The 63,149-nt window shown below is 36.6% G+C and overlaps 6 protein-coding genes across 6 annotated transcripts; 2 read left to right on the top strand and 4 right to left on the bottom strand.

Annotated features, from left to right (window-relative positions):
• Positions 1–2,543: 2,543 nt before the first annotated feature.
• LOC110454082 (solute carrier family 23 member 1-like) lies at positions 2,544–21,019 on the top strand. Its single transcript, XM_021503432.1, has 11 exons — positions 2,544–2,832; positions 3,307–3,464; positions 4,304–4,407; positions 13,021–13,103; positions 13,780–13,964; positions 14,436–14,571; positions 14,944–15,100; positions 15,815–16,068; positions 16,566–16,839; positions 17,179–17,274; positions 17,605–21,019. The coding sequence occupies exons 1-11, from the start codon at positions 2,599–2,601 to the stop codon at positions 17,772–17,774; spliced, it is 1,851 nt and encodes a 616-aa protein (XP_021359107.1). The 5' UTR covers positions 2,544–2,598; the 3' UTR covers positions 17,775–21,019.
• LOC110454083 lies at positions 6,421–10,498 on the top strand. Its single transcript, XM_021503433.1, has 8 exons — positions 6,421–6,472; positions 6,780–6,875; positions 7,399–7,513; positions 8,007–8,220; positions 8,732–8,989; positions 9,282–9,453; positions 9,893–10,041; positions 10,323–10,498. The coding sequence occupies exons 4-8, from the start codon at positions 8,082–8,084 to the stop codon at positions 10,484–10,486; spliced, it is 882 nt and encodes a 293-aa protein (XP_021359108.1). The 5' UTR covers positions 6,421–6,472; positions 6,780–6,875; positions 7,399–7,513; positions 8,007–8,081; the 3' UTR covers positions 10,487–10,498.
• On the bottom strand, positions 10,923–13,389 carry LOC110454085 (P2X purinoceptor 7-like). The gene is made up of 3 exons (XM_021503434.1): positions 11,857–13,389; positions 11,352–11,573; positions 10,923–11,087 (listed from the first exon to the last, which is right to left on the bottom strand). The coding sequence occupies exons 1-3, from the start codon at positions 11,919–11,921 to the stop codon at positions 10,931–10,933; spliced, it is 444 nt and encodes a 147-aa protein (XP_021359109.1). The 5' UTR covers positions 11,922–13,389; the 3' UTR covers positions 10,923–10,930.
• A 1,314-nt stretch (positions 21,020–22,333) lies between the features above and the next one.
• LOC110454087 (solute carrier family 23 member 1-like) lies at positions 22,334–37,953 on the bottom strand. The gene is made up of 13 exons (XM_021503436.1): positions 37,778–37,953; positions 36,227–36,266; positions 33,320–33,533; positions 32,317–32,474; positions 29,812–29,915; positions 28,866–28,948; positions 27,397–27,581; positions 26,479–26,623; positions 26,019–26,175; positions 25,337–25,590; positions 24,682–24,955; positions 24,085–24,180; positions 22,334–23,007 (listed from the first exon to the last, which is right to left on the bottom strand). Exons 3-13 carry the CDS (start codon positions 33,530–33,532, stop codon positions 22,838–22,840), a joined length of 1,839 nt encoding a protein of 612 aa, XP_021359111.1. The 5' UTR covers position 33,533; positions 36,227–36,266; positions 37,778–37,953; the 3' UTR covers positions 22,334–22,837.
• A 6,739-nt stretch (positions 37,954–44,692) lies between these two features.
• On the bottom strand, positions 44,693–47,339 carry LOC110454067. Its single transcript, XM_021503407.1, has 4 exons — positions 47,328–47,339; positions 46,648–46,741; positions 45,434–45,448; positions 44,693–45,000 (listed from the first exon to the last, which is right to left on the bottom strand). Exons 1-4 carry the CDS (start codon positions 47,337–47,339, stop codon positions 44,693–44,695), a joined length of 429 nt encoding a protein of 142 aa, XP_021359082.1.
• Positions 47,340–52,758: 5,419 nt separating this feature from the next.
• On the bottom strand, positions 52,759–56,315 carry LOC110454065 (solute carrier family 23 member 1-like). Its single transcript, XM_021503405.1, has 4 exons — positions 56,132–56,315; positions 55,354–55,627; positions 55,154–55,249; positions 52,759–52,958 (listed from the first exon to the last, which is right to left on the bottom strand). The coding sequence occupies exons 1-4, from the start codon at positions 56,291–56,293 to the stop codon at positions 52,789–52,791; spliced, it is 702 nt and encodes a 233-aa protein (XP_021359080.1). The 5' UTR covers positions 56,294–56,315; the 3' UTR covers positions 52,759–52,788.
• Between the last annotated feature and the right edge of the window lie 6,834 nt (positions 56,316–63,149).

Raw genomic sequence — 63,149 nt, 5'->3', positions numbered from 1 at the left:
GGGGGGGGGGGGGGGGGGGGGGTGTATTAGCGAAGTCTATCTTTATCTTTGTTCAACTAGTACACATTTGCATAGTTAAAATATGATAATTTTATCACAATTTCCTGCGTAACACGTACACTTGGGAGGTTTTGACTTTTATGAAGAAAGCGTTCTCCTTAAGGTCTTATCAAAGATGTGTTTTCTATGGTTACCATTTCTGTCAATTTGAACCCATTTATAAATTTCCGTCAGATGTATTGCTCACTCATATATATATATATATTTGGTAATCTTTGACGTTCCTCATCTAATATACATTTATATACTGGAATTCCCTGCGTAAAACACGTACCTGGGAAATTAACTTGGTAGTTTGATGATTATTTTAAGAAAGTTTCAACCTTAATGAATTATGGAAGATTTCGATTTAATTCAATATGATTTATTTAAATAAGTTCATTTGATTTATTGTACTCTAAATTTTATTTGGACGTATGACACGTCACAATATCTATACATAAACAGATTTACAAACTATGTACACGGCATGAACCTTTTCTAATTAGAGAGATTTTTCTGTCAACTTACATCTGATATCATCAACACGAAACGCACATTAATGAATGGAATATTACTTGAGATGAAATAGAAGTTAAGGGAACGTGATATGGATTAGGTTTTGGATTTAATCGACAACAACGAATCGTGCAAATGAATATTTACAAGGTGGTATACAAGTGTTTATTGCAAATGTGTGCATCGGCAGCTTTTGTATTGTTTTCCATTGTATTTTAATTTCTCATCAGATTTTTGTCAAACACTGCTCACGTGCTATTGTTGACGCGCGACCATTAGTTTGGTTTAGTATTGTTTAACGTCCTATCAACAGCTATGGTCATTTAAAGACAGCCTCCACTTTGTGCAAGATGCATGAGTGTAGTGTATGCGAGTGTATTTTGGGAGGCTGCGATATGTTCGTGTTTGTCTCCTTGTGATAGCGCGGAACTGATGCAGACTTTATAGTGCTACCTCACTGAAACATACTGCCAAAGACACCCAGCAGGACACCCAACCCGGTCACATTATACTGACAACGGGCGAACCGGTCGCCCCACTCCTAAATTGCTGAGCGTTAAGCAGGAGTAGAAACTACAATTTTACAGACTCTGGTGTGTTTTGGCCAGGGGACAGAACCCAAAGCCTTCCTCACAGGGGCGAACGCTCAACTAAAGGCCAAATATGAGGCACTCTCAAGGGAAACATTAGGATGAAGAAAGTTGTTTAGAAAGAAATGAAAAGATAAGAACCAAAATTTAGTCGCTTCTTACGATCATGCAATGGGGACAGCAGGTATAATCCTTACCGTCCTACCTGCAGGGACCAAGCACGACCATATGCAATAGGAGCGCTGGTTGTATTACTACAAGATGGACAATAATGTAGTCATATTTGTACATTAGTGTACAAAGAGAAAGCATGGTCAGTGTAATAAAATACAAGCTTTATTCGGACATGGTTAGGCGGGTTCGCGGGAGGCTTAATTGGAATAAAAGCTGATGATAAACATAGAAAAGGTCATTTTTGTTATTATTGATCTGTCAGTTAACATGATGGTTGTACCAGCATTCCACTGAATCAAATTGTTGACAATAACACAATAATAATTATAATAAATAAATAAATAAAACAAAATAAACGAAAACAAGTTGAACAGCGCAAACATATGAAGCCGAGAACCTAAGTGGGCATATTAAACTGTCTTTTTGTTGATTTTTTAAAACAGAAATGTTCGGTACAAGGTAAGTATGTGATTCATGTTTTTTATTGTACATCTCGTACTGTGGTATGTTGCCATTAATCTTTTTATTTTACAGCCAGTACTGTGGTATGTTGCCATTAATCTTTTTTATTTACAGCCAGTACTGTGTTATGTTGTTATTAATCTTTTTATTTTACAGCCAGTACTGTGGTGTGTTGCCATTTTTTTACAGCCAGTACTGTGGTATATTGTCATTAATCTTTTTATTTTACAGCCAGTACTGTGCTATGTTGTCATTAATCTTTTTATTTTACAGCCAGTACTGTGGTATGTTGTTCTTAATCTTTTTATTTTACAGCCAGTACTGTGGTATGTTGTCATTAATCTTTTTATTTTACAGCCAGTACTGAGGTATGTTGTCATTAATCATTTTGTTTTACAGCCAGTACTGAGGTATGTTGTCATTAATCATTTATTTTGCAGCCAGTACTGTGGTAGGCTGTCATTAATATTTTTTATTTTACAGCCAGTACTGTGGTAGGCTGTCATCAATATTTTTTATTTTACAGCCAGTACTGTGGTAGGCTGTCATTAATCATTTTGTTTTACAGCCAGTACTGAGGTATGTTGTCATTAATCATTTTGTGTTACAGCCAGTACTGAGGTATGTTGGCATTAATCATTTTATTTTGCAGCCAGTTATGTGATCATTGGGTCATCAATCTTTTTATTTTATAGTCAGTACTATAATGTAATAATATATCTGACTCAGCAACTTCGTTATTCTGTATATCGCACAGCTTTTATGTTATTTATTGATAGGATGTACATATGTATTATTCATTACACAAAGTCACATGGTTTATTGCAGGTCGGACAACAAAATGGATACGAACGTGTACAGTAGTGAGAATAAATGCGCATCGCCAAATGAAATGAATGGAAAAGGTGTGTTGGAAGTAACAAGTTTATTACCGGATGTAGCAGAGGAAGCCCACAACGAGGCAAGAAAGTACCCGGATGTTCCGTCATTGCGTTACGGTGTCGGGGAAAATCCACCCATATTGTTGTCACTGATTTTAGCCATACAGGTATATTCATCAAATATAGGCTGATGGGTAGTATTAGATTAGAATGGTAACGCAAACATTTTCATAAACATAATTATATCGATTTATATTGAAGCAGATCTATCTTATACATGTCCGTATTCATGTCAGATATAAGATACTGGCGGGGGTCTATTTTTCACTTTTTAAAGTTCTTTTTTTGTGGTGTGCGGAAAATGACAGAATATTTGTGTCCCTCGTGTTATCCCAAATGGGAACACCAATCGAAAAGACGACGTATATGTTTGTCATCGTACAAGGTAAAAGCTAGGAAATTATATCACCATGGAAAACATACAAACGAATAAATGAAGTTAATATATTAATTACCACTCAATGAATTTTGGGAAATATTTGTAAGGCACGTGTCTTATCCAATCCAATCCAATCCAATACGATCGTACATATGGAAGTGATATATCAATATATGTTAATTGATGCCTTATATTATCATAGAATGTAATGTTGTCCTTTGGAATGAACCTGCTGGTTAGTGTCACAATTGCAGACCTCGCCTGTGCAGACAGGAACGATCCAATCAGAGCAAAGCTTTTCTGTACGTCCGTATTCGTAGTAGGACTGACCACGGTCGTCCAGAGTGCTGTCGGCATCAGGTGAGTATACATTTCCACTTAATATTTTTGTATTTTGATGGCAATATAACCATAAGACTCATTCATCTTAATCCCTTGGGTGAACATAACTAGCTTACCGTACCAGTTAAATACAATAGTTTACATGACTAAACGCATCCTCGAAATTCCATGGGTTACGCTCAAATACGTTCTCTGTACAACTTGAATAGATCACGACAAAATCGAAGACTTGAAGCGCCACCTTGTGAATGATACAAGTAGACTTGATCCTTTGATGTACACACAAGAAATCGCAAGAGATTGAAACGGTTAAACATTTTACATTAAGTGAATCGTGAATTGTAATTGTAAAATTGACTGGCTGTAATGTCGGGTGTCGCTCCGCTGTTACCTATCAGCCTAGCGAGTGGTCTGGGTTTCGTTTTACCCAAAACCAATCAACTAGCTAACCAAGAGCCCTCAATTTTATCACGACATATTCAAGAATGCAGACAAGGTTAATGAGCACAACCCCTGATATTTCGGGGATGGATTTGCTGGGTCTTGTGAGCCGATGTGATGCATGGGTTTTGTACCAGCGTTTTCGGCCTTAGTTGATTATATTTCAAATATTGTTAAACCCTTAGTTATTGATTCTTGATAATCTTATCTTATTTCCTGACATCATATGCTATTTGAGTTTGCTTTCATGTCTGCTTCGCTGCACCGTGACCTAGATAACATTAAAATCAACAATGGTAGTTTTTATTCTATATTCAAATCCAGAATTAAGACGAGGACTAACTACAGGATTGCACTTTTTAAGACAGACTTGTTTCCAGGACATTGTAGTTTTATAAACTGGCTGTTTGTTTCAGAATTCCCATCCTTCAAGGCGTTTCTGGTGCCTTCCTGGGACCGTTGGTGTCTATGAAGACCGCTGGGGTTTGGTCATGTGACAGTACCGGTGACATGGATTCGGGTATGTCACGTAATACAACAATACCTGTGGTATTTTGCTATGCATCTGTGGTAAATCACTCGAGTAGAAGAAGGATGCAAACAGAAATCAGAGTCTATCACAACGATATTCAAATAAAAGCAGGGTTTTTTGAAGATTGTCACCTATCTAATTTGAATCTGTACCTCCATTGCAACACTTGGGATCTGTATTTTGGCTACTCATGCCTACTCTATGCTCGGTGGTGTCCCCCAGGCACTCCTTTTTACCTGATCTTAGTTGTTGCAAGGATGTTTAACCTTATTAAAAAAACAAACAAACAAACAAATATATCAAGAAAGGGTTATATTGTAATTGACGTTTCTATTGGTAGGAAATCGCGAAGACATTTTGTTATATTTATGTCTCTCCCTTCCGCAGCTCAGTAAACGCGCACTATAGAATATGTTCGTTGACAACCACGTCCATACTATCGTATACGCAATCACACTATAGGTCAATACTTATCTATTTTGTTTGTATGCTAGTAGTTCCATTACATCGTAAATGTTATTGTCAAATAAAGACGGATACATAGCTTTTGTTCGTATGTACTTAGTACTTTGTTTAAAGCCCTAGCAACGACTCATATGAAGACGAGTTACCGCCAAGCAAAAAGGGTAGGGAGGTGAGGCTGGCTAAATATCATCACCCTAGGCCTTTTGGTTACTGAGAAAAGGTTGTTTAAAGTAAAAAGTTGACGCCGGACGGACACCGGGCGGACGGACGGACAACGGACGCCGCACCATGCCATAAACCCACTTGGCTTGGCCCTTCGGGCCAGGTGAGCTAAAAATAGGAAAGGTCCGAGAACCGACCCCTGTGGAACACCTGCATTTAAATGCCCAATTGAAGAAGTAGAGTTACCTAATATGACCTGCTGCTTTCTTTCAAGTAGATAATCCTTATTCCAGCAGAGAATATTACCCTCGATACCATAAGCATATAATTTAATTAATAAAAACCCTGTGCCACACCCTGTCAAAAGCCTTGGATATTGCTTAATTTCCAGAGCAGAACAAACATTATGATAAATTTCTATTAATTGGTAAACGGTTGAATGTCCTTTAACGAAACCCAATTGATATTTGTAAAGTAAATTATTCTCTAACATATAATTATGAAGGGATTTGTGTATGACTCTCTCAAACAGTTTGCTTACAGAACTTTGGAAGAGTTCGTTCATTTTTCTTAAATAATGGTAGAAGTGTAGCTAATGTCCATGCCGAGGGGAATTTGCATTCTCCTAATGATCTAGCGAATAAAATAAACAGGGGTTCGCAAACCGTCTCGGCAGTATTTTCTAACATATTATGACTTATATTATCATTTCCAGTTGCCTTGTTTAACTTCAATGTTTTAAAGAGTAACTGTAGTGCTGCAATATTTTTTAGGTAAAGAAAGATTAATAAATAAAACCATCAAAATAATCAAAAAAATTTTTTTTTTTGCAAAAATATCGAAGTTGTAACCATTTTACTAAATTTCACAACTGAGCGCAAATCCGATTTTGACCTACGACCGGAAGTGACGTAGCAGCGGTGACCCAAACTCAGGTAAGCTCGGGTAGCCATTACGAAAGACTATCAAAACATCTTCGTCATGTCCGTGATTTACAAAGAAAACACACCGGTATCTCGCTGTGGTCGACGTTGTGTTGCAGGAGGATGCTCCAATACTACTATCAATGGAGTTTCCATGCATACTTTTCCTGCAAAGAGACCTGATATTCACCGACAATGGGTTGCTTTTGTGAGAAGAAAACGCAAAGATTGGGAGCCGACTCGTCACACAGTGTTGTGTAGTGCCCACTTCGAGGAAGATTGTTTTCCACTGAAATTCCGGCTAGGACTGTTGGAATCAAGTGGGAAGACTGTGAAGAGGACACTTGAAGAAGATGCCGTCCCTACTATTTTCAATAGTGCAACGACACCGACCATGCCGACACCGAATGGGAAACGTTCCTCAAGCCCCGAGACTGAGTTGACAACACCGAAGACTGTGAAAAAGGCCTAGGTCGGCATTCGTTAAAAGGGACATCCAACGTGTGAGTGTTTATATGTGTTTCCTATATAAATATATTATATGTAATCTTGTACTGATGACCAATGATTTCTACACGTGTAACCTGTTTCGACGGAAATCCTATTTCGACTTTTTTTTTAAAACTAATGTGACACTGTTAAGGGCCTTGTGTGAATGTGTAAAGGTAATAGCTTTAAATCTCAATATCTTAGTAATTTGTCAATCTTAACAAATTATAAAACAGAAATTATCTAAATGAATTAATATTGCATTGCAAAATATTGATATTAAGGGGACATCTCTATATCATGCTTATTTACAAATTGCAGTTGATCAGAGAGTATGAAGAACGTGAGCCAGAAAATGCTACCTGTCCACAGGCACCACCACATATTGAAGAAGATGAGCTAAGCTCAAGTATGGCGGTAAGGTATTATCTTATCTTTGTGTAAATTGAATTAATTGATGACACACAATGATTGGCCCCAATTAGTTGCTATTGAAACCAGTCTGATTTTTTTTTTTATAATCATTTTTATTCTATGTTAACCTAACCTACTCAATGGTAAGAACACATAAACCTGCAAGGGATCAATGACTTTTGACCAGACTTGGATACATGCACTAACTTTATTTATCCTGCCATGGGAGGTTGCGAGTTTCACTAGAAAATAATCTGGAGGTCCTTTTAAAAACTTGATGGCTCTGTTAGTCTGATGTGCGTGATAACTTCCCTGACACAACCGGAACCTTGCAAAATAAAATAGTAATATTTTTTTGAACATAAACAACAATAATATGCATACAAAATAATTATATCCTGATCTGTAACTGTATAAAATAAAAACTAGCCCTTGAAGATTGAAAATATTTATTTTATCTATGTACCTTGTATGATCAATGGCCCTGATGTTTCATAATTATATATATCATGTTTCCTTTTTTCAGGTAACTGTTGTCTCAGAGGAGCCTAAAACTAAGTCTGTAGCTTCATAGAAGAGTTTAAGTCGGCCATCACAAAGATCCCACTACACACAAACAAGATCTAAAGGAAAGGATAAAGGTAAATCACCATACACTACATGCACATGTTTATTCTCAAACCAATGTAAATATTGCCAATATTTATGTCTATAATATAATATTTATATATATGTATAGTTTTAATTTCAATAAATTGTGGTGAGCAGGCTATTTTTCCCCCTGTAACTAAATTTAGATTTAGGCTAACAACTACATTTTCTTCTATGAGTGTAGAGGAACAATTTAACCGGCAAGATTAAGAATAAATAATTGTCTTACTTTTCTAAGCATTGCTTAGCATAAAATGTTCAGTAAGGAATAGAAATGCATTATCATTTAGAGCCAAACCCCAATATATTTTTTTTGTCCACCATAAAGTATATACTAACCCCTGCTTTAAGCTTTCCTTTTTACATTATAAAGATTTGTTTGTAATGACTCAATGTTATTGTCGTAATGAGTTTGTACAATGCCAGATTTAATTGTTATTTTTTCATATTTTGCTGAACTCTGTTATTTTTTCCTTTATCAAGGATGTCAAGCATTAGGACCAAAAACCCGAGAAATTGGCATCATGTGTGATATAATTCCTAGCCCGCAAAGACAGCATGTCACCACTGTACCCCTTCCTGATCCAAGTCCAGTTATCAGCGATCCAGGATCTTTTATATCCGAGAACCCTGGAAGTGACTTTGATTACCAAGTTGAGAGTGAAATGTCCAGTGACAGTGAAGGAGAGGATGACAGGTATTGTTGATATTTTATATATATGTATGGTATATTATACAATATCGTCATGTGACATGATTCAATGAATCAATGAAGATTCAGGTACTTGGGTCAAAACAAAACGTTTGTCAGCTTTCATCTACTTGACAAAATATAAGCGTAAAGAAAAAATTCTCAATTTCCTGATTCTAGGTCAAAGTAAATTGTAGACACCCAGCACTGTTTTGACGTCTGGCATGTTGCAAAAGGTAATTAAAAGTTAAACTCAAGTTTGAGGAGTATCGTTGCAATTGAAAACACTGTACCGCATTCACATGCTTTGTTGTTTTGGCAATAACCAGATTTGAAATTTAGAAGAAAAATGAAGTAAATAGGTATTTTTTTATGTTGTTTGACCCTAAATGACTAACATTGCTGATGGGCTGTAAAACAATACAACAGCAACAAAACATAAACACAATTCAGATATGTTTCACATATTACCACTTCAGCTGAACTTTTATTTTGTTTGAAAATTTGATTTTTTTAGGTTTAAAGAAGAAACTGGTGGCGCTTTCAAAAGAGAGGGACTGTGCTGAATTGCATGGATGGATTAAGAGCATCCTCAACCACCTCTACTGGGTTGCATCATCAACACCAGATAGCAATAGGGATATGATGCTGCAGAAATGGGCTAGCGTAGGAAACCACATCCAGAATGTTCACCATGGTCACGGATCACTCTTCCCAGCATGTTCCCATCTACCTCTGGACCCCTCTCGCAGAAACAAGAAATGGCTGAAACCAGGTACAAGTTTCTACTAACTGGCAAAATAGTTAATAAAAAGTGTTTGTCAAGTTTTCCTGTTTTTGCAGTAGAAGTATTTCTGTCAACTATGCTTTTATCATTGAGATGGCATTTAGTAAATATGTGATTTTATTATACAGTACCATAGCATTAGCAATCAAATGTTTTACCGTCTTATAAAGATTCCTTCCATTTTCATTGTCAAATTGGTTTTGTATTTGTAAATAAAGAATCAATGATGAGGACTTCAATAAGTCTAAGATATATTAATAACTTGTTTTATATGTTTCAGCAACAAAGGTTAACGAAAAGCTGGGATTGATCCTGTCCTCCACATACTTAAAGAGAGACATCCCAATGCTCTCGAGCGGTCAGCAGACCTCGCATCTTGAGGCCTATCACTCTGTGATCAATCATTTTGCACCAAAAATGATTGGCTTCTCTTACCATGGAATGCAGAGTCGGTATGTTCCACGTTATAATGCCTCATCAATTTATACTCCTAGTCTATAGATGTTTAATAGTCATATCATTGTTGAAAATTACATCCAAAATTATTTGAGGTGTAATTCAACATTTTACAAAAATACCTTGTCATACTCCCAAGAAGGAAATCAGTTCAACTTGACCTAAACATGCAGTGTTTATATGCTCTCTATCGATAGGCAAAATCCACTGGGTCAGGATAAAAAAATATATGAATTCGTCACATCGTTATACAGATAAACTCATACAAATCGCTCACTCCCCTTTAGTGTAAAGGGACAGTTCTTGAAGGGTTGAGACAGCACATTTGATACATTGTGTAGAAAGTTATTTTTCTTTTTTACTATTTCAACTATGTTTGATGACACTGTCGGTAAGATATTCGTTGTCAAGTGTAGTTTTTTTTCGCTTCTGCAGATTGTTGCTGGCTGCACTGCACTTCAATGAGAATGTGTCCAGAGAACAGGCTTCTCTTCCAAATGGTGAAAAGAGATTCAGAATAACATTCCCCAAACAGAAGAACGGTGATTACACAGTTCGACAAGTGAGAACAGAGTGCACCTTCAGTAAGTTATATGATTATTCAATTCCATTCGTAATTTTACTTTAGAAAATAATTCAATGGTTTCAAACTGCCAATTACAGAATATGCCAGAATATTTTTTTTTTGCTGCTTTGAGAACGAGTGTTTTATATATATGTTTTTATGTGGCAACTTCAAATTTCTGTGTTCCCATATTTTCAATAATTTATCATCTTGTGCATTTTGATAGCACTTTATGCATATTAAAACAATTAAAAGAGCAACATTTCAAAGGTCTAATAACTCTTTCTTGTCATGTTACAGATTATGTGGAAGATTTGATGAAGGCAACCAAGCAAAGGGTGAAACTTTTACAGATTCCAAACTGCGAGGTTGTTGGAGAATCGCCACCACCACTCTGTATGAACTTTGTTCACCCAGAGAAGTCTGAAGCTGTTTCTGGACTGATGTCTAGGTTTAGGCACTAGCCTACAGTTGAGCCTTTGGAATTATGCATGGAGATATGGAGACTAAACATGTTGGACTATGCAAAGTGCTGGGCCCAGTTGTTTAAGTTAAAGATACTTTTTTATCAGTTAGGGAAAACTATAACCTGAATACAACAAAATCAAAAACACCAGAGATCTTTTTAATCATTTTACTTGATTTTTTGAGAAAAATAAATGATGTGTTTTGAGGATTAGTTATAACCACCACTAATATCTCTAATAACATTTGAGCAACCGGGGCCTGGTCTTTGACATTTTAATAATTGTGATCTGTTTGAAAATAATAAAGTATGTTGGTTATATATGATATTTAATGTAGTAATGGGAACAAAATGTCTACATAAACATCAAACTGACATAAAAAAACAGGAGCTAATTTAATCATAAATAAGCATACAAATAAGAAAGTGTTCTGTTGTTTTCTCATTCAAATTTAAAGCCATTGTATTGTCCGTCCGGTGCAGGGAAAGCATTCCTGATACATGTAACAGCACATGCTGGGAGTCGTATACGAACATGTCGACCTAGCCAACCCCAGCACCATCTCACAAATTGACGATAGGCAATATATCGATTTCTCCTGGAAAAAAAATCATTGTCTTGCATAAAAAAGATAGCATATATGGTATCTTCCAACTCTTCATTTTCAAACAGACTGGTTAGAACTACTTTGAATAAAGTGGATAGACTCTTGCAAAATTGCTGAAAAATTCATATATTCTTGGGTTTTATTCATCTTTCACAATGCAGTGTTTTGTTGTTCTATGTATACATTCAGTAAGATTGTTAAACATTGAAAAACAAATTAAATAATAATGATTAAATAAAATGTATGTTTACTTACTTGTTTTCATCGTCTGTCAATTGACCATGGTACTGACGAAATGTCAGGTATGCTGTCTGCAGAACATAAATGTTTAAACAGACAGCATCAAATCCAGGATGGAGAGTGATGCATGATAGATCACCCGGAATGGCATCCATCATGACTTGGACCTGGTCGACTTCTTTGCAACAAATACTTTCCACTTCGGTAGACATCGCAGGACAGTGTCCGCATTTACACCTGAAAATTGAAGGAGATGTAATAAGTTTTCTTTGAACTTGAAGACATATACTTTCTTATCAAGGTACTTTGCACTGCCATTTGAGCGATAGCTGTAAGGACCTAGAAAACCGGTATCCGTTCATAGTTTCTAGTTGTATTGCGCCAAATCTACATTTTTGTGTAATGTGACAACTGAATTTTCTATACACGTTACTTAGCGAAGAAATGCTGGTAGGCTAATCTTTCTTATAGTCAAAAAATGGTCTAATAATCAACCTAATTTGCGTCAAAATAAGCTTACCAATCGTATGGCTTGGATCTCGGGCTCGTGGTCGGCCACTGAAGTTTCCTCGTTTGGGTCGTCATCCGTCTCTGGTTCGAACATGTAAGGCTGTGTTACTCCGTCGTAGGTTGCTCCGTCCATCTCAAAGTAAGATGAGCCGTCAGATATGTATAAATCAACAGATTCTTCGTCGCTTTCTGAGGTCGATACGTAGGTAACGTTATTCGCCATGATGCCGGTTTTTCTTGTGTTCCCGTTGTGACGTCACCGATACGTGTGCACAACTTTTAGCGGCGCGCGGTACGCTTGATGAGCATATGGAAACGCAGGTAAAAAGCTCAACTTCTACCTGTCGTAACTTGGTAACCGGTCCACCGATTTCGATGCGGTTTTCGGCAACATCATTATAAAAACACAAGGAATGTTTTATTATCGGTTTCTATTTGCACTACAGTTACTCTTTAAGCAAGGTGTTAAAATGGGCAGAAGGTCAATTTTGGTTTTTTCTGTGTTCCCTAAACCAAATACACCGAGGAAAACCCCTGAATGCAGCGGGTCATATGTAAGTCAGCTCTTACAACATGTTGTATGTTACAACAGGTCTTTTCTGTCTGTAAAGGGCTCAAGAAAACACGAGTTAGAATAGGGTATACTTGTGTTTTCGCCTGGCGAACGAATCTTTAGAAGGAATTCTAGGAAAATAAGTACACGCAGAAGTTAGTTGATTTACAGTTAAAATGTCCGAGTATATCAAATTACTACAATCTTTAGGAGGAAAGGTTCATCACTTTGCTACTCTAAGCAGACATTACAATTATTTACTGTATGCATATATGGACAAGTATAGCTTCCGGTCCAATTTAGGAAGTTTGAACAATTTGAGGGTATGCTAGTAATAACATAACAAATATGTCGAATAGCATAGCTCCCTACTAAGCCTATGATTCCGGTTGCCAAGATGTATAACTGTCGTATAAATCGCAAAACTATGGTGGAAGGGGAAACAATTTCAAATCAGAAAAATGACTAATACAATTCGAAGTCTTCTTTGTTGGTGATAAAACACAAACCTCTCAGTCTCTCAACCTTAACTCTTATCATAATCTGAAAAAAACATTGTGTCACAAAATACAATTTTTACGCCATTGTTAAAAACCGTTGTATCAACAATTAATCTTTCAGTATCGATGTCAAGCAATCAGACGCTGCTTCAGAATGTCACCATGGCGACAAAACAGGAACTGGTTTACTACCGGGTAACGCAGGTAAAACCTGAAATTTCCGTGGCGGAGTTTACACATGCTTTTATTAAAAATAAACAAAAGGGTCTATTAACGCCATAGGGGGAAATATAAAATTTAAAAGACAACTGGTGGGGTTCTTTCGGATGAAGTCATCAGATTTTAGAAAATAGAAAAGGATAAGCAATTTCTCTCTGAACGGAAGACTTGTCAAGTATAAGAAAGGGAATATTTTTGGTATCAGAGTGAAGCATATTATTTTTGGGTAATTCTTTATCATTTTTCAAATGAAACATCACTTTCAAATAAAACACCTTTGGATCCCTAAAAAAACATGAACAAACGTTTAACATTTAATACATATATGAATTATTTTCAATGGATAACAAGTTCATTAAAACTACATCCTCAATAAGGGCATACTCAAAATGATAAAATAAACTAAATATAATATATTTCTTAATAAAAACCCTTTAATTATTGTTATAAATAATCAACCACTCAGTAACATTTACAATAAATCCGTGACACTACGTGTCACTTAAAAACATAAAACGTTTGATTTTCTTACAAATTACAAGAAAATACTATGAAGTAATTTAAAGTGCATTCTAAGTTGTTTTCCATAGATAACATTTCTTTTTTGAAAGTTAGTTACATGAACATGACATAGTTCCTGTTTCCTTGATTTGTCATAAAGCTTCAGGGAAGTTTGATGGTTTCCGGTCTAGTAACGGAAGTGTTCCTTGGCGGGACTGGCCTCCTGGGATACCTGGTGAAACTGGTGGGCCCAATAACTGTTTGTGTGACAATTACCTCACTTGGATTATCTTTGTACCCCATCCCTATATTCTACTGTAGCAAGTACCTTCCAGTGGCTGTTTGGTGAGTTGATTTTTGAAGCTTTCAATGCAAGACTACTCGTCCTTAAATTGAATGGTTATATATCTGCAGGTAACATCAATATGCCACAAGATACAATTTCGAAATCTCTCCCCCCCCCCCCAACCCATTTGAGGAGCTATCATCAGTCAACAACAACTTAACCGTTGTCATTACTGTTGGAACTATATCTCGTAATGGTCTAAAACAAGTACATATTTCTGTTTAGGACAATTTTGCGACCCAGTATGACTTTATCGTGTATAAGGACCATTAAAACTTGCGCGTGACCCTGTTTGACCATTTTGTGGGAATGGACAGCTAATGCTTTCTGCGTATCTTAGCTGTTAAAGACTAATGTGTGATCATTTATGGATTACTTGAAGTGCAAAAGTAATGATAATGCATTGCATGTCACAAGTTTAAACACACATTCATTCTTGTTTTCATAGCAAAAGTACATATTTCTTACAGCGGTACTTTAATGATGATTTTGTTTGTCATGTACCTCACACGAATCTACGTCACGATACCAACAATACATTGCAACAGGAAGAAGGCTACAGAGTGTAACAGAAACACAAAATTGCCAATTTTTCAGACATTTCCGGTAAGTTCTCCTTTTGTGCTGAAATCCTATTTTGTGATATTCTACAATGTAACTGAAATGTTGATCATCTGTCTTAAATCTGAACATGAAGACATTTTCAACAGAAATTGATTTTCAAAAGGAATTGTTAGTAGCTTTGTTCTAAGAATTCGTTTATTCTTGATATACTTATTTTTGTAACCTTTTTCGTGTTGCTGTTATAATTAAAAATTTTCTTTTGTTGCTTGTTTCTAAAATTGGCGCGATGTTTTGTGCTACAACCTTTGACATTCATGTTTAATTCCCATGCTGATATCTCTTTTGCCGTTTGTACTCTTACGTTGCTTTTTATGTGTTGTTTTAATTACTGACGTCATCAATCGCGCGCAATAGCTTTTCATCAGTGTGGTGATTACATGGGCACTGTGTGGGGTCCTGACCTTGGCAGGCGTATTTCCTGATGACCCAAGTGAACCCGCATATGGAGCCCGGACAGACACACGTGGAGATCTGATAACCCTGTCTCCGTGGCTCTTCTTCCCTTACCCAGGTAAGTATTTATGTATTATCTTGTGTTAGAATTATTTCGTGAAAATATAGCGATTATCTGCGTTTTGTAATATTATCAATTGATTATGTAATCAGGATTTGGTTCAAAAGTTTTGGCCTAAAGTTACGAGGATATTTTGAATTCAGAAGATGGTAATAACAATAAAGACATCAAAAATGTTACAGAAGGAGGGAAGTTTGAATGGTGTTATGGTTACGATAGTCATTATTCGTTGACAAATGCATGAAATCTGACACGTTAGTTTGTTAGCAATGGTTTGGTTTTATATTGTTTAACTTTCTTTTAAAAGCTAAGGCATTTAAGGATGGCTCTATGTGTGTAATGCAGGAATATATATGTGTATGATTGCTTATCAGTTGCTTCTTGCAGCCTGCAGTAGGTTACATCAGGTTTAGTCTTTACTCAGTATCCAAACTGCACGGACCAGACGGTAATGGCAAAGCCAGAAATCGGCCATAACTCCAATTTGTCGAAATATTCACAATTAATGTTAACGTTTTAATAGTGAATATTTTGAGCAGAAGAAAATAAACAATTATGCAGGGGTCCGCGTTTAAGTGACCTCTTAAAATCATGCGGTGGTATACAGTATATTCTTTCCCGAAGAAGCAAAGAATAAGGTTTGTGATCAATTATTTGCATCTGCCCTAATGACTATAAACAAATGACCATAACTCTTTTTTTGTTTTCTAGGTCAGTTTGGTCCACCCCGTTTCAATACAGCGATTTTCATTGGGTTTGTGAGTTCCTATCTGTCCTCAAATGTGGAATCCATAGGGGATTACATGATTGTCTCCCGGGCCACAGGAACCTTTCCTCCACCCCGTCACGCAATCAACCGAGGGATACTGACAGAGGGCATCATGGGGGTGGTGGCAGGGGCCCTGGGGGCCGGGCACGCTACGACGTCCTACAGTGACAACGTTGTTATCATAAAGATCACACAAGTATGAACACAATTAATTTGAATATGAATGTATTAAATATTTTTTTGTAAAAATAATTGAAAGCAAAATGATTTTCATAATATAAAGAGGTATTAATAACACTGAAGGACTTACACATTTTCATGTACCATACAATCTCGATACAGTGTCCCTCATTTCATTGTAACTTCGTTTACCGCCTATACATTTTAATTTTCTTTTTCTAGCACTACCTTTGTTCAGTTTTCACGTTATATTGCCAAACATCTTTAGTAATGCATGTGTAACCCTAAATATAGTTGAACTTACCCCTGGACGATTAAATTTATTCAATTTAAGCCTCATTTCAAAGTATTAATATCAATATTTTTATATTTGCCACTAAGAAACAAATTTGAAATATCCTTAGAAATTTTGTTGATATATACATGTTTGTGAACCAAAGAGTGTTCAATTGTACAAGCTGAGGTTATCGTTATTGCTAACCAAACAAGTATCCTTCGATGCTTTTTATACAGGTTGCCAGTCGGAGTGTCATGCTTCTGGCCGGCTCCATTTGCCTACTTTTCGGAGTTATTGGTAAATTTGGCGCAGTATTGGCGTCACTTCCTGATCCGGTTATGGGGGGAGTGACTATAGTCTTATTTGGATTGCTGGTATCCATAGGGTTGTCTTCACTACAGAGGGTTAACCTGTCATCTACTCGGAACCTTGCGGTACTGGGTACATCATTGTACACAGGCTTGGTCATTTCCGAATGGCTAAAACTCAACAAAGACAGCATTGATACGGGTACGTGGGCTCATTCAATCATTTAAAAAAAATATAGTATGCGCGAAAGCAAGGTTCAGAAATAGCCTCGCATGTGGGTCCTGATTACATATTTCAAACTATCTATGTACGCCTCACTCTAGAAACATCATCTAATAATAATAAAGTCACTTATATACAGATAAACTAAAAATACAAATCACACATGTAACATTATTTTTACAAATTGTATTCTTGACTATTCTAATGACCAATATATAAAGTTTGATCAAAATCCATGCAGGAATTAAGTCGTCTGAATTACGACAAAGAATCTAAAAATCAAACCTTACTCAATATATTGTATTTTTTTGTGTACAGGTTACGCCTCCTTGGACCAGGTGCTGAAGCTGATCCTCGGGACTCAGATGTTTGTGTCTGGATTAACTTCCATCATCCTGGATAACACTGTTAGAGGTAGGTAATCAAATGTCACTGATACACTCATTTTTCTACAGTTGGGTTATATAGGGTTAAGTTTTATAGGGTCAATAGCTAAAGCCATCTAAGGACGTGCCTCCATATGTGCGTAATGCTATGTATATAGCTTTGACTTCGGAAATGAAAACTGTTTAAACTTAGGCAGAAATTCTGTCCTTTAAATCAACATCAAATCAAATAAAACTGTAAAATAGAATGGCAGTCGAATGATGAAGCAAACCTCATATTTAAATGTTCAAGAAAGAAATCTTTCCATCTTTCTTAAACGTTTTCTAAGTGAAATCCAGTACGATTTATAAATTGCAGGAACCACAGAAGAGAGAGGAATGGATGATATGACGTCTTTTAAAACCGGAAACGGAAGTGACACTGATACACACCACTCTGTGTACGATGTTCCAGGAGTATCACAATTACAAAGAAAAATCCCGCTACTTCGACACATTCCGTTTTTACAACCCTATCGACTTGAATAAACATGGCTACAAACTCGTCTAATTCAAACATAAGCATGCAGCGTGTTGGAAACAATATGAAATGTAGCCGTGAAAAAAGTCATTGATATATATGTATATGTACCAGGATGGAGACTCGGATATTCGAGATAATGGAATACCAGCATCTGGTTTCCGTTATAAGGTTACAACATTGGAGACTAGTTGCCAATATAAATTAGATGTGCTATTATTTTGCTTAACAGAGTAGTTATAGTTTACCTTCGTTATATGGGTGTCGTCAATATTTCGAGATTATCGAGGTATTCGACAATCAATTGACCAAAAACCTTCATAATAAGAGGATTTTGATATTATGTATCCATCCACACCATCAAGATATGTTCACTCTAGCTTAAGGATCCGCGTACCACTGCCCAAAACTGTAACCAAGTGTTGAAACTGCTTTTTCCGGCATTTCGATAACTTGGGTTAATCATTTATGAAAGAAAACCATACCTTGCGGGCTTTTATGAGAGATAACAGATATGAAATCAACAAAATATGAATAAGCAGCAGTAATCTGAGTGGTTAAAATCAACGGGGCCAGATCGGGATTGTTTTAATATCGCTCTAACTGATTGAGGTGGCTCATCAACGAAAGTGACTTGGCCAAAACACACTACAGTTATAACCAAACGTATGTTAAGGGGATGTTACTGCATATAGGAATAACACAGTGCAGTGGGACAGGGATCCTTAAAATGAGTAGTGGCTCAAGACTATAATGTCCTTTGATGTTGATATAAGGAAGATTTGCTGAAACTCAATGTGTTTTTGTGGTGATCAAGTTCAGAATTATCGCTTAAGTTGACTTTTATGCTTTTATAACCAACCTTCGTGTTGCAAAGAATTATTTCCCTTTGTTTACGGAAAGCGTGCAAACACCGCCTACGTTAAATTAATGCCACTGTTAACCAAAGGAATCGTTCTTTAACCACAGAACCGCTTGCTTCTACTTACATTCAGGAAAAACACCCCGAAACGCCTTAGTTTAACATTCAGTTACAGCTAATATTCACCATGGATGTGTATTGACATAGCAGCACAAGTTATAATCGTGAAGAAGAGGCCCATTTTGTAGCTTTTTGTTATCAATAAATCAATAGAAAGAAGTTCTGTTTCTGTTAAAATATAGTATAACAAATTTATTTATTTCAACAGAGGGTCAAAGGATTAAGGGAAATAACTGACTTTAATCACATTTCTCACAAACTTTCTCATTAACTCAGTTTTGAAATTTACCACGCACTAAATTGAAAAACGTGCATTATAGCTCATGCACTATGCGTCATAATTTTAATAAATGAAAATCGTTCACTGCAAGGGTTACTGAAACTTTCGAAACATTTCTAGTTTTTCATTTCACTATCAACTGTGCCATTTGGAACCACCTTACAATAACAACAGGTCATGTTGAAGAGACACGGCGAATGGAGGATACAACTTTGGGGTCTCTCACAAATAGAATAATGATTATGTCAAGGCAAACAATATGTTTGTTGGTATTAAATCGTCCATGAGAAAAACAACTCACATATAGCAATCTTCATTTCCCCCCATTATTTTCCTGTCAATTACTTTAAATAATAACAACAAACAGATAAGATACTTAAATGGAATTTGAAAGTCCTCCAACGATAATATTATCATAAAGCTCGTTACACAAGGACAAAACTGTGTTTCAAAATCGACATAAAAACACAGGAACAAGAACTGACATCTTCAAAACCGTAGCAAAGACACACTGAGCACTACAAACAAACTGCATCCCAAACAACATTCTCCGCAAAATCGATTAACAAAACATAAGAATATGAACTGACTCACAAAAAGCATCCTGAACAAGAAAGGTAAACACCATGTGTCTTATGAATAAATGGACTTCTTAATAGTGGTACCATCCTGTCATATCATCGTCACGAAATGAATTCTTGCCAGTCACCTAACCCGAAGATCAGGCTGGTCATTTGTGACACAAAAATACACGGAATAATACCAAAACCGCCAGGGGAACTTTTATTATTCTTTCGATTTTATTACATTTGAAGTTATTCACTAGTCTTGCCAACCTATTTTATACTACTGCAATAAAATTGGTCTGTATACTGAAATTAAGTTGTCTGTAGACGGATTTTGTTTGGAAATCTCCTGCTACAATTTCATCCAAGTTGTTGAACTTAACTGATGTAGACAAAACACTCTAAACTAGTGTTTATGTTACGCTTTGTGATCCAGCTGTTGTTGTAAGGATTATGCCTCTTTTACAGAATTATTAGCCACAATTTGCAGACACAACTCCCGCAAAAATACTAATCAAAATCGTGTTAATGTGTTACATATGTCATAACCACAATCGGAAGTTGTGCATCAACGCTTAATATTTATCCGGTCCTTTGTATGGGCTTTAAAGCCCTTTTTCTGATTTCCGTTTATAACTTTTCTCCAAAATACCACTACTTACATTCTAAGCCGATACATCTGAACTTGGTAGATGTGGTTGGTATCTTAGGTTGTTATTCAAACGAATGCGATTTATTAGTTGTCTTAAAATTTGTCATTAATTTTGTCTTGTATGTTGTTGTTAATAATATGCTATTTTTCGGATTTTTTATGCGGGAGTGTTATATAGCATGTGTCTTACTTTTCTAGTTTGTTTGTTATGATCCCAATCTTTATCTTATTAGGAAATATGTTATTTCTTTGTGTGAATTGAAGGTCGCTGTTTTTTATATTCATTAGTATGTCATTTAGTTTCGTTGTCACTTTTCCAGTCTCGTTATCATGACGTGACGTTACTTAAATCAAACCACGATGCACATGGCGTGTGTTTGTGTTGAAGTAGAAGAGATTAACCCTTCCCTAACTCCTGATCTTTTTGTCTTTGTAGCTTTTAATGGTCTCCATAATTCCTCAAGTCATATTTTGCTCTAGTTTTATCAATTTTGAGTTCGTGTTACAGTTTTGTTGGAACTTCGGTATTCTTTATCTAAGCAGAGTGCAGCGTAGTTAACATGAATCCTGTTCAACCTAAAGGAATCATTGATAACTTAAATGTTCCGGAATTGGCTAATGCACTGATGTAATGTCGGTTGTGTTGGATATTTGTCATGTCTAATGTGTCACCGCATTGATTCTCTTGAGGACAACTGTAAACGTATTTGACAAAACACATTAAAGCTGTGAAATTTCATGATTTCATGAATGATTGGTAATTTGTTATCTATAAACAACACGCTTAAATAGTATTTAAGCTTTGATTTACTTGTTTGTATAAATATCTATCATTTAATGATACTTTATTGAATATATAATGTTGGTGAGGGAGAATCGGATGGAAACATATTTATTGTACTGTAGATTGTGCTCATTTAACGTGACGATTTTATCTTATCATTTTATCAACAATAGATATAACCTTGCAAATGAAATTAAATATGTATCATTTACGAAATATTATTATTAATGATACTTCATTGAATATATAATGTTAATGAGAATTGGTGTGGGAGAATCGGATAGATATAACCTTGCAAATGAAATTGGAAAACCATGTTAACTATTTAAGCTTGTTTTTCCACCTGTATGAAAATTGCGGTAATTTGAAATATTCATCTATGACGTCAGTTAAAATACATCATTATAGCGCTCTCTACCAAACGCAGAATTTTTCTCTAGATAATTTTTATAATATTAAAAAACAACAACAGTATTTAGCATCCAATTTAACTATGGACTTTTATTTCGGTGAATATATGGTTATATGGACCCGCGAATGTGATGTAGACCTCGACATCGTCTTGGTTAAATATATCTTTTTTCTGTCAATAAACCACAAATTCACCCCAACAGATGTCAATTATTGATCAATCCGATGCTTTGCATTCGGCGTTACACAAGGCAGTGACTGATTGTGGATGAATCACTTAAGTAACCTAGATTACCGTAGTGCTCCTCCAAATTTATCATTTCATCGACAACATACACACACAACAAGGTAAAAATCAGAGAATATTTAAAAAAATATTTCTAATAGTGAATTTTGCACAATGCTTATATATATGAATTGAACGGCCCTTTGCAATGTAAAATCAATATTGCTCTGCCACATATATATACACTAATAGAAATTAATGCGATCGGCTTTCCAGAAATTAAATCATCAAGTTAATAGTCCGTAGTCAGTTTTTAATCAACTGTCAGTTCGATAACAACTGGGATTTTCAATTTGAAATTTAAAAAAATGCAGTAGTTTTGAATGAAATTTTAAAACGTTTGGTTCCATTAACTGTAAATTTGATAAGATGTTTATCCATAACAAATCTGTGTTTGAGCTTAATTTCCCCATCTACTGACATCATGTCAAGTTTTAACTAAGAAATATCATGTTTGCAATTTTGGGTTCTTGATAATTTCGATCGGTATTTTCATTTTCCTTATTTAATGTTTAGGTATTTAATTTACATAATCTTCTGGCATTGAATCATGGTCCTGACAAAATGTTGTTATTTTTCGGGTCCATTAGAAATCAAATATGGCCGCCATTTTGAAAACAACTATTTCAAACTTAAAGTCAAGTTCTAAGGGGCCGATTTAACTGAAACCTTTTAGGAATTAACGTCCCATGGTTCTGACAAAGTGTACATGTGTACATGGCCGCCATGTACATCATCTACTGCATCCCTATTATCTTAAAACGATACATATATAAATATATTGTCAATTCTGACGAGTTTCATATAACCGACAATTAACTGAAACTACTAAATATCTTTATTAATATCAATAATAAAAACATGGAAGAAATGATTCTCTGGAATAACAAATTTTACATACTGTGAATTAAAACCGGAAGCAGATGTTTATATATCCTTTTCCTTGCGCGAAATAATACTGAAAATCTCACCTTCAGTTATACAATTGTTTTAGTTTTATAGAAGGGTATCCCGATATCAAATTTTTCTATTCGGCTCTCAATCACTCTGATAAATTTATCTTTTGAATAAAAAACGTGACAAATATTGGAATGTAAGTCGCTATATTCATCATTTTGGTTTGTAAGTTTGGAGAAATGGGATATGGCGAAGAAACCGGATTTTTCTTTGTAATTGGGATATTCCTGGAACATCATACACACACTGGTGTTTATCAATCTTACTTCCGCTTCCGGCGTTGGAAGATGACATGTCATCCATTCCCCTCTCTTCCTTTGTTCCTACAAGAAATAGATAACATTTATTATCACCGACCAAACTTGCAGTTGATTATATAAGGCAATAGGATTGTTCTGCAGAGATGTAACCTCTTACCTACAATATTTTTTTTAAACCTACATTTTTTTAAAACATAGCTGTACCTAATATCATTTGTCAGCTGATTAAGTGTTTGACATAGAGCTCTATTTTTCGTTTAGCTAATATCGTGTAAAGACATAGTATGAAATCTTTATTGACATTGTTTACAGAAGGCAAAGGTTAAGAAGAAGCCCGATAATTTCGAAACAAAAATAATATATGTTTCAGACATTTACATTAGTAAATATTAAATATTATGTTTATGGAGTTCAGTCACGGACTAGACTCTCTTTTAAGTAGAATTGATGAAATCTTCTAGTCAATATATTAAATGGCAACACATCTATAATATAACATATCACATACACAAAATATTATGCCAATTACTATGCACTGATTTCCAGAGTAGAAGATATCTCTGTAGCAGGTTTGCAGAATAACTAAATAGCCTACAGGAAAAGAAGGATTTTGAAGAATTTGCTATGTTTTCCCTATTGGGTCCCACCCCTCTGCTCCCAGTGGGGTCAGACCCATCGTTGATACAAAATTAGGTCCCTTTCACCCAATGACGCTTTAGTCCAAATATGGACATAATCGTGTCATTCCTACAGAAGGAGAAGGATTTTAAAGCTATTTTTCTATTTTCACCCGCCCCTCTTCCTCCAGGGGGTTCAAACTCACTATTCCTCAATATCCGTTCGGACCGGGTGAGCTTAAAACTTTTTAAAAAATCGTAAAATCTTGATTATACGATCGAAAAATAACTCGAACCTTACATCAAAACGTTATTACACATGGTATGTTATACTTGGATTATTTTCATTTTTGCACTCAAACTCATGTAGTTGGTTGTTGGTCATTTGCTACATTACATGTCAAGCATAAGATAAGTAAAACAAATTCATAGAACTAAGGCATACACAACAAATAAAAATAAGAACAGTGTATTATTTGTAACGATTGAAATACATCAAACTTCTACTGACTCATTTACCTACCTTTTACAGTATTATCGAGGATGACGGAGGTAATTCCCGCCACAAACATCTGATTCCCTAGGATCAGCTTCAGCACCTGGTCCAAGGAGGCATAACCTGTATACAGACAATATACAAGTATGAAAGCTTGAATCAAGGAATCGAAAGTTGAATAATAATAACAATAATAATTCGAGGTTCTTATATACCGCTTTATCACAAACTAGTTCGTAGGTCGTGTCTCAAAGCGGTTCACAAATTAGTATGTGGTTAAAGGGCCTTTGCAACCAACCAATATAATGTTCAACTCCCTGGGGAGAATACAGCCGGTCATGCCATTTCGTCGATCACAGCTAGCTTTCAACAATTAGCACTGCCCAACCACGTTGGCATTTACAGCTGAGTAGACTGAAACAAGCGGAGATAAGTATCTTGCTCAAAGATACAACACAGTGCCGTGCCGTGAATCGAACCCCCAACATTTCGGTCATTATCCCGGCGTTATACCAGTAGACTACCATGCCTCCTAATTATGACGCGTATGTATCCACTATACATTGGGTATTACAGTAGCCAATGAAACATACTACTGGTAAAGGAAATAAACTACTCATGTACCTGTATTGATGCTGTCTTTGTTGAGTTTCAGCCATTCGGAAGTGACCAAGCCTGCATACAGCGATGTACCCAGTACTGCAAGGTTCCGGGTTGATGACAAGTTTACTTTTTGTAGCGATGACAACCCTACGGATACCAGCAAGCCAAAGGTGATTATGGACACGCCCCCAATAACCGGATCAGGAAGTGACGCCATTACTGCGCCCAATTTGCCAATGACTCCAAAAAGCATACAAAGGACGCCCGCCAAAACTATTACACTCCGACTAGCAACCTATACAATTAGATACGTTTAAACATAAGACCTCCAAAAATGGGCTAAACAAAATCTATTGAAAAATAATATCCTTAGTCCATTTAGTATTAATTGGCAACATCGATGCTTATCGCAACCAGTTAAATATTGCTGTTGAATATTTTTCACAGGGAAAATAAAATCTATTGGTACAATGCAGCATTTTTCTCCAATATTATTCTATCTCAAAGTAGAGTATATAAAAAACATGTCCTCGTTTTTTGCAGTAGGTTAGCACATTAGGTGCATCTTGTGACAAATGTTTGGTAAAAAAAGGTATATTCTTTTCTCAATCTCCAACCTGCAGCAAACTCATCCTGTTGTATATTTATATATATCCCGTTTCAGCATTATTCTTACCCTTGTAAGCTTAATGATAACAATGTTGATGCTGTATGATGTCGTAGCGTGCCCGGCCCCAAGGGCCCCTGCCACCATTCCCAGGACGCCCTCTGTTAGTATACCCCTGTTTATTGCGTGACGAGGTGGTGGAAAGGTCCCCGTTGCCCTGGAGGTCGCCATGTAATCCCCAATGGATTCTATATTAGAGGACACATAGGAGCTCACAAATCCAATGAAAACCGCCGTGTTAAAACGGAGAGGACCAAACTGACCTGGAAATGACGTCAATATTAATACTGTTAATAAGATGTTTATTTTGTATAGCCAAACCAGCAGTAGTGGATCTTTTCCTCAAAACACAATCGTTAACGATTTTGTGTATTAAGAACCGCGCTACTACTCGAAATAGATGACCGTGACCATCAAGGTTATGGTAATTAATCGCAACTTCAGTGGTTTTACTGGCGAATAATACATTTCTCTAGTATTGCACGAACGTTTTCTCTATTTCCGATCTCTCGTTAGGTTGCCATACTCATGCAACGTCTGGTGTTCAACAGGAAAGCAACAGCTATCCTCTTTTTTATTCCAAACAAGATCGATTTTTATGAGAAAAGAAAAAAGCGTAATCCGCTATACAATTACATAATTTGTATAAGAAAATGAATTTATCGGTTGTTTTTTTTAAATAGTGCGTTACCTGGGTAAGGGAAGAAGAACCACGGAGACAGGGATATCAGGTCTCCATGGGTGTCTGTCCGGGCACGATATCCAGGGTCATTGGGGTCATCAGAAAACACCCCCGTCAAGGTCAGGGCCCAACACAGCCCCCATGTAAACACCACTGTGATAAAGATCTATAACACACGTTTTCGCAAGAAAGGGAAACATATGATAAAACGTAATGTCAGAATAATAACGACAACTCAATAGCAAAGTTGAAAACTAAAATTTACATTCGCATACATTGGCACGTTAAAAATGTGTGACACATTGATTTATCTAGGAGGTTCGTTAATGAATGAACAAAGGGACACCACATTCTCTAAAATATTCTTGTTTCGTCTGCTCCATCTGAAAATGTCTTAATGTTCCAGATCAATATGACTGTGTTGTGTTTTTGGAAAGGATCAAAGTAATGGTTAAAAGGCATAACTTACCGGAAATAACTGAAAAACTGGCAGCTTTGTTTTTTTGTTGAGCTCTGGCATATTTATAGCCATCTTCCTGTTGCAGTACATTGTTGGTATTGGGACATAGATTCGAGAAAGATACATGATACTCAAAATCATAATGACCGAACCACTGTAAAAGAAAGGCGTGTGTTGTAAAATGGAATGATTCAGTGCAGCTTGTGTACATTCATGGTCTTTTTAGAGCCTTAATACACCGTTCACATGATAATGTCACAGACTGGCACACACGCGGAAGTGCTACTGTTCATTAACGCAATAAGCTGGTACACGGTCAAACGTTAGTCTCAAAGGAGAAAGAGTATTTCCCATAAGGAAATACAGGACCACACACTAGTGGTAGGGTGGCGCAGTGGATAGCACACTTGTCTTTCACCAAGGCCGCCTGGGTTCGGTTCCCCGACCGGACGTGAAAAGGTATGGGGTCACCTGCTCAACCACGTGGGTTTTCCCCTGGTACTCAGGTTTCCTCCCACAGTAAGATTCCCCCTCCCCAACCGCGCTAACATTAAGTTGAAATAACTTGTTTCATAATTGTTGTAAAATAAATGAAGTTTATATTATAACACACACTAGTTTTAGCAGCCTTACAAAACAGGACTAAACAGTTTTCAATACATAGCATCAGGTTAAACTTCTAAATATCACCGACAAAAGCGTCTGTGGATAACACGATTAGAGTGTTTAAAACGGAAACATGTTGCGGACGTGATATTGGTTTTCAGATTGGCAAGGAAATGGTACCTTTGTGTACATATGTTACTAGTTTCTTTTCTATTTCTTGACTTTATTATCATTGTGTATAGTGTATTTGTATTGCCTACAAATACAGCAATTTCTTTTGCCTGACGCGGAGAGAAATATTGGTGACGTCATCCAACTCACCACATCGCCACTGGAAGGCATGCGCTACTGTAGAATATGGAGATAGGGTACAATGACAAACCAATTGAGGTGATCATCACACAAACAGTGATCGGGCCCATCAGTTTGACCAGGTATCCCAGAAGGCCAGTTCCACCAAGGAGCACTTCCGTTACAAGACCGGAAACCATCAAACTTCCCTGAAGCTAAATATAAAATTAGGAACATGGATATATTCTCGTGATTATCTAGTAGGATACAATCCAAAATAATGACAGAATATTTGTAGGTCCAGTGTCGACGGATGTAGTGATGTAAGCCAATTCAAGAATGCGCTATTATATTAAAACTTGATAAGTTAAATGCACTAAAATTTGATTGCATTAAAATTAAGCACGTTTACAGTAGGTGCCCGGTGTTGACGCAGTAGGCGATGAATATCTTTACCAACTCGAGGAACTTGTATATCGTCAAAATGGTGTTTGTTTAATTCATATAAGGTCAAAATCAAATTAGCATGTCTGTTCCAGGTAGTATGGGTAGGTCGGTAGGAAAGAAACAACAANGGGGGGGTGGGGGCTAATATAAGAAACTACAAACCACTATATGCTGTGGATTCAAATTTGGTTTGGATACCTATCTATGAAATAGAGACGTTTACGATTTTCGGAGTGTTCGAATGGGACGTGTAAGTGCATTCGAGTGCGATGGAATTGTAAGGGTCTGAGGTAAACACTGAAGTCGGTCTGGGAACATAAAACATGCATTGTTTCTGGCCTAAGTATAAATACCTATAGAACTGTGAAGGTGTCTTTGGAAACATTCATGCTTATCTTATTTCAGCAAATGATAAGTTAGCCCTGTTTTTCGTTAAGATTGTTTCAATACCAAGGGCCAACGAGGACGGTTTTCATTATAAGGCGTACAGATGAAAATTTTATACCACAATGTACTGTGTTATCCAGTGAGTAAACCCATGTCATATTTTGTGGCGTATTAACCCATGTAATATGACCTATCAGCCCTGTTATTGGGTGCAAGTTTCAATTGTGACGTCACGCCAAGGACAAGTACATTACGTCACAGGCATACGCACTGGAATCGAAATGGCGCCTTTTTACATTTCAAGGTTACACGAAAATTGTCGTTTCACCCAAATAAATGCCAAATATCTTGATTGTGTGATAAAAAACAATATAACACGCGTTTTCCAACAGATGAAATTTATGAAACTCGTCACAAATTTTTCATTTTAGCTCGCCAGAGGCTCGTTTAATGGAAAATTCTTAAATTCGTTTCATAAATCTCATATGAAATGGAAAATCATGCAAGATACAATCTTATATATGTTTGCATGCTAGACCGTAAATTCTATAAGGAAAGACACAACACATGTAGGTGTCATCACGATGGGCTTCTTCGCATGGTGGTCATACCTTCTCTTATACATTTCCTATCCATGACAACGACACAGACGTTGTGGCTGTTACCTGCGTTACCCGGTAGTAAACCATTTCCTGTTTTGTATCCATAGTAACATTCTGAAGCACCGTCTGATTGGTTGACACCGACACTGAAAGATTAATTGACGAAAAATCTGTATATCAATACTGCGAAAGTGCTATTTAGCTTATATTTGCAAATAAGTAAAATTATTATGGATTATGTTAGGAGTTTAGATGTATGCGTGCTTGCGTGTGGTTTGCAGGAGACAGGGTATGCTTGTGTGCGTGACTCCTTGTGATTGCGCGGATCTGATGCCGACTTTATAGTTCTTTCTCACTGAAATACCATGCCGAAGGCACCCAGCACAGCATTCCGCTCACATTATACTGACAACAGTTGAACCAGTTATCGTCATTTCTCTAAATGCTGAACGTTGAAAAGGGAATAACAATTACCATTTTTAAGAACTTTAATATGAGGCGCTAGTAAATAAAAAAAGGTAGTAAGAAGTAGAAAGAAAGATGAAGTTCCCAAATATTGCAATGGGTGCAGCAGACTTATTGTGGTCGTTTTTGTGTCCCCAAATAGAGGACACCAAAGCAAATCCCAAATTCTGCAGAGGGTTCTCTCATTCGTCGCCTCCTACGATACATTCAGTGGGTAGCAGCAGGTGTATTTTTTTTCCGATCCCCCACCTGCACCCCCGGTGCTTATTCAAGAAAACAATTAACCTTTGCGCGTACTTCTTTGTGTGTTTATTTATCTTCTAACAAAATCTTAGCGGCTATTTGTTTATTCATAACTTATGTCTTAGGACATATCGACGATATAACGGGTTAACCAATTGTTGCCATTACCAAATATGAGTAAAAGAAAAATCCTGCGAAAAACAACCTCATATTTTTTATATTTTATAAGTACTTTTGTTCTACTTAATTTACAGATATCAGGAGAGATATCTAAAAGTTTACATCTAATCACTTGTCATACCAAAATCCACGACGTCTGGGTTGTCACATGACCATACGCCTGCCGTCTTCATGGATAGCAACGGTACCAAGAAAGAGCTGGACACGCCTTGCAACACTGGAAGTCTGTAACAAACAGCCAGCGCACTTAATTATTAAATATTTACATTTGCATGGCATTGTCACTATATAGCCTCTTTGAAAACTGTGTCGTTGATGGGACTTTAATTACCATGCATCACGAGACACAATTCTTAGCGTATTAATACAACACTGACAGGAACTACAATATCCAATATAAATAAACATGACGGCTGCTAAAATATCGCTGGGCATTGTGGGATTTGACAATGTCATTGTAAATTTATGTGTAAAATAAAAAATAAAATAAAAAACACTTTTATTACAACGAAAACAAGACCAAGGTCTGCAATATCGTACAAAACGCACATCGGTTGAAATCGCCAATGCCGGCAATGGAAACAATTTTAACGCTCTTGTAATTTATCAGAAATATCGTCTGTTACACTGCAATGGTCAACAGGGGTTCGTTACAAATGCCTGAAATATAGACCTACTGACACATATGTTACAGACCTACTGATATGAGTCACAGCACACATAAACATTTCAGACATTTGTAACGAACCTGTGCTCCGTCTCAAGATCACTCCCTTCAAACGCTATCAGTTTCACGAGTCTCGCATCTACGGTTCCTCAGTTTAATTCTGACGACAGGTCAAATAACGAGGCTGTTATAGAATCTACCGACTGTTGTCAGGTTCCCATACAATCAACAAATAAATTCACGCCTGGATTCTTCACAAATAAACTTCCAAAAATAACTCCCTCGTGGAGGGCAAGGTCGGATTTACGGTGTTCACTGTATTTGTCCATGCGCAAAATTTGTTCCGGGGTAAAATCGAAACAATTTAAAATCTAACTTTCAGCTCAGAGTTCTATTGATAAACTTATATCAGCCTTTATACATCTCATACGCAATTGTATTGATACTGAATTGTGGAATAAAATTGAAGTGTTTGTTAAAATTTCAAAGTACTACTTTGTTTGCCAATCAGCACGCGACAATACGCTGTTCAAACTATTGAACGAAATTGTGTGGACTGTCGATAAGGCGGGCATTTTTAATTCTAAATATAAATTATAAGTTAAAAAAGAACATAAGAGACAGAGAAAACGCAAATATAAGTATTGAACTGTTTTTGTATGGTATTTAGCGCGCATTATGTTGTTTGCTTGCAAAGCTGTGTCATTCAAATAGATCATAAATACCATACACAAACAGTTCAATGCTTAAATAAAGCGACTTCTATAAACCTCCTTCGTAGTAAATCGTCACAGTGTCCCAGACTACATGTACAGCATGGAACGGCATACAAAAGCAGTTCAATGCTTAAACAAGCACATGCTACCAACATAAACTGTTTAGTTGTTGCAGAAATCGTTATGCATTTAGCACATTCATTTCAAACGGATGTGAATTTGAGATAATAGAAAACACTACCATTTAAAGAAAATGTCATTTTTTTATTTGACATGTGGGATATTTACGTAATAATTGTATGTTTATGCGACGGACGTAGGACACGCACACATTATTGTATCTCTAAGACCTATGTTATAAATACATGAAAACGTAGTGGGGAAATCACACTTCAAATTGTTAACATCATACCAAAAAGGGGCTCATTGATAAAACGGATGAACGTATCACACTCACACACACGTGCAACATTGAAATTATTCAACAGATACAGCATGCAAAAACATAATACCACGTCCTTCTAGTGCTCATCGGGGATGTAGGGGGCCAGAAAGATTGAAATCCAAATTAATTATGACTACTGTTGAAGCATTTTAGAAGGGAGGTTAATTAAAACTCCTTAATTGTTTCAAAAAGAAGAAAAGTGGAAGTTAATTTCAAATTGATGATGAGTACAGTAATATCATAAATCGTGTCCATCTGTGATCAGACTCCACGTGTGCAAAACTCAAACTAAGACAAAACGTGAACGACATCAACGATCAGAGACTTAACGATTGACACTAACAGTTCTGGTTTTGATGGCTATCACAAAAATTATATTAAAGTCTCTTCAGCCGAAAATTGATACATTGCCGGTTAAGTAGACTCATTTCCCCGGAGCGTCATGTGGATATCATACACACGCTATTACATTAACCAGGGCGCATGCATCCGTTTCCATGCTCATGTCGTAATTAATTTCGTATCATAAAGTGATCAAATATTATGTCAATTAATTTATCAGATTTGGAGTTCCTAAAAGCTGAGTGTTATTTTCAAAGACTACAAAGAACGTTGAAAGAGAGGTGTTTGATCATGAGATCAGTTTCATAAATACGGGCCCTGAATAACGTATCAGACTTTCTATGGAGATCAATATAACTTTACACAGGATTTGTTGAAGGGAAGAACATATGAAAGAACAAGTCAGTTACGTTGTCATCGGCAATTATGAAATCCTAACTAGAAACTATTACTCACCTGATGCCGATTGCACTCTGGACGACCGTGGTCAATCCTACCACGAAAACCGACGTGCAGAAAAGCTTAGCTCTGATTGGATCGTTCCTCTCTGCACAGGCGAGGTCTGCGATTGTGACGCTAATAAGAACGTTCATCCCAAAGGACAGCACAACATTCTGGGAACATACGTCGATATTTGTTACCACAAATTACAACCAATATTTGGTTCGGTTTTACAGTGTTTAACATCCTATTAACAGTTTGTTTAAAGACGTGCCTCCGTGTGTGTTGTGTATAGGTGCATGTGTGTATGTATGCAGGAGACAGGGAATGTTGGTATACTTGCCTCCTTGTGAGAGCGCGGGTCTGATGCCGACTTTAGAGTGATATCGCACTGGAAAACGATGCCAGAGGCACACAGCACAGCATTCCGCACGGACACATTATACTGACAACGGATGAACCAGTTGTTGCCATTACCCTTAAAGCTGAACGTAATGTAGGGAATAACAACTACCATCTTTAAAGACTTCGATATGTCCCGGCCTGGGAATAGAACCCATAGCCTTCCTCACCTGAGAAAGCCCACGGCAAAGTGAAAAGGTGTCTACTTACTTAATTAAACTATTAAAAATTACAATTATGGTCATATTTCTCTCGGTCAATCCAGTGAGAAGGACAAATATCATCTGGAAATTATTTTGATTTTGTTTTCTTAAATCATGATAAATTAGACACCTTTTGCTATTGTCATTGTATGAGGGCACGCATAAAGGTCACTTTTAATTAAGTATGCTGACCACGCGATTGCTTTGTGCGAAAGAAATATTCAATAATAGTAAGTATAGGTTGACAATATAATATAGGCCAATTTATTGTTTATTAGTATATATATTGCAATATGATTTGGAAAGACAAATATTTCAATATATATTTCAACTTAAATTTTTACCATTATATAGCATATATAAGGCTGTAAATAATATAAACTTAAACATTGCGAGTTTTCAAAACGATGTACCTGTAAAGCTAGAATTAGTGATAACACAATGGGTGGGTGATCTCCGACGCCGTAACGCAATGTCGGGACATCCGGGTATTTTGTTGCCTCGTTGTGAGTTTCCTCTGCTACATCTGGCGGTGAACATGATATTTCTATTACGCCATTACCATCACTTAGTAATTCACATGCGTTTTCACTACGGCATACATCCGAGTCCGTTTCATTGTCCATGCTGTAATATGTCACGTGATCAAAATTAATATGTTTTTTTATAAATCTGACTATGTTAGCAGTTGATATTTACATATAATAATCATTAAACAATATATCATCACGTAAACAGGAGTCTCCATTTCTCTCTAACAAGTATAGAGGATCAGACAAAAGTATGGTTCTGGGGATGTCTGGTCGACAGATACTATATTGTTGACTCCAAGTAATAATCACTAGAAAATCAATGAAAACATTTAAACCGAAAAAAAAATATGTCTGAAGTGATCAGAAAAATTGAAAAACAGTGCAAAACATTTAAAGGTGCCTTAAACCATATATCATTGATATATATATATTATTAACTTACAGGGTTGGTTTGGTGTAATTTTGGTTAACGTCCTATTAACAGCTAAGGTCATTTAAGAACGTTCCCTCGTATGTGTTATGCTAGCGTGCATGTGTGTATGTGTGCTGGAGACAGTGTATGTTGGCGTTATTAACCCTTGTGAAAGCGCGGATCTGATGCCGACTTTATAGTGCCATCTCACTGAAATACTATGACGAAGGCATCCTGCACAGCATTCTGCCCGCGGTCACATAATACTGACAACGGGTGAACCAGTTGTTGCCATTTCTATTAATGCTGAACGTTCAGCATGGAATAACTACCATTTTTATGAACTAGTGTCTGGCTACAAAAGACAAGACTATGTTTAAACTAGTATTCCATGTAAACTTTACTAGAATATTTCCAACGTCGTGTACATATTTAACTACCGTATGATGTATAATTATTAATTCTAGATAATATAATCAATATTTTATCGGAATAATGATAATAAAATGACAGAAACAGATTGTATTAATTGATGTGTGATTGATAGTCAAAATATTCAATACTTATTATACGCCCGTCAAATTTGACAGAAGTATTATGTTATGGGGTTGTCCGTCCTTCCATCCGTCCGGCGTAAACTTTTGTTGTCCCGCAATTACCTCCTACATTTTTCGACCGATCTCTTTGAAACTTGGTATACATTATAATCATGATATGAAGTTGTGTCTCCCTCGAAAGAATTTTGATTCGACAATTGTTCCAAAGGTTATTGCCCTTTGTTCATTTCAGTATTTGATTTTTGTCCGGCAATCTCCTTCTACATTTTTTGACGGATTTCTGTGAAACTTAGTAGGCTAAATAATCATGGTATGTTGTGTTTCCTTGGAAAAAACTTTGATTCAACAATATTTGCAAAAGTTATTGACCTTTGCTTATTTCATTATTTGATTTTTGTCCGGCAATCTCCTCCTACATTTTTCAACGTATCTTTTTGAAACTTTGTATACGTTGTATTCATGATATGAAGTTGTGTCTCCCTTAAAGAAATTTAAATTCAACGATTTTTGCAAAAAGTTGTTGCCCCTTGTTCATTTCAGTATTTGATTTTTTGTCCAGAGATTTTCTTCTACTTTTTCTATAGCATGTCAGCTAAACACACTTGATGCAGATCTTATTTCAATGTAAGAAAGTATATAGCACCACATGGCATTCGGCGGGCGTATATTGTTCCGCCCCGCGGTACTCTAGCTTGTTCTTTGAAATGTTATACCCATATTACGTATATATTTTCCATATAAATTAATAGCAATGCAAGCATGGCGTCGAGCATAGACAACTAACCATGATCTTTGTACAAAATGATGGAATATTTATAGATAATTTCAGTATGCATTTTGAATTAAATGTATTTATTGTGAAAATAATGCGTTAGTAGTCTTAACATATATCGTGGTATGGAATATGATCGCAAATTATTTAAAATATTTTATTAAAAAAATTTAATATGACGATGCGGTATATGTCAATTCTGAATTCGGTTAACTTTAGCTGAGCTGATTGTTGTTTTTTAATATTAGTTATATCACACCGTATAACGGGTTATCTTCGTGAAACTAAATTTTGCTATTTGATCTCAACATAAGAATTGACATGTGCCACATCGTTGACAAATGATAATGCTGTCATATGTTGTTTTGTTAGTGTTTCGTTGTCACATCTCGGTTCTCGCTGTTAGGACCGTACATTACATGGATTTAACCTTGATATACATGACGGGTGTCGTCGACGAATATCATGTGTTAACACATCCGGAACACCCAAACGGATTTATCCTGCACTTACTCAAAAGTCCCCAGATAATTTTCTCTTTTGTTCATATTTGCCGTAGTTTTTCGATTTTAAGTCCGAATTACGATTAATTTGATACTTCGCTGTTCTGCTGGTTTTATATCATTGGTAAGCTACGGGTTAAATTTGCACATATGAGATCAATTAAAGAAAGTAGCACGAAAATTGAATAATGTTGTTTTGCACATATATCGAATAAAAATTCACATCTGTGCAGTTTAATATTAGATTAATATCATTTTATAGTTACATTCACCGATTCAAACACGTCAATACCTTTTAAATCACACTCCTACGAAAAGTACTTACTTTGCAGTAGTGTTGTGTTGCATAGACAACTATAGTCAAAATTATATTCCCTTTCTGAATAAGAAAGCTACTTTACCAGGTAAACGTTTCATTGTTACATTTTTCTCATTTTGGCATCTTATATAATTTTGCACCATCCCCAAGGAACATGATCAATTTTGAGGAAAACCATTTTTCATGTTTCACGCATAGAGGTACAATAATTTTGTATTACTTACGTGTAGCTTGGGATGTTCGTCTTTCTTGTCGTTCACTTTCCTGTTGGAGTAAACATGTACCGTCAATCTTAAAAGTATTTAAAACAGTTTTGAAGGAATACCACAGCAACTGGTACTGTATACATAACATATATATAAGTAACTTTTATTCTGTATTCACAAATTTATTACACTAATGTCGCTATTTCTATATAGATAATGATATTCAGATTAGACGACATTTTCATTTCGACATTGCTTGGAACATCTCATAGGAATTAAACTTTATATAATAGTGTTATTATACAAGAATGTACACCCTTGATAATGTTTTTGAATTATATTGCACATTTTTTTTTTGCAATCTTATATTTGGTGCAAAGTGTAGTCAGCATAGGGTTTACTATCATTCAAAGAAGAATATTGCATGAAATGGCCTTTTGAAAAACAGGAAATGTTTTTTTTTCGATATTTTTGGCGAAAGTTAATTGTGTCTAGTTAATTCAAATGGCAAAGAATCATTTAAGCAAATACGCACAAAATTCAGATATGATACACATTTAAGTCATATCTCCACCTGTTGATTTTAAACTTCAAATATTGCAAGCTCAAAATTGCAGAAAACAACAAATTACACTGCGTTAAACCGAAAATCGGTGAATGGTATCAAACCTATAGAGCAAACTGCCAAGACGAGGTTGTCCATACATAACCCATTCTTATTTATTGAAAAGCGAAGACCAGCCTCAATGTATAGCATATCACGATCACAGTAGTACACTTGTTATTAGATTCCATTGACCTTCAGCCAACACGAGAATATCATTATAATGAAATAATAGGTCTCAAACATTTTTCCGAAATAGTCAATGTCTGTACAATTCTAACCTACCTAAAACTGTTGGTCTGTTCAAAAAAATAGAACTAAACCATAGCCTTGTTACTTTTCAAGTTGACGTGTGTCTATTTACCTTATGTTTGTTTGGTGTCATTTCCTGTTACATGTTTAAGTTATTGTTTTATTGCCCCTAATGACCTTGTGGTCGTGTTGATGGAACGTTAAGAATCAAATAACTAACTAACGTTAACTCGTAAACCACTGTCATGTTCATGAGATCTGTTTCAATATACATTTTACACCTGTTGTCTCTCTATTCTCCGTTCGGTACAGAGGAGAGGCAACTTAGAATTCAATTTCATTTGCCGCAGAAATACTGATTGAATTTTCATTTTATGATGTAAAATGTTTAGCCTTAGATGGTTTTATTAAATACACACACTCCATAAAGATTAAATGTTCTTACTTTAAATCTTTAAATTGAACCTAAATTTCAGAACTTGCATACCGCATACATCGGAATGAAAAAAGGAACGGAACGACAGGGATATGTTTAAAATGTAAGTATTATTATTGGTTATCTAATACGAAGCACACCAACATACCCTGTCTTCTACATACACTTACGAAAGCACGCATACACTACACACATGGATACAAGTCCTTTAATCACCTTAGCTGTTAATATCACGCTAAACAAAATTAAATCAAACCAAACCAAGTAATATACATACCTGGAACGACCGTTTCCTAGCACGTAACTTCACAGCTTTGTGAAGTTTATTAGAAGAAATGCACGATACTGGCGTCTATTGCAGGGCGTCAGTAGACTAATGCAGATCCACGGCCTCGGGCCCCGGGACATTATATACATTATTAATGGTGGCGGAAATTCGTGTGAAATGTTTGTGCAGTGAGGTCGTCAAGTCCGGACACGCCATTAGAGAAACAGGATATAAACAAGACATATATCATAGTAATTACGTCACAGTGCTTATGTAACTTACACATGCACAGTATACAGAGAGTATAACAATGGGATGCATTTGTACAACACTTTCATATTGATAACATCTGTTTTAATTACATTTACACCTGTTGGCTCTGTATTCTCCACCTGCTACAGAGGAGATACAATTTAGCATTCATTCTCATTTGCCGCAGATAAAGTGATTGGATTTTCATTTCATTGTGAAAAATCTCGAAATAGAAAGAAATATTTAAATATCGGGTTGTCACTTGCTTAAATAATATATGAAATATATTTTTGAGGAAAAGAATGACCGATTGACTTCAGTCTTGGCACATATGGGAAGCACGACTTAATGTGCAAATGATAATTGTAATGCCCTATGCACACCTTTAGNGGATAGACCAGCTGTATCCCAACGCATGTCGTGAAAGGCGACTAGTGGATGGACCCCTAGTGAGTTGGGAATTTCCTTTCGTGTCTGATACGAACAGAACACGGAATATAACAAAATGGAATCTTGGAATCTTTTTCGTTTCCAACCCTTCCTTTCTATTTTGTGTACTATCTCTATCGTAAGATGTCTTCCTAGGCACCCGTCCTCACAGGAACCTGGCTGTTGCGAGGACGGTAAACCCAAAACAATTATAGAAACAAATTCCGAAGCCCAATAGACACTTTAAACAAATATGAATATTACAAATTTCAAATATGACATAGTTGTATTGCCTTGTACGTAAAAAGTCGAGCACTTAAGGACAACCTGTACTGTTAAATACAATATATTGGTCAACAGAATGGCAGAAAAAACGACATTTATCATGAGTGAAAGGCAGGAGTGAACTTGAATACGAGTGAAAGTACCGTTGTTAATGATCAGAGCGAAACTGTGAAATTTTCTCATTGACACTTTTATCAATTTTGATATATATCATAGCCTCTGTCCCCAGGCCGGGATATATCAAAGTCTTTGAAAATGGTAGTTGGTTTTTCCTGCTTAACGTTCAGCATATAGGGTAATGCAACAACTGGTTCACATTTTGTTAGTATAATTTGACGGGGCGGAATACAGTTCTGTGCTACTTCTATCAAGTCGGCATCAGATCCAAACTATCACAAGGAGGCAAATATACCAACATACCTTGCATCTATCACGCATACACACATGTCCACATACACTACACACATGGAGGCACAATTTGGTTTGGTTTTATTTAATTTAGGGACGTGCGTCCATGTGTGTTGTGTAAGCGTGCAAGTGTGTATGTGTGCTGGAGACCTGTTGTTGCTTTTACAACAAATGCTGAACGTTAAACAGAGAATAACTACCAATTTTAAGAACTTTGGTATGTCCCAACCTGGGAACAGAACCCATAGCCTGCCTCGCCTGGGCGACCGTTCAGCATTAAATCCAGTAGTGAGGTATTGCCAAACAAGGCTGTAGGAAATAAAAAGTAGATGGAAGTAGAAAGAAATATATAGATTCCAAATGTTGCAATGGGAACAGGTTTTTATTTGTCGCTAATCCCCAATTATGCCGGGGGTTCCAACATTAGTTGCATCTTACGATACATTCAGTGGGTAACAGCAGGTGTATTCCTTTCTCGATCCCCGACGTGCAGGGGTATGGAGGCCCGTGCTTAAATGACGTAGCTGTTGATAGGACGTTAAACCACATACAACAAACCAAGCATAACGTGAGTAAATTATCAGTTTTATCAGAATGATAGAAGTCGATATCTCACTGGGAACAATGTAATAAATATGCAAGATCACACACTTGTGTTTTTCTAAAGAATCAGAAAGCACGAGTGTATTGCGCGGACAAATATATTCACGAGTGCGCGTAGCGCACGAGTTAATATATACGTCCGCGCAATAAATGAGTGCTTTTTGATTCATTAGAAAAACACAAGTGTGTGGTCTTGCTTTTATCACATACCTTCCGTATTTGGTAGAGATCGATACAAAGATTTTATAAACTTTGATATTTTTGCAAATACCGGGAACTTTTCAGTTCGCCATGACAAGGGGATTCCCATAAACAATAGTTCCGGCTAGTAGGTAAATACAACATGCCGTATTGCACATGCGCAATACAGAACGTTGTATTTCATGGTCTGAAAATTTCTTATATTACTATAACAAGATTCAACAGGTATGTGATAAAAGTACTTACCTAATGATTGTTAAATGTGTTCCAATGAATATTCTACACATGTCGGTTACTTAACCTCCATATCAATTGTCGACACATTGGTATACTTTGCATTAATAAAATATGTATGTAACCGATCTCCTTTCACACCGGATATTTATTATGACCCTCCATTTTTAAATCAATACAACGACTTGGTTTGAATAATGTTAGAGCTACAATAGTGAAAGCTATCGAATTTAGAATAATGTGTATGTTTAGCATTTAAGAGGCATTAATTAAAGGTTCAAGTTGTTTCATAACTGTATTGTGTTAAATAGGGTGCCCTATAGTAATCACTCTGTCTGTCTGTCCGTCCACACATTTTGTTTCTGGCTGATAACTTTGGTATTTATTGATCAATGTATATGAAAGTTGGTCAAGATGTTCAGTTCACAAAAATACACATTGAGGTCAAAAGTCAAGGTCATTAGGTTCAAAGGTCAAGGTCAAATTTACAACTTTTCACTAATGAACATTTTGCTATGACATTATGAAGCAAAGTTGATCAGAATTAAACAAGGAGTCAACTGACCAAAGGTCAAGGTCATCGGGTCAGGGGTCAAGGTAAAATTTGTAGCTTTTCACTGATGAAAATTTTGTAAAGACATGATGAAGCAAAGTAGATCAGTATTAAACAAAGAGTCAACTGACCAAAGGTCAAGGTCATTGGGTCAAAGGGCAAGGTTATTTTTTTATCTTTTCACTGGTGAAATTTCGCTATGACACTTTGAAGCAACGTAGCTCAGAATTAAACAAGGAGTCAATTGACCAAAGGTCAAGGTCACTTGGTCAAAGGTGAAGATTAAATGTTGTACCTTTTCCCTGATGAACAGGTTTTTTATGACATTATGAAGCAATGTTGTTCAGAACTTAACACAGAGTCAACTGACCTTAGGTCCAGGTTACGGGGTCAAGGTCAAGTTTTGTATTTTTCACAGATGAACATTTTGTTGATATTATGAAGCAAAGTTGGTCGGAATTAAAGAATAAGTCAACTGACTAAAGATCAGGGTCGTTGGGTTAATGGTCAAGGTCATTTGGGTCCAAAGGTCAAAGACGAGGTGGATCTCTGACTTTGACCCTGGCTCTTGATGGAGTAGGTATATAAGGTGAAATAAAACAAATCAAAGCTAACAAATGAGTATTGCACCGGTATTTACATTTCTGTTAGCCCAGCAAATATGAGGTGGAAGGAAACAAGACTCACATCATAGTACATGTAAAATGTATATTTTGCTTCCTTGCGATTCTTTTTGAAGTCCAAATAGCAAAAGTCAAGCTCAGCTATATGCGCAGATTACTTCTTGATGATTATGGGGGATATATTGCCACAAGACGGGGCCCTTACTGACCTGTCAGTGTTCTAGTTTAGTATTGTTATATACACATTATTGAACGGTGTTTTATCTTCAATGTGATGTCACTCTCCTGTCTTTTCTCTAATTATGTTTAGTGTACAGGTGTGTGTGTGTACGTGCGTGCGTGCGTGTGTTTGTGAGTGTGGAGTTAACTAGTCGTAAGGGAAAATTGAAAAAAAGAACAAGAATACAAGAAATGGGAACATATCTGATAGACTTTCACTGCGATAAATTGGCTGAGACAAACAAGATTGATGTGTTTTGAGGATTGTTTATGCTTTAAAAGCCTTCGAGCCAAGTGAGCTGATGCTATGACGCGGCGTCCGTCATCTTTTCGCATTAACACGTTATTAGTTCTTTATGGCTCCGTGGATTTTGAGTATCCTTGGCCAAAGGTTCTGGCCAAGGGTTCTCAATTTTGTATAAACAGAGGGCATGGGCCTCTGGAGGTGGGGCCCAAAAGGGGGAAAGAGGTAAATTTCCAAAATCTTCTTTTAAACAAATGGAGGGATTTTTACCAAAATTGTTTGTCAATATTTTTTGGAAAAAGGAACCTCGATTTTATATAAACGAAGGGTGTGACCCTCCCTAGGAGAAGAGAGGCGGGACCCAAAATGTGATTTAGAGAAATTATCATTCTGTACAAATGAAGGGATGTAAACCATCTGAGGCATCCTTATTGAAAAAGGACATTTTGTATAAACTGAGGCTGCGGCCCCTACTTTGGACAGAAGGGTAAAGACCCAATAGGGGAATAGAGGAAAATAGTTAAAACCCTTCTCCTTTTGTACCTACGAGGAGATTTAAACTTAACTTGTTCTATAGCATCTTTAGACAAACGATTTTTTTAATGAACATAGGATGACCCCTCCCCCACCCCTCCCCTTGGGCAAAGGGTATGGAGGCTAATATGAGATAAAGAGGCAAATATTTATCCTCAAAAAATAGGGGATTGAAACCAACTGTTGAATTCCGCTTCAATTGAATTATACTGGAATATGTATCAATGTAACACTACGCTGTGCTCTAATTATCGCGTTCTGCCACTTTACTGAATTTGATCAAAAAGAAGACTTCATTAGAAAAACAAAGGAAAACAAAGGCTATGTAAATTGGTTCACGCCAGACCCTAAGCATATATACATTTCCTAATTGTTTATATAATCTGCAACAAAGAGTAATAGTGAATGATATTTAAGACATCGTACTTTTGTTCCTGTTATTTGTTTACTTATTTCTTATTATTCAGGTATATTCATGAAATTATCGTTTAAGAATAATTGGTTTGGTTTAATTTTGTTTAACATCCTATTAACAGCTAAGGTTATTTAAGGACGTGCCTCCATGTGTGTAGTGTATGCGTGCTTGCGTGTCTGTATGCAGGAGACAGGGTATGTTGGTGTTCGTGCCTCCTTGTGATAGCGCGGATCTGATGCCGACTCTATAGTGCTATCTTACTGAAATACGATGCCGAAGGTACCCAACAAAGCATTCCGCCCGGTCACATTACACTGACAACGGGTTAACCAGTTGTTACCATTCCCCTAAATGCAATTAACTGTTTCAGTCAAATGTTGTTAATATGCAACGTTAAAAAGCACTCTATAGGCACATTACCCTTTTCTCTGGGCAGCTTTATGGTAGACCGAGAAAAGGGTAATGTGCCTATAGAGTGCTTTTTAACGTTGCATATTAATCTGATTAAAAACTCTTTCAAGAGTCAAGAGTCAAGAAGCTTTAACGTCGCATATACATGTAACATAACAACATTAGCACTGTAGTGCTATTCTTGCGACAAAACATATGTAAAATTTAACAAGGATCACAGTTCTTATGAATATATATAATTATAAACACAGGGCAACAATTCAAATTAGGTATGCTAAAATTATACAGTAGAGCATATTATATCACACTTGAATGTCACACAAGTGTTACAAAAGACAAGTTAAGACACTATAATAGTGTAATGTACATATATGCTAATGTAGCAAAGTGTAAAAAATTACAGGATATACACTAATATAGTATGAATTAAAGAGACAATGAAGTCATAAATAGAAACAGAGCTATAATTATGATTTGTAAAACAGTAATGATCCTTTAAATAATGGAGCTCAAATCTAAAATAAATATCAAATATATAATAAGTATATTACTGAAGTATATTAAATTAAATAACAAAAGCGACAGTGTAATTAAATAGTTGTAGTATAAAACATGTAGGTAGATTCCAAAGGGGGACAACTCACACTATATGGTGTGTGCAGATAGCACATGAGCAGACATTTTTGTTCCAGGTGCAAAGCAGACCACAAAACGACTTATAGTTTTCAGCGAAGTTCATTTGGTAGGCTGTGCCACACCTGGGAAGCAGCAAAACGAAAAGATCGCTTACCATATGTGGAGGTGTTCACCTTTGGAATCTTTACCAGGTTATCTTGTCTCAAATTGTAAAAAACTTCTTTCTTCTCAACAAGATTTTGTAAAATTGATGGAAAAATTTCATTTAAAATTTTAAAAACCTCAGAGGCCATATCTTTCATACGTTTAACATGTAAAAAATCAAGTTTGTGTTTTCTAAGAATATCAATGACTGGGGAAACAATCATTTTCAATAAAACGAAGTGCTCGTTCCTGAACTTTTCCATTTTCCGAGTATTTGTCAATGTACAAAAGTGCCAGGCAAGTGGACGATAGTTAAAATTTGATAGAATAAAAGACTTAAAAGGGCATTTTTTCCTTTTTGTTTGCCAGTCTTTTTAAAACAGCAAGTTGCTTAGCAGCATTTCTGCAAAGGCGAGATATATGTACATCAAATTTAAGAAGAAAGACAATATCCACACCTAAAAGTTTCACACTGTCTTCACAAATAATCTCAAGGCTTTCAATATTAAAAGATTTGATAGTGTTACTATTCTTTTTGCCAAAACATATTGCCTGAAATTTCTCTGGATTGGCCTTCATACCATCAAACCATTCTAAAAGAACTTTGCTCTCTTTTTCTAAACAATCTTTCAAATATATATAATTGTCACAAATCTTAGAGACCGTGTTATCATCTGCGTAATTGTATAAAATACATTTGTCTACAAAGGTAAAAATATCATTCATAAAAATATTAAAAATTAGAGGTCCTACAATAGACCCCTGGGGGACCTTTCTTTACATCAGTCCATTTGCTTGTCTCTGGCCTCAGTCTGACCTGCTGTTTTCTGCCACTCAGGTAGCTGCTGATGAAGCCAATAGATGACTTACCCAGTCCATAAGCTTGCAGCTTCCCGAGTAGCAGATTATGAGGAAAGCAGTCAAATGCCTTGGACAGGTCCATCAGAATGGCTCCAACATGCTGATGGTTGTAAAAGGCCTGCCTCCAGTCCTCAAGAGCTCGCAGCAGGACAGACTGGGACCCGTAACCGCTCCTGAAAGCTGCCAAGAAAGGACTTAAACATTGGCTTAAAATATTCACTCAGTTGGTTATGAACCAGCCTTTCAAAAGAAAATTGACAAAGAGGGTAAAATACTAACAGGCCTGAAGTTTCTTTTTTCTATAGGATTGTTTTTCTTAAAAATTGGTAAAACCTGTGCCTTGGTCAGAACATCAGGTAAAATGGAAACAATTACACAATGGTTAAAAAGGGATGTTATGACAGGTGTAAAAGATTCTGTACCAGCTTTTAAGATCTTGGCAGAGATACCATCGGAACCTGTTGCTTTTTTCACAATCAATGATGAAAACAGTTTCTTAACATCATTCTCTTCTAGTTGAAAACATTGTTTTCATTTTCTCTATAGACAGAACTTTTAATGTTAATAACACTCGGGTGGTCTGTAAAATTAGACACGCCCTCTAAATCTTTACCAATATCATCAGCAACTGTAGAGAAAAAAATCATTAAAAACATCACACACTTCACTCTGTTGGATACAATGCATTCGCTTTCTTCTAAAATAATGTTCTGGTCATTAAAACATTTGTTAGATAAAAATGGCTTAACACTAGGCCAAAAATCTTTAGAGGCTGGACCTCCACCACATCGTTCTTGAAAATAGAGCCTTACAGACTGTCTACGGAGTTTCTCTACATACTTTCTTTGCTTTCTGTAGGCTTCCCAGTTAGCAGCTGTTTTGATGCGGTTGTTCTTATTTCGTAACATAGCTTTCTTAAAGGCAGCCCTTCTTAGATTACCGTTTAAAAAAGGAGGTTTATTTACACAAGGTTTGCGCTCTTTAACAGGTAAATGTACATCAACAACTTCTCTTATTAATTTCTTCTCTTATTAATTTATCATGAGTCCAGTAAATATCCTCAGTATCATCAAACACATATGCAACATAAAAAGGAACATTTGATAAGTCAGAGTTAAAATTATTCTGTTCAAAGTTTTTAAAACTACGGAATTTACCTTTTACCCTAGGCAAGCAAGGTGCTGTGCCTTTTATAACAATTCCAATAAAATTATGACAGTCACTTAGACCACAGTTAAAATTGATAGGCTTAAAACAAAGACTAGGGCAATCAACTAATGAAGGAATGCAACCCTTCATAAAAAATATAGCTCCTGTAATTTTGTTAGTGAGGTCAAGCATATCACAGAAGTCAGAAAGAGTTTTACCCGTACTTTCATTATGAAAATCAAAGTTCAAGTCACCTTAAATCATAACATTGTCATATTTTGTAGACACACGATCAATAGATAAAGTGGCATCGTTCATAAAGAAATTATCGTGCATAGATGGGGGTTTATACGTGCCAATGAAAGCCCACTTCCTCTTCTGTATGGACCACTCAATAGCAATGGATTCAACATCTTCTAACTCCAGATCATCGCGTCTACGCGAAGGGAGGTCAGAACGGAGTCCACATCCGTGTGCATTTCGGTCGTTCCTGAAGCACCGAAAACCCGGCACATCGAAACACGACTGTCTAAAAGTGTCATCTAGTTTAGACTCACCAATAAATAAAATATCACACAATCCTTCATACAAAATGGAACAAAGTTCTGAAGATTTGTTTCTTATGCTATTTATGTTTATGTAACACACAATAATGTTTTTCTTTCATGTCTCTCTCACCTTCTTCAAGCCATGACAGCTGTTGTTGCCATCCGGATCCTCGTCCGATGAGTTGTTTACATGGCTTACAGAACTCGCCTCCGAGCGTGGAGAGCTATAAAAGGGGAGAGTACTCTGCGTATCATCACTTATTATGTGGATTGCATCAGAGTCATGTGCATCACTGTCATTAAAAAATGAGTCTGTAAAAGGGGGCAACAAACACTTAAAGCAGTACCAGTGGTGAATTACTCAGACTAATATATTCACGCTCTGGCATGTCTAGACATTTCCTGTGATACTTCACAACACTCGCATAAAATGGCTTGCTGGTTTGAATGTACGGATTTCGTGCAAGTTCCACAAGGATATCTAATGGGTCTAGTATTAGTCGATACATCACCAGATAGTAAAATTGACAGTATTAAGAATGTGTTTGCTTCACGATAAATGTTTGTGGTTGGATTTTGACGGGGCGTAGATAAAGTTATATGATGAGTAGTACTCACGTTAGCCGAGTTCACGGAAAGTTTATAAAGTACCAGTTTTTCTCCTCCGAGGGATGAAGGTTCCCTTTTTTCACTTATTTGGTACGCCGAGATGTTCACTGGATGTATTTCCGTTAAAAATATGTGAGTTGGTGGATAGAAACGACTTAAAATAACTAAAAATAGCAGTGCCGTCGTAAGCACGTCTCTAACCATCGACGCCATTTTCTTTAGACGAGTAAACTATTTTACCTATCTCTGAGCGAGATCGGGTTATCTCGGTCGAGGGTTAAAATTCTGTAAGAAAATCTCAACAGAGGCGGTAGCAAAGGTTTGGATGTTACAGAATCTTAGCCCGAGTAGTAGTGAATTCAGGTTATTTTTACAAAAGGACAGATATCTAAGAACTAGTAAGTTCAGGACAATGTTATAAAAGTTCAGTTATCTAAGACCTAGTGAAAGTCAGTCAGTAAAATGCTATTTTAAACTTGCTCAGATACAGGTTATTGATTTTTTTTCGCAACTTTTAGCTCGAAAAGAACTATTCAATTTTTCTAAAAGCTAGAAGTATCCCGCCTTGTGCCTCAAATGATAATGACCTCTTCACTTCTTAATCTAATTTTGAATGCTTCCGCGTAAAAATGTAGACCGTCCTTAAATAGATTACAAAGTATTTCACAGTGTAGAGTATATTTTATCTACAACATCATATATCTAACACCATCAAAAATATACATATAACGACAAAACATAACATTTATAATGCAAATTGTTGAACAGATCGGAAGAGATAGAAAAATGTAGCATGGGGTATGACGTGGGATGTCTGAGGTGCGATAAATAGAAATCCATCATTTTGACGCTAAGCACCACACATAAGACTGTAAAGGATGCAACGGCCATATGATATAGTAAATGGATTCCTTTATTTGGCTTTCTTTACCCAAAAACAATTGTTCAAATAGGCGTTTCCTTTGACCGTGTTCCGTGTTGCCTATGATCTGCCAATCCCTGCTTTAGATTGTAAATATTTGTCTGCGCGTTATTTAGATGATGTTATTAATTGTATTACGTCACATTTACTTCTTACTCTTCCATCACCAGTGTTATTGTGTCCATTGTAAATTGTGTGTATAATATCCATGTTAAGTTAGAAAGTTACGCCTGTTTTATTGTAATGTCCATAAACCAGCCAGTGTCTATATGTTATCTTAGGCAAAAAATCATTTCAGAGTGAAGTAAACATGGAACGTACTAAATATTGTTTTCATAAACCGAGATTCAACGGGATTATATGTAGCATTTGTCTACTTACCTTTGTGTCAACACATTTGTTTACATACTACTCTATTGATTGAATGTGAGTGTGAGGTTTGGGGAGGGGGATCTTTTGACAAAAAGAACGATAAAGTGAATCCAAAAATGTAAACATTCACGAATCCAATCCCAAAAATCTAGAAAAATGTTATTTAACGCTGCACACAAGTATTTTACCTAAATTCGCAACTATCTCGCACAATCAAAGACGCATTTGAATCATGTGCTCCTCAGATTTACTCTTCTTTAAATCAAACTAAAAATCAGGGATTGCTAATGAGTAATACAATTGACGTTCAGTTTTATATCTGAAATGATTATTATTACATCAATTTTGAGTGGGACCCTATCCCTCTTTTTATTTGAATGTTTTATCCATGTAACATTGTGACATAAGTTGATGGAGATATCAACATTGAAATAAACAAGGAGAAAAGAAACCATTGCATCAACTCACTTGTGCATAGTTTGAACTTGATGAAAATGACAGGACGAGAACTAAAGGTTCATTGATTTCTTTTAAACTTTATATGTATATAGGTATGGTACTTAGTTTACAGAGTTTATTAATTAAAAGAACTATTTAATTTGACCTATTTTATGTTGAAATTTTCATCAAAAACATCGAAAGGGTCAACATTCCCAGGTTCAATTTTTTCCAACCTGTTCTTGATGTTCCTGATGCAAAAACGACAAAGTCTGTAAACTACATATCGTTCAATATAATAGTCTTGTTCAACCATATACTTTCGGACGCTAAATTACTAAGTAACTCAAGAGTCATAAACAGTACTTGAAAGTTATTATCACCAGAGGGCAGTGGTTTACTTTTATGTCAACGCCATTAATACAATATTTTGACATATTAAAATCCACAACGGCGAAAAAGGTCTGTCATTAGAATAAGCCAGTAATTTTTATCAGGTTTTGTTTAAATGTACTAAAAATTCCGTATGTTATCTGTGTAAAGCATGCTACAGACTGACTGGTAGGATAAACGACACTACAAACATTCTAAGAAGACGCAGTCCCTCCTGATCAGGTCATCTGCAAAACTGGGCGCAGCCATCATCAAAAGTATGAAATAATTTATCATGTTACTGGTAAGCCTCGTTCTGACTTAACGAAACGATATCGTAGACTTTGACCGGACTCCCTGTTCGGCGTAGCTTACGCACACAACAAGAGTCTGGTTGAATTTGCTCATGCTTTCTGTTCAAACATGCTTTTTTCGATATTACTTTTCTAACATTTGTTTTGCATAATATGCACAAGCTCTTTTTATTTGATTTAACATTTTAAAATATGATTGGGACATGGGATCCTTATGTATTTTGCGATAAATACTTAATGATCACTTAAAGATCATTCTCTTGCATACTGTGTATAAGCGAAAGGTATGACCTGATGCCATTGGATAATATATCGTAGTATGCAAGTACTAGTGTTTATTATGATTATGCAAACTCGCCTTAAGATCCAATTATAAACTCATCAACTGACATGTACGCGTTTGTTATTATTGTGTTGTGTCTGTAACTGCTGCCGTGTTGTTGTTATTTGTTTTTTCAAAAAGAATTGCCGAGATATAATACCGTGGTTGTTTTGAAAACCCCAAATGTATTTTTGTTTTTATGCCTCTTTCAATCCTAACTGGAATGTTATTAATATGTTTTTCAGTTGTTCCAGTTCTACTCTATCAAGCTGGCGATATGGAAAAGATTCGTTTCCTTCCACCTCCAGTCTATCCAATGATTCCTTGAAAACTACCAATACTGTCCAATCTAACGTCACATTTACGGATTTGACAAGCTATTATTCCTTCACTTAAATCTACAAAGCATTCTACCAACGACAGATCTGCAACATAGCGTTCATAGCATTTTTGCTTTCACCAAAACTTAGTTATCTAATGACAACATAAATACCGATATTGAACTTCTCGGCTATAAATTCCCTTTTTCATATAGGCACCATAGGTGGAGGGGTATACACATAAGTTTCCAACAAAATATATGCTCAGAGAAGAAATAACGTAGAGAGAAACAGTGTAGAGAGTATTTGGATAGAAATTAGGACTACATGTTCATTCATACTTTTTACGATATACAGACCACCAAACGCAGCTGCTTTTATGGCAAACACTTGAACATTCAATATATCTCGAGTATACCACAGGAATAGACAATATATTAATCACAGGTAATGCACTTGATTCAGGAAAAGAAATTAGATTTTTTGTACCATCTGTAAGACGTTCGATAGAGTTTGGCATTCATACTTACTGTACAAATTGAATAAGTTATGCATGCAAGGTTTTCCACTAAAATTGTACACGAAACAAAGGACTGTAAGTGATGGCATTCAATCTGATATCGCTGCTATAAAAGCCGGGGTTCCCCAATTTCGGGGCCATTGTTGTTTGTTAAGGAATAACCTTTTGATTTGTTTAGTTTATGAGATAATAAATCCAATGGAGCACGAGGTAAATTGCGTAAACGCGAAGCGTCACGAGCAACTTACCGAGTATTGTAAATACTTAATATTTACAATATTTCTTTTAACAATAACATCATTAAAAGGGTCGGATACAAGCATCTACCTTGTGTAATCTGCGTTCAAAATTATTTTGACGTCATGTTAATCCATGCGAAGCAGCCATTCGCAAAAGCCGTTGACAGACAGCTAAACCCCGCCCACTTTCTCCGTGACAACAAATGAAAAAGCGACCAAATACAATATGCTGCACCTATTGCAATATTTTGAATTTTCCTTTTTTTCCACTGCTAACCACCTTTTATTTCCTAGCGCCTTGCTTGGCAACACCTCACTTTTAGCTTAAAGTTGAACATTAGCACAGATGAAGAAGGCAAGGCCGGGTCATACCAAAGTCCTTAATAATGGTAGTTGTTATTCCCTGCTTAGCGTTCAGCATTTAGGGTAACGGTAACTACTGGTTCACTCGTTGTCAGTAAATTATGACCAGGCAGAATGCTGTGCTGGGTGTCGTCGTTGTTCAGAAACGAATGCAAACGAGACGGTTCATATTATATCCTTAACCGATAATCTGAAAAAATGATACAGACGCTGATCATGAAGTAGTTTTTCGACTTTTTTGGAAAAAAAACCCAACAATACCTTGGACATCAATCAGTTAAGAAATGTATTAGTGTTGTGGACAGGAATTTAGTTATTAGGTGTTATTTTCTGCATACTTGTCATGCAAAGTGTAGTTTTCACAAGAAATATCGATTTGCATATGGCTTTCATTTTGGATTCTAAGCTGTTAATTCTTGATTGTATAAAGGAAACTGTAGATTCAACACATCCTGGAAGTAATTAAATAAAATAAACTTTTGGGTTGCCCATGTACCTGGAGCAGTCTTCCATAGCATTATCGGTGTACTGAAATTCACATTCAACTTGCAAGTAGAAGTCTCTCGATTCCGTACACCATTCACAAAAAATATCTACGAAGGGGACATGGAAGAGACAAAAAATGATCTGCTGTCCCCATTTCAACACTTTGGATCTCTTTCGTTCCCTATTTTTTCTGTCTTCTTACTTTTCTCTCTGCTGTGCTTCAGGCGGTGTCCCCCTGGCACCACTTCTTATACGACCCTGGCTGCTAGGACGTTAAATCCCAAACAAATAACAACATCATACAAACTTTCGTTATTTGAAATTATAGGTAACATTTATATTTTTCTTTTTCCTTAGTGTGAAGCTGTACATTAGTCATTGGAGACGCAGAACAAATCCATATGTCTTCATATAACTATGGTCTAACCGAATGTCACTTCCTGTGATTTGAACTTTAAACTTTTAAATTTTGCTTTTTTTTGCTGAATTTTACAACAACTATAGAACAAGTTATTTCAACTTATACTTATCACTCTTTTTGGCCCGGATCTTAGTGCGTTTGGGTTCTTATTGTGGAAGGAAACCGGAGTACCTTGAGAAAACCCAAGTGGTCGGGCAGTTGATCCCATATATTTTTACGTCCGATTGGGGAATCGAACCCCGGTCGCCTTGGTGTTATTTACGGCGCCACCCGATCACCGAAGCGTTGACTTAAAGACGGGTAGCATGAAGTTAATATTGTGTAATAGGAAAAAAAGTGCCTTCGCTAGGGCTCGAACTCGCGCTCGCAGGCTTTCTAGTCAGAAGCTTTTCGGCGGTACTAGAGCGAGTTACCACTAGCCGAGTTAAGTAAGGTTATTTTCTACACTTATTTTCTGTTCCTCGTGCAAAATAACACTGAATATTCTGGTTTTGCCATACTCTCTTGTTTTAATGATATAGCTAATATTTAATAAACCACGTTTCAACTTGTAAAAAGGTTTTTCGTCATACATCAGTGAGGTGTGTATGGTTGAAAGAATGGAATATGCCGAAGAAGAGGGATTCTCCTCTGTAATTGTGGAATTCCCGGAAGATCATACACAGACTGGTGTTTGTCAATCTGACTTCCGCTTTCGGTTTTGACAGATGACCTATCATCCATTCCTCTCTCTTCTTTTGTTCCTACAATAAATATATCATATTCAACAAAACATCTAGTTCCGGTTATGAGATTGTGCTTCGGATCAATGAGATGGACATTTTGACTTAAAATTAAATTGACATTTTATAAATATGCATACTTAAAAATTCAGTGAATCATTTCCGGAAGAACAAATAAAAGGGTAAAACAATGTCATACATTAATCAGATAAGAAATCAAGGTAAAGATATCAAGGTAAAGATATCAAGGTAAAGATATCAAGGTAAAGAAATCAAGGTAAAGATATCAAGGTAAAGATATCAAGGTAAAGATATCAAGGTAAAGAAATCAAGGTAAAGAAATCAAGGTAAAGATATCAAGGTAAAGATATCAAGGTAAAGAAATCAAGGTAAAGAAATCAAGGTAAAACATTTCAATTTCTTCTTAAGTTGGACGAATTGAAACTACCAAATCTTGTTCATTTTAATTTTCCAACGAAATTGACCAGATTTACGTTACATTTTCGTATAAAAACATATTTTAAGGTTGAATCAAATTCTATTTAATATAACATTCATAATTTGTTTGTCGTCTTCATTGTATCACAATATTGTTGAATTGAATTATCAGCTTACATTATATCGCCGTATTATGGTCCTCCAATGATTGAATATATTTCATAGATTTGCTCAAGTTTCGGTATCAACGGGAAGATATATATATAATTTCACAGGTTAATGCTTTTTGGATTGGATTTGCATTTCATGTTGGATTTGTCTGACGAGACTATTCACCACTTCACCAAAACTATCCAAGCACAATCCAATCATTTAACATGTATTTAACAGTATAATAGTAATATTTCGCAGTGAATTTAAAAGTGTGAAAATTACATATATAGGCAAATATGAGATTAGGTTCAGTGATTACATGGTATAAATTGTGAATATATATTGTAAGCGGTGTTTTGACAAATATCATCGAAATATATGCATGGGCAGCAGACAGGTTTGTGCAATAATATGATGACAACTAATATTGAAGAATGCTTTATGGACATGAATGACTGATAACAATTAAATCCATAACATGATTTAAGCACTTACATGAATAGCTAAGTCGTACAATGTTAAGATATTAAGTTTTGCTAGACATTATCAACATTTGGTTTGGTTTAATTTTGTTTAACGTCATATTAACAGCTAAGGTCGTTTAAGGACGTGCCTATATGTGTGTATGCAGGAGACAGGGTATGTCGGTGTGCTTGCCTCCTTGTAAAAGCGCAGATCTGATGCCAACTTTATAGCGCTATCTCACTGAAATACCATGCCGAAGGCCCCAAGCACAGCTTTTCGCCCGGTCACATTATACTGACAACAGGTGACCAGTTGTTTCCATTCTCGTTAATGCTGAACGTTAAGCAGGGAATACCAACTACGATTTTTAAGGACTTTGGTATGTCCCGCCCTGGGGACAGAACCCGTTGCCTTCCTCACCTCAACCTTCAAGCCAAAAAGGAGGTGTCGCCAAGCAAGGCGTTAGGATATAAAAGGTAGAAGTAGAAAGAAAGATAAAGATCCTAAATATTGCGATCGGAGCAGCTGATATCTGTTAGTCGCTTTTGTGTCCCCAAATAGAGGACACGAAAGCAAATCCCCAAGTCTGCAGGGTGTTCCAACAGTATTCGCCTCCTACGATACATGCTGTGGGTAACAGCGTGTGTATTCTTTTCCCGATCCCTCACCTGCATGGTGCATTATCAACATCGCCACTTTAGATTCAATATTATAAATTGCACACGCGCGTCGAAATATACCTAATACAGCCGACATACATGACAAAACCTCGAACGCTGTCAACAACGTGACGTCATCGAAATGTATACACTAATACAATGGATTTTTGTTTATGGATACATTACTAACCAGCGGGCTAGGGCACAAGATATAAGCTTCGTTGCGTATGTTGTACTTTTCCAACGTTAGATTATTAGCAACATGGCAAAATGAATTATTTCAAAGATAAATAACTTTACATCATGCAAAATGAAGATCAAGATAACAACAGAGAGGCAAGAAACAAACTTCAAAGGAAAGATCGGTTCATTTCTATTATTTCTTAAACATACGTCATTGAATGACACCATATTAATGAATAGTTGTGATTAATACCCATATTATGATTAGCATAGGACCACGTGGAATACTAACAATAACATATACATTGTTTTACCTACCTCTAACAGTGTTATCCAAGATAATGGACGTAAGTCCAGCCACAAACATCTGAGTCCCGAGGATCAGCTTTAGTACCTGATCTAAGGAGGCATAACCTGTATACAAACAACAGACAGGAATTATAACCCACAAAGTAATGAAACAGCCGTATAGTGTTTCTGTCATCGAGCGAGTTCAGGGAAATTCACAACGGACGTACCTGTATTGATGCTGTCTTTGTTGAGTTTCAGCCATTCGGAAGTGACCAAGCCTACATAAAGGGATGTACCAAGTACCGAAAGGTTCCGAGTGGATGACAGGTTTACCGTCTGTAGCGATGACAACCCTATGGATACCAGCAAGCCAAAAGTGACTATGGAAACACCTCCAATAACCGGATCCGGAACTGACGCCATCACTGCGCCAAGCTTTCCGATGATTCCGAAGACCATGCACATGACGCCGGCCAGAACCATTACACTCCGACTAGCAACCTATTTGAAAGTATTGACAAATGCTTGGTAGGTTTACAATAGCGATAGTTTAAGCATATTTTACACGTTTTTTTAATTTTTTCTTTGTCACATTCAGGACTCCTATTCCCCTGCAGGCATAACTCTAAATATTCCTGTGTAACTTTCTGGAAATGAAGTTTTACTTTTTAAAGTGGAATACATTTTTGTAGCACGAATGGGTGTTGGTTTTACCGTTCATGTGTGAAAGGGACGTTTCAGAAATACGATGTACGGGCTTCAAATCCCGAACAAAACGTCTTAGGCCCCGTGGACTTTTATACTCGGACGTTGCCGTTTATTTGCATCAAATATTTCCGTAATTATGATTTTTTTTTCTTCAGCATTTATCTATCAATGCCATAGTCGTACAGAGGAAACGTTTTAATGAAATTCTTTGCTTTTATTTGTATTAGATCGCATTAAAACATCTAAAACATTTGCATACTAAGTTAGGTTTGTCTTTATGTTATTGTTCCCATTTACCTGCGTTAGCCTGATGACAACCACGTTTTGACTGTATGAAGTAGTAGCGTGCCCGGTCCCTAGGGCCCCTGCCACCACCCCCATGATTCCCTCTGTCAGTATGCCCCGGTTGATTGCGTGACGAGGTGGAGGGAAGGTTCCCGTTGCCCTGGAGATGGCCATGTAATCCCCAATGGACTCCACATTTGACGACAGATAGGAACTCACAAACCCTATAAACACCGCTGTGTTGAAACGGATTGGACCAAATTGACCTGCAAATAACGTCATAGTGTTATAGACATGCAATACAAATGGATAATGTAGATATACAACTGTGGGAAGGGAGGTAAGCGATTCAAGTGCGTAACACCACCGTTTGTTTTATTTTGTAATTTTGGTATACCCTGATCCGGGTTACAGATGTGTTTTTGGAGATGCAATAAAACACATGGAAGTCAGCAGCAGCGTTTTGTCAACTGTTCTATGACCCCCAATACATGACAATAGTGTTGTTTTGTAGTCTGTACAGTCGGGTTGCCGTTATTGTGAAATGTTACTTCTAGAATTTTCTAACAAAGCTATGCACATTTTATTATCTAGTTTTAATTATTACATTTTTTGTTGTACACATATGTGTAAACAGAAGGAACCCAAGTTTAAAAAACAACAACAATTAGGTCCTTGTCTTTTACTAGATTAACAAACCTGGAACAGCGAATAATGGAAAACTTCATCAACTCGTAATTTTGGGAGTGTAAGCGAATATAAATTGTATATAGCAAGTAAATGCAGACTGGCATTGTTGTATCTTATTAATTAATGGGAAGATATGGCAATTAGATAAAGAAGAGTTTACCGAATTGTTAACAAAACCATACATACAGTTAGAATTACGCCCAAGTATCCACTTGGGAATAGTTCGCCCTCCGTTAGGTTAGCGTGCGTCCTGCGTTCGAGCAGGGTTCGGTTCGCGGCTGGTCATCGTCCGTTTTGCGATCGTGTTTTTCGGCTGGATTGGCTTTAGCGATCGAATCCATATCGATCGGCTTTAGCGGTCGAATCGTATCGATTGGCTTTTCCAGTCGGTTTTTGACAGCCGTTTTAAATCTGCCGACTTCACATGCTTGTCATGACCTATCGATCGCTGCCCCATCGTCACGAATGACTGCTGATAATACTACCTGCTGTCGGCAGTCATCCGTTTGGATCGATCAGCCGATACCTACGACTAACAATGGTGTCGCTGATCAGAGACATATACAGTATTATTGTTATATATGCAAATATATATCGTTTTAATCAGAGACGCATATTGTAATATATGTCTCTGTTTTAATATATCACCTTCCTCTCATCGTCTTTCCCTCGCTCCAGCGGCAAACCAGGCACTAGTTTTTTTCGGTTTGACAGCTGTATAAAGCAAAAACCTCCCGGAGGGGAGGGAAGACTATATATATTGTGTATGCCTAATTACAGGTTAAATTATAACATTTTAACAAACAAAAAATATTCGTAAAACTATCCGTAGTTCAGAATACAGCAACATTTAAAAAAGCTTCTCTCGTTTCATGTATTTGCTATCTGATATATCAAAATGCATTATATAAGATCAAATTACATCAATATATATCATGCGATCGAGAAAATATGCATAAAAATGTAAGAAATTCTTGCATAATATATTTGTAAGCTCTTTAATTTTACAGTTAACTGGATTATGGAATCAATTTACCACATATTAATTTATTAATCCCCTTGATTTAAAATATACCGTAGGCCACACCAAGATCCATTTGTTGTGCGCACCGAACCTTATGAACCCCTCCCCCGCCACCCTTCAAAAGGTGTGGAATAATTGACACTAATTGGTATCACACTTAAGGCCAGCAGATAGAGACGTGTTTACATGATAGAGACGTTTGTACCGTTTGTGTCAGTGGTCCGTAGCCACAAAATCGTAACAATATCCTGGACGGTGTCTTGACGGTGTCGTGTGGATCGGGACGCTGTCGTGATGAACGGGCAAGATTTGGAGACATTTTTCATTGCCGTTTCTTGCCGATTAAGTCCAGATGGCGTCCAGATCTTGCCGAATGCGTCGGTTCACTGTCCGGTCACTGTCTGATCTGTGTCGGATCGCGTTCGGGAGAATCGGGACGATGTCGGGACAGATTCGGTCGTTTTTCACCATGCGGAAAATACAAATCGAATCAGATTCGGATTGAGAACGGGAGAATCGGGACGAGTTCGTCTGGGAACGGCTGAATCAGGACGCTTCCTGAACAATATCTGATTGTTGTCGTGATTAAATAAATGTTTTCATAAATTTGTGAATTTTCCGCCATGAATCACAGGATCTTGATCAGAATTTTGACAAATTTTAATCGGGAGTGGTCCTGTCTAAACCTGACTTTCCCAAAAATGAACAAAATAGTTCATTGAAATTTTGAATTTTATTTGATCATTATTCAATTCAACATTTGTCATTATTCAATAATTATGAGACACTTTTGAGTCCATAAATTGAGATTTGATCCTGCGATCTGAAAGGACATGTCTATTTGATATGTTTAACATCTTTGCTGTAATCAAAACATTTGACATAATAAGCACCCCCCAGATCATTTTTCTGGTCCCACTCCTAACCGTAATTTACCAAATGACAAATATTAAAGTCTATTATGGCTTGTTTAGAATTTTAACAGATTCAGCAAATATTATTATTTTCCCAAATTGTTCTAAACTTAAACATCAATTATTGATACAAACAACTACATAATATATAACTATGTAACTAATCTGAGGTATTCTAATTATTAGGCACCAGTACAATTTGAATGCAACATTTTGATCTTTTTCAGCTCATCAAAATAAAACTTGCTGGTCCAGGGACAGCTCCACCACTATTGTTCCAAACTTTTTCAAAAATTAATGTCAAATATCAAACCATAGGTCACAGTGAGATCAAAGTGACCTTTCTCTTGCACTCTATACCCTGCCATCCCAATATGTCATTGTTCACCAAATCTGGATACTCGAGGTGAAATAATACAGAAGGTTGTAGCTTTAACAGTGGGCTTGGTACCTGTAGTACAACAGAGCTAGTGGTGCTGTCAGCAGGAATATCTTATATACTTTTTCACCCGGAGTAACCAGATTTGGTGTAAAATGACATCTTGGGATGGCAGGGCGCAGAGTGCAAGAACTAGGTCACTGTGTCCTATGACTTGACTTTTGACCTTCACTTTTGAAAATGTTTGTCCGGGCATATCTTCTATACAATTTTATGTTGAGTATTCAGATTTGATGTACAAGGACATTTTGGGATGGCGCAGTGCAGAGTGCAATAATTAGGTCACTGTGACATATGTCTTGACCTTTGACCTTAACTTTTGCAAAAGTTGGTCCACGCATATTTTCTATACTTTTTCACATTGAGTAACCAGAGTAGGTGTACAAGGACATATCGGAATGGTGGAGTGCAAGAAGTATGTATTTTCAGGATACTTTCCTAACAGAATATATCCAGACATAAGTGTACTGTTAAATATAGAAATCATTACCGGTGGGGGACTATTGATTTCCTTGCAATACTTGTCCTTGTTTTTTTTTTATATATACAACGAACAGGGCTAAGTGGAACCTTTTTATTAGTCAAATAACATTTTCCATGAGCTTTGGAGGGTCAAAAACATATTAAATTGACATGTTCATTCAACTAAAGCCGAAGTTCTAACGATGAATTTTTGGAGGGACAAAAATACTTCTCGAGGATCAACTTAAAGCCCTGCCTGTACATTCTACTTATTGTGTGTAAAATTTCAAATGAAATAAAAAGCTGATTTTTGGATGCTGTTTACAGCATTTATAACGGTCCTCGCCAAACCTGGAAGCCGCGGAAGATCTTTAAATGCTGTGTTGATTATTACATGGTATGATTAATGCTATAAAATGATGAAATAATATAAAAAACGATCAATAAGTCAAAGATATTTTTTTTAATTTTACGAAAAGGCGATTTTTTTTCACTGAACATCATGAACTATTTCAATCTCGGATAACTACGCTTTTTGGACCGAATAATTTCTTCACAAAAAAACCAAACAACACTTTATCTCCTTCGGCGAAAGTTCTTTCGATAATGTGTTCATTATTTCATGATGATCAATGCAAATATTGTCCTCTTATCTAATACCATGATATAGCACGGCTTTATATAAGTTTAGTTAAGGACTTAAAAAATATATATCTTCTGGGTAGGTAACAAGATGTATCGCGGCATTAGTACCGTTTGTTTTTTATTTGTTCTTATTTTTTTGGAGTAGTTTTACGTTCGCTTCACTAGGAGTAATTTGGTTATCCAGCAGACGAGTACCACTAGTATATCTAGTATCGTCCCGTGAAAGCGGCTGTATAGTTCGATCGTTTGATCAGTTTAACGGTCGATAGCGGCCAGGTATCAGTCTATCGGCAGTTAGCGGGGCGATAACCTCGCTCCGTTCGAGAAGCGGCCGTTCTTGCAGCGTTAGGCCCAATCGGAAATACCGGTCAAATCGGTAGCTACGCGTTCGTACTGAGTTCGTCCTGCGATCATTAGCGTCTTTTCTCTGTTCGTTCAGCGTGCGTCCTGCGTTCGTCCAGAAAAAGTGGATACTTAGCCGTAATTCTAACTGTAATGGTCAAAATCGATAAAACTGGGGCAAAATATGGAAACCTATAAAAAGTGCAAGGAAAAGAAGACCAAGTGTTCCTGAGGGGTAAGCGTATTCTGCATATCGACGACGCCGCACAAGTTAATCTAGCTCAAATCTAAGTAATGTCACTACCCGGGTTTTGATTAGAGGATGTCACATCCTCTAATCGAAACCCGGGTAGTGACAATAAAACAAAACGGCATTCTAAAGATTTGCGCAAAATCAAACACATCGACCTTCATATGACAAATAGAAATAGCGGATGCATTTATTTCCAATATTGTGTTAAAACAACATCATACTGAACAACAAAAGGCAATGATCCCTTGTGGTGGTATCAGCTGTATATGGATAGCCACCTTTGTTTTTTCGTGGCAAAATATTGTTGTTTTGAATATGATGGGCAGTTTCGGCATGGTAGACCAAGCAACACCGTCCTTTGGCCGGGACGCAAATGCTAGATTTGCACCGTTGTGCATTCCTTCATGGGGGTTTGGTATACAGGTGTCCGCCTTCGGGCCAGCCCTTTGTGCATTCCTCTGGAATGGCCGGGCCGTGGTAAATCCTCAGTTTGTTTGTTTTTGTTTGTTTGTTTGTTTATGTTTAACGGCCCATCGACGGCTGTGGTCATTTAGGGCCATGGTGATTTATTTATTTATTTTACTTTTTTAACAAACATGTGAATAGCGAAGATAAAATCAGATAAAATGGTTCAGTTTAAAAGTATTCGCATTGTATGTGTAGATAATAAAAAATAATAAAAGGGGGTTAAAATAATAAAAGAGATAACGAATAGATGATATGGAATATGCGATATATATATAACGTCAAAAATGATAAGGTGGGTTAAAAGACATCAGAGTCTATAAAATAGACCGATGTCTTTCAAATAGTTAAATAATGCCTTCGAATCCACGGAACTGAAAAGTGTTTTCATATCCGGGACTCGGAAGTAGTTATCACGAATGTGTTTAAAATCGGAACATTCTATTAAAAAATGCTCCACTGTAAATGGAGTGTCACATGCGTGGCATGAAGGTATATCTTCTCGTTTTAAAAGGTACGAATGAGTAGGATATGTGTGCCCAGTGCGGAGCCGAGCGAGGACAACTTCCTCTCTACGATCTTTCCGACTGGGAATAGATGTTTTAAGTTTCGGTTGTATCTTAAAAAGTTTGTTGTTGGTCTCCAGAGACCAGCGTTTCTGCCATTCATTTTGAATGGCTGTACGAATAGTAGGTTTAAAATCTGTGTATGGTAGTTTGATATTTGTTTGTTCGAGATTCAATGCATTTTTTGCTTCCCTGTCAGCAAATTCGTTGCCTTTTATTCCGACATGGCTCGGAATCCATAGTAAAGTTATTTTAGACTTTTTTAATATACGAGATATTCGATGAGCAAGGTTTTGTACGATTGTGTTTTTAGGATCTCGTAACTGTAAACTCTGTAGGACAGATAGAGAGTCTGAACAAATAATTGCCTTTTTAATGCGGTGTTCATCGATATGGTCGAGGGCCAAACCAATGGCGCATGCTTCAGCAGAAAAGATGGAGGCGCCGTCTGGTAGTCGGACTGAAGTGCAAGTATTGGCAGTACAGCAGGCTGCTGCCACTTTCTCACCTTCTTTGGAGCCATCGGTGTAAAGTTGTGTATGAGAAGGGTAATTCGAAATGCATTCCCGAAAGGAGGATTTGTGTTCTTCGGGCATAACACTTGATTTCCCTCGCTCATGTAATGTAAAGTTAAAATCGGGGGTTTGAATGGTCCACGGAGGAACATCAGATATGTTAAATTCAGCTATGTCCGTCAATTTTATGTTGAGTTCTTGCAGGAAATTCAAAATTCGGATACCAAATGTTGGCAGAAGTTTTTGGTTTTGCGTAAATATGTTTTGGTATTTGGGGTTGAATACTTGGTTGAAAGCAGGATTTTTAGGGTTTGATTTTAATTGAGTTGCAAATTGTAATGAAAGTTTTATTCTTCTGTCATAAAGGGATGGTTCATTTGCTTCCACGTACAGGCTTTTTACAGGTGTTGTTCGAAAAGCTCCCAGGGCAAGACGTAGCCCTTGGTTATGGATTGGATCTAGCATCTGAAGGTACGAACTGCGCGCTGACCCGTATACCATAGAACCATAATCCAGTTTTGTTCGAATAAGTGATCTGTATAGGCGCAAAAGCATTTCACGATCCGCTCCCCAATCAGTATGAGAAAGGACTCGTATAATGTTTAACGCCTTGGAACACTTATCCTTCAGATACTTTATATGTGGTATGAAAGAGAGTTTCGAATCAAAAATGAGGCCGAGAAATTTAGTCTGTTCAACAACAGGAATTCTAGTG

This window comes from Mizuhopecten yessoensis, unplaced genomic scaffold, assembly GCF_002113885.1.
Source record: "Mizuhopecten yessoensis strain PY_sf001 unplaced genomic scaffold, ASM211388v2 scaffold7653, whole genome shotgun sequence".
In the NCBI taxonomy this organism is placed as follows: Eukaryota; Metazoa; Mollusca; class Bivalvia; order Pectinida; family Pectinidae; genus Mizuhopecten; species Mizuhopecten yessoensis.
This window is presented reverse-complemented; position numbering and strand designations above follow the sequence as displayed.

Coding starts and splice junctions, on each gene's coding strand:
- LOC110454085 (XM_021503434.1), bottom strand. CDS start 11,921: ATGACGACCCAAACGAGGAAACTTCAGTGGCCGACCACGAGCCCGAGA. Junction 11,574..11,856: donor AGATCCAAGCCATACGATTG/GTAAGCTTATTT, acceptor TTCAATTTTCAG/GTGTAAATGCGGACACTGTC. Junction 11,088..11,351: donor TTGACAGACGATGAAAACAA/GTAAGTAAACAT, acceptor TTTTTTTTCCAG/GAGAAATCGATATATTGCCT.
- LOC110454065 (XM_021503405.1), bottom strand. CDS start 56,293: ATGGCCATCTCCAGGGCAACGGGAACCTTCCCTCCACCTCGTCACGCA. Junction 55,250..55,353: donor CAAAGACAGCATCAATACAG/GTACGTCCGTTG, acceptor GTTTGTATACAG/GTTATGCCTCCTTAGATCAG. Junction 52,959..55,153: donor CTTGGATAACACTGTTAGAG/GTAGGTAAAACA, acceptor TATTTATTGTAG/GAACAAAAGAAGAGAGAGGA.
- LOC110454083 (XM_021503433.1), top strand. CDS start 8,082: ATGTCACCACTGTACCCCTTCCTGATCCAAGTCCAGTTATCAGCGATC. Junction 8,221..8,731: donor AGTGAAGGAGAGGATGACAG/GTATTGTTGATA, acceptor TGATTTTTTTAG/GTTTAAAGAAGAAACTGGTG. Junction 10,042..10,322: donor GAGAACAGAGTGCACCTTCA/GTAAGTTATATG, acceptor GTCATGTTACAG/ATTATGTGGAAGATTTGATG.
- LOC110454087 (XM_021503436.1), bottom strand. CDS start 33,532: ATGGACAATGAAACGGACTCGGATGTATGCCGTAGTGAAAACGCATGT. Junction 27,582..28,865: donor TTTACTACCGGGTAACGCAG/GTAACAGCCACA, acceptor TTTTATATTTAG/CTTCAGGGAAGTTTGATGGT. Junction 23,008..24,084: donor CCTCGATAATACTGTAAAAG/GTAGGTAAATGA, acceptor TATTTCTTGTAG/GAACAAAGGAAGAGAGGGGA.
- LOC110454082 (XM_021503432.1), top strand. CDS start 2,599: ATGGTTTATTGCAGGTCGGACAACAAAATGGATACGAACGTGTACAGT. Junction 3,465..4,303: donor CAGAGTGCTGTCGGCATCAG/GTGAGTATACAT, acceptor TGTTTGTTTCAG/AATTCCCATCCTTCAAGGCG. Junction 16,069..16,565: donor TTATCATAAAGATCACACAA/GTATGAACACAA, acceptor CTTTTTATACAG/GTTGCCAGTCGGAGTGTCAT.